Source organism: Python bivittatus, unplaced genomic scaffold (assembly GCF_059951505.1).
Source record: "Python bivittatus isolate LINGU-HERP-01145 unplaced genomic scaffold, Pbiv_v1 ctg000180_np1212, whole genome shotgun sequence".
Lineage (NCBI taxonomy): Eukaryota > Metazoa > Chordata > Lepidosauria > Squamata > Pythonidae > Python > Python bivittatus.
In genome coordinates this window covers 1,889,255-1,961,343 of record NW_028277047.1, presented here as the reverse complement: position 1 = coordinate 1,961,343, position 72,089 = coordinate 1,889,255, and the positions used below count along the sequence as shown (strand labels likewise).

General features: G+C 42.2%; 3 protein-coding genes across 3 annotated transcripts; all 3 read right to left on the bottom strand.

Moving 5' to 3' along the window:
• Window positions 1–41,622: 41,622 nt before the first annotated feature.
• Window positions 41,623–42,987, bottom strand: LOC112541144 (uncharacterized). Its single transcript, XM_088137523.1, has 2 exons — window positions 42,291–42,987; window positions 41,623–42,185 (listed from the first exon to the last, which is right to left on the bottom strand). Exons 1-2 carry the CDS (start codon window positions 42,985–42,987, stop codon window positions 41,623–41,625), a joined length of 1,260 nt encoding a protein of 419 aa, XP_087993649.1.
• A 4,833-nt stretch (window positions 42,988–47,820) lies between these two features.
• LOC148216353 (uncharacterized) lies at window positions 47,821–48,711 on the bottom strand. The gene has a single exon (XM_088137542.1). It carries the CDS (start codon window positions 48,709–48,711, stop codon window positions 47,821–47,823), a length of 891 nt encoding a protein of 296 aa, XP_087993668.1.
• A 20,215-nt stretch (window positions 48,712–68,926) lies between these two features.
• On the bottom strand, window positions 68,927–70,054 carry LOC103068009 (uncharacterized). The gene has a single exon (XM_025169311.1). It carries the CDS (start codon window positions 70,052–70,054, stop codon window positions 68,927–68,929), a length of 1,128 nt encoding a protein of 375 aa, XP_025025079.1.
• Window positions 70,055–72,089: the final 2,035 nt, after the last annotated feature.

The following is a 72,089-nucleotide window of genomic DNA, read 5'->3' as shown; positions in this document are numbered from 1 at the left end:
TAATTAGGTTATATATCTTTTTTTTTTTGGTTAAGTATGTATTTACGGATCCATCACTTCATGTAACTAAATGATTAAAACCTCAGTTGTGTATAATCTGAAAGAACTCATTATCTAGATGTTACATAGTTAAGATGATTCATTTCTCCAGTTTTAAAGAGCTGGTTGAAGAAGTAAGATTCCAGCTGAACACTGCTAGAGTCATAGTCTGGGAACACTGACCTGGGATTAGTTCAGACCTCTGGAGCTAGGTGGATTGCATCTAAGGGTACTGGAGGAACTTCCTGCTTGTCTGGCCAAATCCCTGTCCCTTGTCCTGAAGGTGCAACTAAGGAATGTAGTATTTCTACCATATAGTACATTGATCAGATTCCCATTTTGAATGCTGTGTTCAGTACCTGCATCACATTTTAGGAAAGGTTGGATAACACTGGAACATATGAAGAGAAAGGCAACAAAGATAATCAGTGACTGGAATGTAAGTCTTCCAAGGAGAGACTGAGCGGGTGGCTATAATATGGTAGCCCTTTTTCAAGTTCCAGTAGTAGTATCCCAAAGAAGAAATTGGGACCTGTTCTCTGTCATCCCAGTGCAACACATGGAATATTGCCTTTAAAGAAGGCAGATTTAGGTTGAAATTTGGATACGGTTTTTCTAACAGAGCAATTTGGCATTGGACCCAGAGAAGTGGTAGGGTTCCTTTTATGATCAGATGCAGGATAGCATCTTTTGGGATCATTTAATTCCTGCACTGAGCAAGGATTGAATTGCCTAGTCCAAGTTAATAATTTCATGATTAAATGAAAGATACTCTTAACACAAGTAGTCAAAATATGCACAAATAATGGGGCCTGTATTTCTGTTGAATAACCCCTCAGCTATTTCTCTGCCCCATCTAGTAGAGACAGGCTTTATGACCTGCAAATTGTATTATAATATTCTGAAAAAAATATGGATATTGATGTATTAGAATTTCTCCTATAGATTTTGCAAATCTGAAAGTATATTCAGTCTAAAAATGCTGATAGACTGAAGTTCTTGTCTATTTTGACATGATAGTCCACAATGACAGAGGAACTATAGAAAGGATAACAGAAATAGGCTTTCAAGATCCTAAGTGATACCTAAAAAAATTCCTTGTAGCAACTCACAGAATTCCTTTGGTAAATGATAGCTGTATTTACAATTATGTAAATTTTGGTATCAGATATTGAGGATATCTCACAACTTTGAATATAGGAGAGAAGAAGCTTCCTGGTGAAAATGATTGGGAACTTGTGGCCACCAGTTAAATTTAGAATCCAACCCTTTTTAGACTTAATATGTCCAATATTTGCAGATTATTGGAAGTGTAATACAACAGCACACCAGCCATAAATTCACTAGCCCTATCTTTTAGGGTTTTGTGTGGAAGGATACATGCCTATGGTGCCAAGGCCGAAGTCAGAAGTAAGTAACAGTTATGGCTTGTTTAATCAAGCTATGATTAAAACAAACTACAATTGAGCTAGATGTATATACCAAACCATTGTGGCTTGTTCAGCAAATCATGGTGAAAGCAAATGATATCTCAGTTGTGTGAATGTAGCTAGTGTCTCAAAATAGATTATTCAAAATCATACTCAAGATAACATTTTCATAAATGCAAAAAAACATACTGGGAAAATTCATTCTATAAATTATGCCCCCCTCCCCCTCCTCCCAACTGAAATGAACTAACAACACTTGTCACTTGCATGATTTCAGAATTTAATTATAGTAGTTACTATGTAAGTAAGGAGATATAACAGAATCCGAACACCAAGAAGAAAAAATGAAAACCTTTTTTACAGAATAGGCCAAACTGATTTTGTTACTTAAGATACTTTCAAAAATGTTTACGTTAAAGACTCTTCCATTATGCATAGGAAGTAGGTACAAAGCTTGGACATTTAACTAGGCAGGTGAGCCTAGCATAATAACCAGTAGGTTTTTAAAAAACATGTTGATATTAAGATTGCTATTCCAGGTGCTAAGATGACAGATGGCAAGTAACTTTATCTTCTGGTTGCTGGACTGGCAGCTCTTGCAGATTTTTTTTCATATCTGCAGCTCTCAGTTGCATTATTTTGGCTGGCATTTGAGCGGGGAGGAATTGCAACAGGAGCAGTAGCAACAGGGACAACAGCAACTATACCGACAGCAACAGGGACAGCAGCAAGATTGGTTCTGTTGACAGTAGGGGCAGTTGCATCTGGGGCAGCAAGACGGGGTGCAGCAGCAGGGACAGCAACCACATCTGCAGCACCGGGACTGGGAACAGCGGCATGGGAAGCATCCACATTTGGAACAGCAGCGAGATTGAGAGCAACAGGAGCACGGGGAGCATCCACACTTGGAGCATCGGGACTGGGAACAGCAGCAGGGGGAGCATCCACACCTGGAGCAGCGAGATTGAGAATAGCAGCATGGGGAGGACCCAGATCTGGAGCAGCGAGACTGAGAACAGCAGCATGGGGAACACCTACATCTGGAGCAGCGAGACTGAGAACAGCAGCAGGGGGAGCACCCACACCTGGAACAGCAAGACTGAGAGCAGCATGGGGAACACCTGCACTTGGAGCATCGGGATTGAGAACAGCGGCATGGGGAGCACCCACATCTGGAGCAGCGAGACTGAGAACAGCAGCAGGGGGAACATCCACATTTAGAACAAGGGGACTGAGGGCAGCAACAGGGGGAGCATCCACACTTGGAGCATTGGGACTGAGAACAGCAGCAGGGGGAGCATCCACATTTAGAACAAGGGGACTGAGGGCAGCAGCAGGGGGAGCATCCGCACTTGGAGCATCGGGATTGAGAGCACCGGCAAGGGGAGCATCCGCACTTGGAGCATCGGGACTGAGAGCAGCAGCAGGGGGAGCATCTGCACTTGGAGCATCGGGACTGAGAACAGCAGCAGGGGGAGCATCCACATTTAGAACAAGGGGACTGAGGGCAGCAGCAGGGGGAGCATCCGCACTTGGAGCATCGGGATTGAGAGCACCGACAAGGGGAGCATCCGCACTTGGAGCATCGGGACTGAGGGCAGCAGCAGGGGGAGCATCCGCACTTGGAGCATCGGGACTGAGAACAGCAGCAGGGGGAGCATCCGCACTTGGAGCATCGGGACTGAGAACAGCAGCAGGGGGAGCATCCGCACTTGGAGCATCGGGACTGAGGGCAGCAGCAGGGGGAGCATCCGCACTTGGAGCATCGGGATTGAGAGCACCGGCAAGGGGAGCATCTGCACTTGGAGCATCGGGACTGAGAGCAGCAGCAGGGGGAGCATCCACATTTAGAACAAGGGGACTGGGGGCAGCAGCAGGGGGAGCATCCGCACTTGGAGCATCGGGATTGAGAGCACCGGCAAGGGGAGCATCCGCACTTGGAGCATCGGGACTGAGAGCACTGGCAAGGGGAGCATCCGCACTTGGAGCATCGGGACTGAGAACAGCAGCAAGGGGAGCATCCACATTTAGAACAAGGGGACTGGGGGCAGCAGCAGGGGGAGCATCCGCACTTGGAGCATCGGGACTGAGAGCACCGGCAAGGGGAGCATCCGCACTTGGAACATCGGGACTGAGAACAGCAGCAAGGGGAGCATCCACATTTAGAACAAGGGGACTGGGGGCAGCAGCAAGGGGAGCATCGACACTTGGAGCATCGGGACTGAGAGCACCGGCAAGGGGAGCATCCGCACTTGGAGCATCGGGACTGAGAGCAGCAACAAGGGGAGCATCCGCACTTGGAGCATCGGGACTGAGAACAGCAGCAGGGGGAGCATCCACACTTGGAGCATCGGGACTGAGAGCAGCAGCAGGGGGAGCATCCACATTTAGAACAAGGGGACTGGGGGCAGCAGCAGGGGGAGCATCCGCACTTGGAGCATCGGGACTGAGAACAGCAGCAGGGGGAGCATCCACATTTAGAACAAGGGGAGTGAGGGCAGCAGCAGGGGGAACATCCGCACTTGGAGCATCGGGATTGAGAGCACTGGCAAGGGGAGCATCCGCACTTGGAGCATCGGGACTGAGAGCAGCAGCAGGGGGAGCATCCGCACTTGGAGCATTGGGACTGAGAACAGCAGCAGGGGGAGCATCCACATTTAGAACAAGGGGACTGAGGGCAGCAGCAGGGGGAGCATCCGCACTTGGAGCATTGGGACTGAGGGCAGCAGCAGGGGGAGCATCCGCACTTGGAGCATCGGGACTGAGGGCAGCAGCAGGGGGAGCATCTGCACTTGGAGCAGAGAGACTTTGAACAACAGCAGGGTGAACATCCACACTTGGAACACTTAGTCTTGGAGGAAGAAGAAGTTTTAGAACAGCAACAGGGGGAGGACCCGCACTTGGAACACTTAGTGCTTGAAGAAGCTTTAGGACAGCAGCAAGGGGAACACCCACACTTGGAACATTTAGGAGTTTTGGTTCCAGAAGAGGCCATTTTGTTGCAATGAACTGGGAAAAAAAAGTTTTTGTTAACAAACGTCGTATTCATATATATATGCATGCATTGTTATGCATAGGTCTCTGTCTTAATTTGCACAGAGTGATTATTTGATCTTACTTTCTTTATGATGTTTTTAGTCCCAAAAGTGAACACTTCTTTTTTAATTGGCATGTAAGCTCCTCAGGTAAAATTAAAACTTCAAAATGTTCAGTTTGCTGTGGCAGATTTTAGTGCACAATTTTAAATATTAAAAGTGTGCTTTTTGAATTTGAAAATTTATCTCCAAATTTGAAATCTGGGTGTTCCATATTTAGTATCCCAAGATTTTTTTGGTTGCAGTGAAATAGGCCTGTTGATTACTGTAGTTAAAGAAAATGTTGCATGCTAGTCATGGGGAAATGCCATATCACTTCTGCTGCTAAAACTGCGATAGATATCTGTTATTAAGAGTTGTCAGTTAAGACATATGATTGGTTTCCTACTGTTGGATGTAGTAATCCAAAATCAGATTATACTTGTTTTGCATTTTCTTAGTTTTTGTACATTGCAAGAACGCAAACGCATTTTCTAAGGTAAACACTCTGAGTACATTATAGGCCAAAACTGTGGGATAGAAATTTTAATTTAAAAATCAAGTAAATCCCAAATCCTAGAATGTTAAATAGCCAATATTTGGAGTATATTAGGCCAATACTCAAGTGTTCACAAAACAGCTGGTAAACATTTGACCTTAGAGTAACGCTTTGGTAGCAAATAGAACTGGAAGTATCAAAATGTAAGAAGTTAAGAGAAGCTGATGGATCTCGTTCTGCAAGAAGTTCCAGACGAGTCACCCATTAATTCTAGTAGCAGGATTGGGTTCCAGGAAGAAGTTAATCTCTACCTTAATCCTTGTTAAATAAGGAACTTAATTCAACTTACCTTGTTCAGCACTCTGAACTTGTAAGCACACTGGAGATGAAAGTGAACGAATGAGCCACTCCGAGATTGAAGATGGTTTTATATAGCTCCATAGAACCTGCCCCTAAGAGATGATGCACCACAGAAGAACGGGAAAATTCTTCCTACACCAGAACACATGTCAGTGCTGTGCCATCTCCCAACCCCATGTCTTTTGAGATTTTCTGGTTCTTTCATTACGAGAGAATTTTCCTACAATATATAATTAGAGGCATCTGAGGTTCATCATAATTCTTACATCACAAAAACACCAGAGGGCACTTGAAATGAATTGTTTCCTAAATAAGAACGTTAACGAGAAGGGAGAGAATGAGAACGGTTCCTTGCTGGGATCCATGTGGGTCAAATATTACGGTCATGATTGCTCAATAGCACATAATGGCTCACCCTTTGGCAAATCCATATGACTTTGCTTGCTAGAGTAAAATTTCCTCCCCCCTTAATCGTTGCAATTAGTAATGTACATACATATTTATAGCATGATAAGAAAAAGATACAATCAGTATCTCTGACAGCTCAGGCTACCTTTTCTCTCTCTCTTTTGGACTGATGTCAGCCGTTCATGTGACTCCATTACATGCGGGTACATCATCTTATCCACATATTCAGCAGACCAATCAGGACATTGCTCCACATTCCGCTTCTGTTGGAAACTAAGCTAAGGGCCTTTTCATTGTTCGTCTCCATTGTTTGTCCCCACTGTTTGGCTGTGGTGCTCCTAAAGGAAAAATAATTTGCTCCCTTCTATCTTCTGCTTTTGGAGATGGTGCAAATGCCTCTTTTTGGGGAACAATAAGGTTATGATGATAGATTAGATCTTTTTCTTCCCTCATTAAATTGTATTTTTCTTTAATATTTTCTTTTTCTTTTTTTCTTTATTTAAATTTATTGGCCACCCAACTCCAGTGGACTCTGGGCAGCACACAAAACTAAAAAAGACATAAAAACAACTATTAAAAGTTATTAAATCAGTAGGGAGCCTAGACTAAAATGCTCTAATAATAAAATCCACAAAACAAAACGGGGGCCATTAAAGAAATACTTGTTAATTTTCTTTTAGTAATTAATAGAACAAATGGTCTTGTGGCTGTTTGAAGGCTTCTCAAGTATCTTTGATGGAGGGGCTTTATTTCATGAAGCTGCTGGCCATAGTAGATTTGTCAGTACTTTAAGACTTATCATTAAACAAATTAACAATGTTACTTTTAGGAATTATCTTGATGATGATGATGATGATGATGATGATTTTTGCAACATCACATTCTCGTTTTGGGACTGAAATTCCCATGTGTGTATTTTAAAACGAGCAAATTAACAAAAAGTGAGCGTAAGGCTCATATGGAGAAGGGTAAGTTTTTCACAGAATTTTCCTTTACAATCTTTTCTCTTCTCCCCATTTTACGTGAGCGACTTTTGTGATCTATCAAAATGGAATTTGTGGCAATTTGAATGTAATATTGAAAACTGCTGACGTCCATCTTGAACTCAAAAGTGGCATTAATAATTTGTCCAAAATTATATAGAAAAACATATTGAGAAAGTTATGTACAAATATGGATACTTTGTATATTTACAAATGGCATTTATTTGTGGATTTCTGTCTCTCTAATTGTTAAAAATGATGGAATAGATGAATACTCAGCTTGCTGTATTAAGATAGATTGATATTGAATGGCAGTATTTCCTACATTATATAATTTGGTTCTGTATCTACTCTCCCACAAACAAGTACTAGTTCTGAATTTGCTTAAAACATGTTCCATGCTACTTTTTAAATATACACTTTGGTCCATTTTAATTTGAAACAATCAAAAACTCAAAGGAAAAGAGATTGAACTACATTATGTACTGGCCTCAGGGATATAGAGGGAACATCTATCTTGTATGCAGAAGGCTTTGGCTTTGTTACCTGGCCATATTCCAGTTAGACTGGAAAAAACACTACCTTGAAACATTGAAAAATTGCTGCCAGTCAGAGTCAGCAACACTGGACTAAATGACTCAGGACAACACAAGCTGTGTTCCTATGGTATGTCACATGATGGGAGCCTCATGAGGACAGATTAGGAGGAAAGAAAAAGTATGTCTCCATCCATGAGAACAGAAGAGAAATTATAGCTATGAAGTGGGAAAAAGGATGACCTTCAGTAGTGTGATGGGGAATCAACAAAGTAGACTTCTTAGTTACCATTTCCCATTCATGAGATCCTTTAAAAGAGATTGATACTTAATCATCTAACTACCATCTGAGGAAGTCTGAAGTTTGCGATTAGCAGAAGGTAGCTTTGCACACCCACTTCTTTTCCCAAGTGAGCCAGAGAACATCAGGTATGAGATGGCATGATGGAAACCTGTGCATTTTGGTAATGAATTGAAAAGATGTAGCTTCTATGGGTAGTGCGCATGGACCATGTTGACATTCTGCTAATTTTCCTCCAATTGGAATAAATCTTCCAATGATAAGTTCACATTCTATGGATTTGCCTTATAGCAATCTGAAACTCATACGTTTGGAACATGTTGGGCTTTTCAACTGAATTCTTGATGCAATTATTAGGACTTTTCAACTGAGTTTTTGTCCTGGAGAACTATTCAGCAGGGTTGGGTTTATCAAAACCATAGTAAGGCAGTTGTCTCAGATGAAAAATTTGGTGGGACAAGATGCGGTTGTGAATGGTATCCCATTCTATGGCAAAAGAGGTACCATCTTGTTCTTTGCTTCAGGCAGCAAAGTATCTATGCCAACCTTGCTTTCCAAACTCTATATTTTCTTTAAAATCGTTTTCCAAACTCGAGTCCTTCCAAGGAGGGGATGTCTGACAGATATGGAAATATTCACTTGTATTAATTCATTTTAAGTAGGATGCCCCAAGAAGAACATCTTCCTTTTCATTGTGGAACAAAAACCATGGACTTATAGGATGACAATTTGTTAACTTCCTGCAAGAGTTCTCTTACTTCCTGTTGAGTTTGAATTGCGTTAGCTACAGAATAATATCTCTATTTTGTATAGCTTTGCTTTCAGTAGAAAGAACTATTCCAAGTGTTGTGGCCAAACTCAATCTTCTCTTTTCTATTGTTGTAAGAAGTCATGCTCTTCTAAATATGGGTGTTCCCCTGCTGCTGTTCCCAGTTTTGTGGTTCTAAGACTTCTGGATGTTCTCCCTGTTGCTGTTCAAATGTAGCTGTTCCTGTATCTTTTACTCCCCTTGCTATGATTCAAACTGCTAATCTTTGTAGCAGATTAGCAGTTCACCCTCTATCACTTCATTCAGTGATTTTCTACTTGAGAATCTACAAAGCCATATAGGTTCTTAATCCCTTCCTGCATATTTTGTCCTCATTAATCTCTTTTAAAGAACTTGAATTAAAGCCCATGCACTGCTCTCAGGTTGGAAAGATTTCTAGAGGACATACAATGGAACAAAAATAGGATTGCCTCTGCCTTCAGGCATATTGTGTAAATATATTCAGCACGCACAAGAAGGAAAGTAATAGAAACATTTAGAGAGGAAATTGAAATAGGTTGGGTTTTTTTAGTGTGAGCTAGTGGTACTGGATTCCACCTCCTATACAAAGTGATGATACAGCTGTTTGATGATAGTTGGTGAACAGGTAGAATTTTAACTTTACTTCCCCAAAGAATAATGATAACAGAGGAAAGGCAAGAGTTGGGACTATTGTTGCAATTGGCAATTTCTTAACCATATTTTTTTGTTTTTTCTGTCTTTAGCAATGTGTTGTGGAGCAAGGTGGAAAGAAGGCAGATTTCAAAAATAAATGTACACATCAGCATTTATAAAATGATTTTGAATGATTTAATGCACTGCACATACATAATGTAATAAGAATGAGCAGATCCAATCCAATTTGAAGTGTCAGTTGATATTATCAATTGTGCCAATTGATGGAATTTCCTGAATCAGTTTGAGAAAAAAAGGAGGGGGGTTGACTCATGTATAAAAGGTCTTCCAAATCACTGAACTGATGCAAAGGAATTTCAATTTGTTCTGAATTTACGATCTGATTCAGAAAGGTGATTTGATCCAGAGAGTTTCCACTCTGAAGCTTTTCACAGACTTAGAATGTAATCATCACAAGAACCCTGCAGCCCAGATCGGCAGAGATGGCTCAGGACTGGAATACATAGAAGTCAGCATCATGTGTTCTGATGACAGTGTTTGCCTAGGGGACTCCATGGCTGAGACAGGAGTCAATGGTTTATCCTTTCCTCTGAGAAGTGGAAATTTATTTGATTACAAGGTGGTAATTCCAGCAAACCAGCTTCAGGATAGGTTAGAAATGGGCAGCCTTTTTGTAACTGAGGCCACAATAATGGCTGGTTGGGAGTTCCATCCTCACCTATATAGATGCATGAACCCACAGAAACACATAGATCACCTCCCTACCCATAGTGATGATTCCTGTCTGCAAAAATCACTTTGTGCTAATCTAATAAAACAGATACATCAGTTAGATGCCTACTTTTTAGCTTTAATTACATTTGAGCAAAAGTTGTAAGAAAGTCAAAAGCAGAAAAACGGTACTGAATGGTCCCCTCTCCCAAGGGAATGAGTGAAAAGTACTGTTTAATAGATCTTATTCTCAAGGAAGATAATTTAGTGCTGGGCTGGATTTTTAAGCAATTCAACTTGATCATTTTGGGGTGAACAAATAAGGGTACAGTCATTTTGAGACTGCACATTTTCCAGATTTTGCAGTACATTTTTTGGTTTGGAAAATGCACCCTCAAAAAGTTTGCTTTGCATTAAGGTGAAAAATACATACAACTGAATTGCCATATGTGCGGAATGTTTTTTTTTTAATGTGCAGTATACAGTTGGAATGGGCTTAGATTGAACATTTGCAAAACTGGCAAAGGTGTGGTCTTGCTATTCAGTTGCAAGCATAATTTGATTTTAGTTTTTGGATGGGTTCCATATTTCAGAGCAAGTGGAAAGAAAATCTGTAGTATAGTCAGTAGGAATCAAGGTGAGAGAAATGAAGAAATGAAGGATGAACTATTGACTGCCTTGTTTAGTGACCATTCACAGTTTCGATGGTGAAGAAAAAGTAGCTTTATGACCAATCCTTGCATTTATGACTTCTGCAGGTCTGTAAAGCAAAGGAAAGCTGAAGTAAGATCATAAGCACAGTAGAGTTTCACTTAGTGACTGCTTCACTTAATGACCAAGTTGCCAGTCCCAGTTGTGGTTGCTAAACAAGGACTATCTGTATGAGTTTTAACCATCACCATTCAGAGGTTCAATCAAGAAGAAATAGTTCTAAATCCTATGGTGCACAACCAGTGCTTAAATTTGTAAATTGTGGCAGCGATTTGGGCCTTCCTTCTGATTTAGTCTGTACTATTATTCATCATAATAATATTAGCAACCATACACATTACTATTAAACAGGACCTCATATCAATTGTATGGAAACATGGCCTAAGAATTAGCATAGATGTCTGGAAATGTTCATCTTTGCATCATCTTCCACTTCTGTTTGACTCATTATAATACAGGAAAAAAAGTTGTTATTGTCTCGTAGATAATTAAAGACTACCTTGGAATAATAACCACAATGTAATTCTAATGCTAACCTGGAAGGAATTTTGCAGGCCTGTTGTTCAAGATGATAGGCTTGCTGTGCAAAAGCATATGATTGGCTGCCCAGATTTAATATGGTGTATGACCTGAGCTTCCCCAGAACCGGTCCACTCATCTTGCCTTCTTGGATTTCTCAGCTATCCTCTGAATAATTATTACCCATATTGGCCTACCAAATTGTATGCATCATCAAAGTGAGAGAGTCTATTTGAGCAATAAGGTCACCTATTTTCTCAAAGTAAGCTGTAAATAGTAACAGGAACTTACGTCTGCATAAGATAGATGGGCCCACTAATCCTGCTCCATCATCTAGCCTTTGTACACGGTAACACATCACATAGTTGGCTGTGGCTTGGGTGTGCTGGCCATATTTATGGTCCTCCCAACCTATGAAAGACAGGCTAGAAGACTGTTGCTTCCTAACTACTTCCCTGTTTCTGCTTTAAAGTTGCAGTCAGGTCACTTCACACATTTGGGCCAATTTCCCACCCTTAAGTGTTGCTGTAGGTGTATGTGTGTTTGTGTATAACAATTGGAATGACTACAGAAACACTGTGCCTAGGAAGGTTCATTTCAGTGAGACTCTAGGTCTTCATCTTGATTATAGATGTCGGGAGGGACAATCAGTCCTGGGGTGAGGAGTTTGGATAACACAATCTGGGAAAGTTAATTGACTGGGAAGAGGTAATTGTATTCCAAGCAAAACTGGACCTCTGTATTGTTAAACCTGATCCTGCAGTTAGTTGGCTCAGTTAACTTTGTTTTGGAGGTCACAAGACACACTTTCTTCCCCCTCCTTCTCTTAAATTTAGTCAAGTATGTTGTGCTAACAGAACTGGGACGTTGTCCGAGACCAAAACAGAAACTCACTTTTCTGTTGATGGTAGCTGCATCAGCTTGGAAATAATCTGTAAAAAGGGATGATGGGCGGGGGGAATATGATAAAAAACTGAGTTTAAGCAACCAATGGCTAGGGTCACCATTTACTCTGTTACTGATGCATGCTTTCTTCATTTCTGGCAGTAGTTGTTGCTCCCTTTCTTATTGACATTTTCTTCTCCCTCTTCCCTGTTTTGAAAGTTTGTGTGTATTTTTCTATTTCCTTCTTTACACAGAAAGCCAGGCAGCTAACTGATTTTTCCTGAGTCTTAACTGTTTAGCATTGTTTTGAAAAACTGTCATGATGATAATGATGATGATGAGCAGCTATTCTTATTCAACCTCATGAAAGCATGTACTTTTGAATGTTCTTTCAAATGAGAGTTTAGGTGAAGTTCTGGTGGGTTAGTTTGGTTAACACAGCCTGCTAAGACAGCTGCCGGCTTCCCACAAAAGGCTGAACCCTTTTAGCCTAGCGTATTGGGCAAACCTAGTGATTTCTCAAGGTGTATGTGTATGACATTCTTTAGCAAATTCTTCCACTGAAATTTATTGGCACAGAGGAAAAAAAACCACAGACAGTCAACTGAATACTGCCTTTCATGGCTTCAGAATTTTATTGGATGGATAGAACATCTGGGAAGATCCCAAACCTTGAACTAACATGGATATATCATCTATCCATATAAATATGACAAATAAATAAATATCCACCCTCCATTGACAAGACTTTTTTAAAAGATGGAAGGAAGAGAGGGAGGAATCTAAGTACAACTCAAAGGAAGCAGATTTAAAACCATGCAGTGCCATTCTTGCCGACCTGAAAATGTACCACCATGATTATTGGGACTTATCACCTGGGTAGAGTCATTAGGAATGCAGCTTGAGCTTATTGGTTCAGAGTTATAAATCAAATGAAGGAAGAAATTGTGAAGTTGGAGGAGGTGGTGGAGACAATCCTCTGCTTCGTGCATGCCCTTCTAGGGTTTCTTCAGCAACATTTTTTTGAACAGCATTTGGTCTGGGCATATCAGGGAATGCGGCAAGATTTGGTACAACACTTGGACTGGAAGCAGCAAGGGGAGCAGCAGTATTGGCAACCACCAGAGGGGATGCAAAGCATAGTTGATCCAATAGATGAAGAACCACAATAATCACCACAGTCCATCTTTGTGAAGAGAAGGAAGAAAGTGAAAGAGAAAGAGGTTATGAAGGAAAGAAGAAACTGCTGTTGGTCATTTCTAACCTGGAGATAATTTGGTCCTTCTGTATTCTGAGTCTCTATTTCCACAACATGTGTAACTCAGTGTGAGAGATTTGTGGGGACTCAGGGATTGGAATGGAAGGGAGATAGTAGGTGAATCCACTGGGAGCCTATCAAAAAACCAGCAACTTATTCTGCCATCAGCAGATTAGCTTGTCAGTTGATGGCCATGGCCTAGATCCAGAAAATGAAACCAGGTATTCTCTCCTGTATGAACATCCACACACCTGGGGAAAATCAAGGAAACGAGAACTACACAAATTTCAGAAAGATATCTTTAATGCTAGCCTGGTGGTAGATATAGAATCCTAGGAACTGTAAGAGGGCTTTCTCACTCTCATTTACAATGAGTTCAGTACCAGTCTCTGAATGATTTGAAATGCTTCTTCCTGGGTTACTTGCCACCTGGACTGAATTGGATTTATGAGATCAGCTGCCAATGATTCTGCCTCTAACTGGATTATCAGTCATAATTTGGGGAATCCAGGCTCCCCATCTATATCCCCTAGGAAATGCCCAATCTCCTGAGCACCCTTATACCAGGAGAGTACTGGTGAGGTGACATGACAAGTCCCTTCCTCAGTGGCCAGGCAGGTAGCAGTTGACTGAGTTTAATTGTTCCCACAACATAGTTGAGTGTGTAGGGTCAGTGTATTCCTATATTTGACTGGATGTCTTCTGGATTCAGTATAACTCTCCAGGAGTTAGTTGATGGAACTAATCAATCTCTGGCTGGTGTGGGTCTTCCGGGCTGTGTGGCCGTGTTCTGGAAGTTTTGTTTCCTAACGTTTCGCCAGCACCTGTAACCGGCATCTTCAGAGTGCAGGAGCACAGACAGGAGCAGTTCTCTCTGTGCCCATGGTGATGTGACCCTTTTGTGGGTATTTATAGAGATCTGAGGGGGGGGGGAAGGGGGGGATTGGGTGTGTGTGGAGGGGGTTGGGTTACTGAGTGGCTGCTTGTTTTGGTGTCAGAATCTGTGTGTCTTCCTGGGGATTAGGCAGGGTTTTTTCTTCTATACAGGTGCTGGCGAAACGTTAGGAAACAAAACTTCCAGAACACGGCCACACAGCCCGGAAGACCCACACCAGCCATTGTATGCCGGCCGTGAAAGCCTTCGACAATACATTAATCAATCTCTCTTTCTTGTTCCCAAAGCACCTTAACTCCCTTATCCACTCAGTTAAATGTGTTGTGGGAACAGACCCAGAGGCATTAAAGCTTTCAAGCAATACTTAGAATTCTTTGGCATGTATGGGGGTCAAAATAATGTTTTTGAAGTATATTTTACCTCGCTCGTTTGCCGAAAAGAAAACAGAAAAGAAAAGAAGGACAAAGCTCCCTAAAATAGCTTGCGAAAGGCAGTGATTAGCTCCTGTTCCCAGGTTTAAATGCTAAAAAAAAGTATACAAGGAAAGAGGAATAAAAGAGGAAAATAGAATCTGGTTTTGACTGTATTCAGGTTTCCATTGTTCTATTCACTACTTGGTCTTATCTTTCCTTTTTCCTATTTCTCTCTTTTATCTTTTTGTTCTTGAAGTCAAAGTGTTCCTGACATCTAAGTTGTCAACCTGATTGTACGATGTGCCTTCTACCCCTGTGTTTAAAATTGTTAACGCAACTCTAGAGCTTTGATAGGGATGAGTTTTCCCCATAATCTACACAATGCAGCTCAGTTTAAAGAAGAGTTAACATGCCCCGAATTAACCCACTAAAAGCCATGGAATTCTCCTTACCTCCTTAAACCAGATTGAAACAACCAGCCCTGGCAGTGAATCCAGATATGAATGAGCAGCATCTTAAATCTGGTCTATTTTTTTATACAGCTCCTTGCATCGTTTCCCTAGGAGGTGAGTCAGCACCAAAGAATGTCAATTCATTCCCACCCCCTAAGAAATGCCCCTGGTGCTCTAGCATCTCTCTTGATTTACACACCCATCCCTTATGGCAAGCATCCCATAAAGGCTATGATTAAATAAAAGAATGGTACTGCAGTTGAGTAAGCTTCAGATCAAACATCCTGTGTTGAAGATTTATTTTAAAATAAAACTTAAAAAGAGCTCTTTCAGGCCGTAAACATGCTCATCAAAGCGACCCCATGGCTAATAAACATAATAACTAATACTCAAACAGCTTTGGAGTTTTTTTGGCTATTGAGGCAATCTTATTTCTGGGCTGGAGATACGTGGAATCCTTGTGCAGAGATTCCAGTTTTGTAACTGGGAGCTGTTTAAAAAAAAACAAAAACTGGTATTCCAGAACCACAGGAATGATATTGTCTGAGATGGTTGGGCCAAAATATTCAGCCACAGTCTTGTTTTAAGGAGAGGTTTAAAGTGAAATAGACTTTACACTCATAACATAAAGAGATTTAAGACATCAGTTTGGTTACTGATATAAAATAAATCTGAAAAATTGCCCTGCATTTGGCTGTCAAATTTCAATAGTGCAATCTGGGGTTGACAGGGGCTTTGTATTTTGCACCTTTTGCTAGCACAAAGGCATTATTGGGTGCACCCATCAATCATAAATATCACATATCTTCAGATATCCCTTAAATTTTAATTAATGGGGGAATCATAAATGATGGATTAGCAAACTCTTTGCAAATGCTTCACCCTGCTCCCCAGTGTATGACTTTCAAACTATAATCCTTTGCATGCCTTCTGGTTGAGTCTGGTTGAATTACTGTGCAATTATTTCAATATAGTTTTTAATTTTCTAGAATAGGGAGACTTTTTAAAAGGGGATCCAGATTAAACAAAGCTCATGAGCCAAAAGGTGATGTTGTGGATGATCATGAATGTTGTTTGTTTAATGACAGCCTCACCATTTCATACATGTATAGCTTTAATCATCCAAGACACTTTTTAAAGATTAGAGATGGGTTAAGTCCAGGGACACGAGCAGGAAGAAAACACAGTCGTCAGATACTGAACTGTTAGTTAGTAAATGCTTTATTCTATGATGATAATGCCTCATTTCCTAAAGGAAGAGTGTATGAAATGATATAAAAGGCCTACCCATTTCAAGAGTGCCTCATTCATAAATCTAATACATACCTCATCTGCTTGTCGAGGTAAGATATATTCCATGCGTGCTTACTCAAAAATAAATCCTACCATGCCTAGTGGGATATCTCCGAATATGCAAGGCTGCAAATAGAACGCTGGGTGGGTGTGAGTGAGGCTGGGGTGTAGCTTCCCAAACCAAATGCACCCCAAAATATAGAATCTTTTGAAGGTGGCCCAGAGACAAATCTCATGGTTTTTTCTGGAGATGTCTGGCTGCTCCCCCTGCAGTAGCCTACAGTGTGGCTGTGACCGTTGCTGCTGTGGCCAATCCGGCTGCTGCAATGGGTGTTGTTGCAGCTGCTCCCCCTGCTTCTGTTGTTCGCCATGTTGCAGTCCCTGTGAATCTTCCCGTGGAGGTGCCAAAGATGGTACTCCAAGCAAAACAACTGTTGAAGGAGTATAAGGGGAACCTCATGGTATAAGCAGAGTTCTGCATCCTTGAGGGTGTAGTAACACCATCACCAAAATTTTCAGTTAACTCCTTATGGAATCCCATTTAGCGGTGCCTTGCTTTGGGTGCCCATTCCTTTTCTGTCCTCTGTCTGAAGGAACTAAGGCTGTTCAGAAAAGATGGGACTGTTCCCTTTTTCTGAACCACTTCCCCCTTCCCCCCACAGTTTTGGCCAGTCTTCTTTTGATATCACAACTACTGTATGTCTATGATGAGAACTAATTAAAATTCCAAATCTTAATGCCTAAGTCATTATGGATTTATTTTCCTTTAAAAAGGAGCGAGGCCCAGTAATTCAGGTCAGGCAAAATGGCCCTCCAGATGTTTCTGGGCTAAAGTTCCTGCATCTCTTTCCACTGATGAGGTTGGTAGGCAGAAGTTTGGTATTTTGACAGGGCAGTGTCAAAATAGGTCCTCATTTGAAGGAAGAAAACTGGGGAGACTCCGGCAGGAAACCACTGCAAGGTACCATAAACCAGCCGTTCCCAACCTTGTACCCAGCAACCAAACTGGATTTCAGTTCCCATCATCCCCAGTAGGATCACTGTAATGTAGGAAGTTGCTTTGCGAATCGGTTTCAGATTCTCAGGCTCTGAAATTGACACATCCTCACTGTCTAGCTTTGGCAGCACCTGGATGGACTTGGTTGATCTCGGAAGCTAAGCAGGATTTGTGCTGGTTAATGATTGGGATGGGAACTGCCTGAAAACTCCAGGGCAGTTGACTGGTGAAGAAGAAACATTTGAAGATAAGGCAAACCACTTCTGTAACATTGATGGGAAATCTGTATGGAAGCAGTCACCAAGAATCAAACTTGACCTGAAATCATCTTTATGTTTTACTGGAGCCAAGCTATGATGCCACTTCAAGAATATCTCATGAGGATGGAGGTGGGGTCTTAACTGTATATCCATGGTTGAAATAGCACATACTACACTGACATTAAAATTGTGTTGGTTCCAGACTCAGTTCAAAATTTCTGTTTAATGAGAGCTTATGGATGTTTACCCCAACCTGAAGCCTTCATTTAGAACTATGTTTCCATATATCTTAGTTCATATGTGATAGTCAGCAGGATTACTAGATTTGGAAAGGGAAGATCAAAGGTTAACTACTCCATGATATAAAGAGTTGGTATCTCCCTGGAAAAATTAATTTGGATTTCTTCAATGAAATGAAAACATGAACTGGAGGACAGATGACAAAATTACATAAGACTCCAATAGAAGAGAATATATGTAGCTCGGTTGAACTGTGGAGTCCTTGGTGCTCTTTGAGCTTGGTTGTTTGCTTGCAGACATTTCATTATCTGACTAGGTAACATCACCAGAGCAAAAAGTTAGAATTATGCAAGTAAATATTGCAACAATACACATTTTATTTGCAAAGAATAGAAGGAAAAAGAATCTGTAGCTTAGGGAAGAAGAAAATAAAACTGTTTAGCTATTCTACACAATCAGGTCATCCACTCTTGATGAGCAGAGCTTCTTCCACAATTGTTAGAAAAGAATCTGAACAGTTTTAGAAGAGGCAGGTGCAAGGCGTCAGGTTTTATCTCAGCAGACAGGAAAAGAAGGTGTCAACCAACAGGTCTTCAAATGGATGCCGGTGGTCTTGCGTTGATTTTATTGCAGCTGTAGAGTTGACATCTTGGCAGGAATGGGGAGTCCCGAATTTTAACAGCCACAGCCACAGCCACAGCCACAACACGATCTATTTCTCCTCACGGTAGTGCAGTAAATGGGCATGCAACAACAAGGTGCACAGCCATAGGACTGCATGTAACCCGGGGGGTAGCATGACTGATAGCCATGGGAGGGCATACACATAATAATAGTGGATCTACCAGAGTTGCAGCAGTCACAACAGCCCATGTTAAGGGATGGAAGGCTGGAAGAGATGAAAAGAGCAGGGGAATAATCATAAGTAGGGTATCTTTCTGGAGTTCAGTTCTAAAGTTCTCTCCTCCATTGGAGTGATCCAGGTGACACCAACTTTCCTAATCTACCATTTTAATGTTCCTGAAGTGACCATAGCATTAGCTACATCATACAACAAGCAAAGTCACCTAGCAAACAACCCATGTTCTGTTGTAGTGTTGAACCTAATCATAGTGATGTTCTTATGCACATGGGAAAACTAAAATGCCAGCTAGAACTAGCCATGGAGTACAAGAAAAAAAATGAAGTATATTTATTGAACTTGCTAGATCGCTTACAATTGAAGGTTACTGGCAATGTATAAGAAAAACATAAAAGCACAGTTAAAAATGGAATTAGTTACAAACATAAAAGCAGAAGTTACATTAGAGGTGGATTCCTTATGAAGCTGGCTGCTGATGCCAACTTAATGAGCTTTGCAGTGCATTGCAAAATCTTTGAAAGACAAAAATCCATCCATAGGATGTTTCTTGATTAAACTCAAGAGTTCCCAGGGCAGATCACTTTAAATTATGATAACAGATAATACTTACCATTTAAAAGAACAGATTAACAAAGGTAAGCTATAGAATGGGTTTAAACCTGACACCAAGCCGTGGTTTGCATATTGAATTAATCCCAATGGCTGAGCTCATATGAGGATTAAGCCTAAACAAATCCAAATCCTTTATTACAGTAATTAACCAGAATTTTGCACTTTATATCAAAGTCTATAAACACAAAGAGAGCCCCTAAGTGGAGGAGAAGGAAGAAATTACTAAATGAGTACAGAAAAGTGCAAATACATAAGCTAAAAATGGATAGGAATACAAACAATACTAAAATTAAGAGCTGGAATAGAAGTATTAATAATGAACTATTACCAAAAATAGATTTATTTTAGTGCTAAACACTAAAACATCTAAGCTACTAAAATTCTAAAAGAATGTTGTTCAAATACTACACTATAAAACCAATCTCAATAAATATTATGGCAAAGTATTAGGAGTTCATAAAATGAGTAAAAATCCAGTAAAAATGGGTTCATTCATCTTGCAGTTTTGACTGTGTATCTGACAAGCTGCCAAATTTTGCTACTTGCCATGAAATAATGAAGTGGGTATAGTAAATGTTGTGTGGTACCTAAGGAAGGTTAGGGTTAGAGTTAAAATAAAATGCCAATTACTGCATTTCCTGTGATTCTACTTTGATCTGTAAATCTTCAGCAACTCTCTTGCTCTGTTATAATCCACCATCTGGGGAGAAAGCCAATTCTACAGTGATTTCCTCTGTACCTTCAAATTCCAAGATACTTGAAATGCATCCACTGAAGCAAAACACACTATTCTAAGACTTGTAGTTGCATCCATCGGACTTTAGGTTAAAAAATTGAGTGACCAGCGTTGAAGAATGAGCAACCTAGGTATCAAGTCTTCTGCTGAACAGGATATTTTAAAACTAGAAGTTACCAAAACATCTTGCCAGGTAAGGTCTATCTCACTTCAGAAGGTGGAGGTAGCTGTAGGAATGCATCACTGGATACTTTTACACTGAACTGACATACAATTCTCACTTTTCTGATGTTACATCATGAACAGTGCAATTCCATACATAGAACAATTTCCATTGAATTCAGTGAGACATTCTTTCTGGAAGATATCTAATTGGAACCTAGGAGCCACCTCTCTATGAAAGAAGAAGGATTAGAGCAGAAATGAATATATATATATCAAATAATAAAAATAATCCCAAATGTATTACAACTTACATTATGCAGGGTAGATGGAGGCTTGTATGGTTCAGGAACTCAGTTCTGGGATGTGGGCCTTTTATACAACTCAGCGTAGATTTTCCAGAGGAAATGAGGCATCACAACAAAAATGGGGAACTCTTTATTATCTTGCGTCAATATATCTGTCACTATTTATCTAATGAGGCATCTCTTTCATTTTTACAGTTCAGTTACAAAAATGAATTATTAAGGTTAATAACAATGTTTTTTCCCCGTATATATCACCAGAAGGCAATGAGGAAATTACAGCGAAGAATGTTGATCTCCATGGGCTTACATACCAGAATCCACTCCCCAGTCTTATCATGAGATTGTTAGCTAGGTTTCATTGGATTAGAGTTTTTCCATTTTTTGTCACACACCCTAAAAAAATAAAATTCCACCATGGCTATTTAGGCCAATTATATTAATTAAGGAAGACAAACTACCTTTGGGTGAGAAAGATCCAGGTGACAACATCAAGGAAACATCTGTTGTCAAGTTATACAACTCTCCATTTTCAAATCTGAAGACTGTGCAACATGGAGCAGCTGAAAATCTCTTCTTCCCAAATCTTAGGGTTCATTTCCAAAATAAAACCAATTCTTTTAGACTCTTCCATTGATTTTCAAAAACAAGCATTTGAATTTTGACAGATTTCTTTAATCCTGGCTTTTCTTTTATGCGTTCTATATCCCTCTTTGTGTTATCGATAGGTATAAAATCAAAATTATGGATGGGGAAGAAATGTCTTTGATGGTTTGTGCCAATATTCTGTTTAAAGGGTTTAGAAATATAGTTAATAATATTTTAAAGTTAAGGAGAATTTATGAGTTCATTTCTACATGTCTGGAAGGACAGCTTATAAAAAAGAAATTACATGTAGAATTACATGTACTGTACATTGCTCTGGTGATGATGATGATGGTCTAAGCAATTTAAACCAAAATGTACTTTATTTTGTGTTGTCTTAATGTAATGTATGAAACAGGCCTACAATTTGTCATGGGGAGAAAGCAACAGTCATAAATGGAATTGGGAATGAGAGTTAGACATCAAGTCAAGGTTAAAGATAAGTATACCACTGAGTCAAACTCAACTCCTGGTGATTTGACCGATTTACCCGGGTAGTTTTCTTGACAACAGTATAGAAGTAGCTTGCCATTCCCTTCTGGGATTTCCTGATGCCCTTCCATCCAAGTACTAACTTGGTTTCTTTGGTTAGTATTAACCAGCTTTTTCAAGTAGTAATGGTTAGTTAGGTACAAAATCTGGATTGTAAATTGCTGGCTTCAGACATCATGCTTAGTGAATGTTTTCCTGCCCAGTTATCCACAAAGACATTGCAGGAGATTAGATGAAGTGGGAAGGATGATACAATAGTATTATAATCATGAGCAACTCTTATGTATCCTATTTGATGTTGTATTGTTATTTTCAATGCAATTTGTTCCATAAGCAGTAAATCAAGTGCAATAACGCATTCTCTGAATTGAAACCAAGGTGCAGTTATTCATTGGGGAATGTCAGAAAATGAAATCCACTGAAACAATGCAGAGCAGTTTGGAATGTTTATTATCTATCATACAAGCAAGAAAAAAACAGAGCAAGAGAGAGAGTCATGAGAGCAACATTTCAGAAACAGAATTTTTTTTTTTTAAATAGGAAAGCAACGGAAGGAAAAAGTTGGAAGGATCTAGTGAGAATTAAAGGAGGAGCAGAGTTATAGAAACTAAACGTGTCTCGTTAAGGAGTAGATCAACCGCCATGTGATGACGATGGCACTTTCTTGGATGGTTGGGTTGCGCAATTCGGCTTTCCTACTGAGGTTTCCATGGGGGTTCTTCAAGAAAAGCACTGTTTTGGAAAGCAGCATCCGGAACCACAGCAAGATGAACCGCAAGAAGAGCAGCAAGGGGAGCCGCAGCAAGATGAGCAGCTGGGTGAACAGCAGGACCCACAACCGCAGCAGGGAGAACAAGAAGAGCAAGGGGAACATCCACATCCACATCCGCATCCACTTGACTGTCTGTTGCAACAGGACCCACAGGCACAACAGGGAGGAGAGGAGGAGCATTGGGGGCATGAGCAGGATGACCCGCAGGACCCGCAACCAGAACAGGGGGAACAAGAGCAGCAAGGGGCAGAACAGGAGGATGAACAGCAGGGTGAACCGCAGGATGAACAGCAGGGTGAACCGCAGGACCCACAACCACAACAGGGGGAACAAGAGTAGCAAGGGGCACAACCGCAGGGTGAAGAGCCACAGATGGGGCAGCAGGTCATCTTTGCAATGAGTAGCGAAGGTCTAGCTGAAAAGAAGTAAGAGAATGTTAGAGGTACTTATCTCAAAAGATCTACAGGCTGTTTTCTGAGCCACAATTTCCCCGAGTTAAAATTTGTATTTGTAACATGGAATATAGCAGGAAGATTACAGAACTCACTAGCTTTATAAAGAGCATCAGCCACCAATTTGGATGGCTCAGAAAGTAGATCAGACAGTTTGGGGGAGGAGGAGAAAGAGCTTCCAAGGGCTATCAGTTTAGTAAATAACTCTTTCAAAGCTGAAGGGAGTATACCGAGGAGAAACCATGGAAGAATGTGATGGCCCTCCTGCCCATGTTTTTGAGCTTCTCCAATGCAGCTGGTTGGCTGGTGAGCGATATATATGCTGGATAAAATAGGTTTTTGGCCTGTTCCAGCAGCCCTCTGTTTTTAATTTCTCGTATCTGTTCCATGTTGACAACTGCTTCATTTTTAATTGGAGATGCAACAAACTCAATTTGGGATCATCCTCAAGCAAAGCTTATGCTCCAACACTGAATTGTAGCCTCTCCTTTGGAAGTCAGTTTATTACATCCAACAAGACTTACTCTTAACAAGTATATATAGAAATGGGTTCTATATATTCTTGTTTTTCTTCCCAATCTTAGATTAAACCATCGGCTGCAGAAAAAATGAAATGGAAAAGAAAGCAATAAAATGTTGGGTTTTTTAAAAAAAAATCCATGAATGGTCCAGCTAATATCAACAAAGGAAAACTTACCTTTGTAAGCAGTGGAAGTGGCCAGGAGAGTTAATCCAGCTGAATGGAGGGTTTGGGGAATGGGGGGACCTTTTATAGAGCTCCATGCACCCTACCCATGGGAAGTGAGACACGCACAAGGAATGGTGAAGTCTTCATTAACCATCAAAGCAGATGGTCATCCAACATGTCATCTTCCGGCTCATGGTCCTTACTCAATATATATCTGTGCTGTACCCAGGTTTCAACTCTATAATTCTTACCTATCATCAGAAGGCATTTAGAGGATTAAGAAAAGGAGGCAATGGAATAAAAGACAGACAAAATGGAGCAGAAGCAAAGAACAAGAAAGAGGAAAGCTGAACCCCAAAGACCCTGAGCAATCTTTTCATTGTGACCCTGCGATGAGGGGCTTGATGATTAAAAACCCAAAATATTCTAAGCACCATGTTAATAGTGGGAAGTTACATGGGAACTCACACATGGAAATAACTTCTTGTAATTATAGTGTTACCTTTAACCCCCGAGGAAGGGCTAAACTGCAAGAATGCCAATTCCAGGTTTGTTTTGCATCTGTAATCCGAAGGCCACACTACGAAGTGCAGTGGATGAATCAAATGCAACCTCATGACATCACAACTCAGATGGATAATTTCAGTTCTTCATTTTTTGAGCCGCCTTTTATTAAAAAAAAAAATCAGTATGAACATTTGTACACATTCTGGGCTTACATCTCTTCTAATAGATTTTCCCTATGATACTTTCCCACCAACTTGCATTTTTTCAGTGCAGTTTCCCCTCATATGCATCATTTTCTCTACCCTTTTTTGTTGATAAAAATCACATCATAAAATCCAGGAAAGTGACATTGAGGAAGTACAAAGGACCGTGCAAAGTTGGCTTGGCATCATCTTAGTAATGTGCTTTGCACTATGAAGCTGATGCAGTTTTTCTCATTGAGATGAAGTGTTTTCTCCTTGACAAGGAGCTTTGTGTCCCCTTGAACCTTTCAATGGCAGGAAAGGTCCCTGTGCAGGAGTCTTTTCTGGCTATTGGAACAGATGGAGGAGACAAACTGAAGTGAAATGGCCCATTGGCTTCTTTTTTAGAAGAGGGTCACGTTGTTCCATGAAGCAGCTTCAGATGGAAGCTTGACTAAGAAGTTTATAGAAATGAAACAAATTTTCAAAGCATTGCACATCCTTCTCTCATCTTTGGACCATACCCCAGGAATCATATTAGTTCAGATGCTTATGGAATGCTCCAGATTTCCAATAAAAATAAAAAGTTGTGTGAATGGCATTCCTGTGTTTTTTCTTGAATATTGCATTCTATCTTTCCCCACATCACATTCTGTGACCATAGATTATGACATTTGGATTGCTGATCTTTTTGTCCTTTAGAGTTTTTTTCTTAAGGATTTCCCCCACTTCAGTCAACAATGAATTTTGCCTTGAACCCACAATCTCATTTCCCAGTAGTTCCACTGTGACTTCATAGTCACCATGGCACAGTTCCTCAATCTACTTTACTTACATATGATTTTGATTATGCTACTGAAGGATTAAGTCAACAAAGAGTCAACTCAGTTACATGTCAAGTCAATGAAGAGGCACGAGGTTAGTAATGATGCCCTCAACCATGGGGTCCCCGTGATGTATTGAAATTTGTATCAACTTTAGTGCTCACATTTTAACAGCTGTCTTCCTTCTGCCTTCTGGACTTGGAATTATAGCATTACTAAGTGAAGATGATGCTAATCATACACTTCTAGAAAAATGTCCTTTAATGAGAAATGGAATTGAGTCAAAGAACCAGGTAGAAGGAAACATGCTTTTTTGATGAGTGAAGAACCTGCCGTTCCATGGCATTGTCTCACTTCCTGGGGGAAGGCTGAGGAAGCAGTATAAAAGGTGGCCCCCCATCCCCAAGAGTATGCCATAACCTCCTTTGTGTACCTTGTTAGCAGTCAACCTCTCTAGCAGGTAAGTTGAATTTGACTGGTCATTATGAAGATGACAAAATCTTTAGCTTCAGATAGGAAACTAGTTTTAATAGAATGGGGGCCCTTTGTGAAACTCTATCGTTTGCTGAACAGAGGAACAAATAGTTTGGAGCTTTCTAAACAGTTAAGGGGAGACAAGCTGTATGTGAACCAGTCTGGAATTCAGAACCTCTGGTTCAGATAGATTTATGTCAGAATTGGCAAATATGTAGAGCTTAGATCTTGTCATTATTGATTAGACAAGATGGCAAAACATACTGTTTGATGGGAGGATATCTTGAGATCCTGACACCGAAAGAAACAGCTGGAACGTTCTTGCTTACAAGAAGTATCTCACAGGCTACTTCTGAAAATAGGATTATGGACTAATCACTGGGAGAGGAAGTGAGCTGTCCTTCAGTGGATGAAAACCAGCAGAAGCCCTGTGTCCAAGTTTTTTTAAAAAAAAATTGGAGGAGGAAATAGGTCTCAGTGGTCTCAATGGCTGGTTTCAAATCTAGGAATCTACGGTTCTCTGATTTGATGACCAAAAATTGGTCTCTTGAACAGAGTGATTTTCTTGTAAAAATAAAGTGTTTGATTTTAGTGTGCTAATTTAAGGAACGGAGTGTGCAAATGATACATGGGGAATGTTGCTATTGGGTATTGAGAGAATAGATTGACTTAGAACTTCACCACACACCATGGATTTTAAAGAAGAGTTGTCTTGAGGTCAGAGGGGCTTGAGACCTCAATTCCTGTCCCCTTCTGCCCAGATTATTCCTTTTTGTTTTCCAGAAATGGGCAACATGGAATCTGACAGCGGTGGCGGCTGCGGCTGCAACTGTAATTGTGGCGGGGGATCATCTGACTCGCACGTCATCTGTGTGCCTTCTGGCGGTGGTTCTGGTTGTTGCTGCCCCCCGTGCTGTTCCCCGTGCTGTTGCTCCCCGTGTTGCTGTAGCCCCTGCTGCTGTAGCCCGTGCTGCTGTAGGCCCTGCTGCTCTCCGTGCTGTGGTCAATCCAGCTGCTGTGCCCCATGCTGTAAACAGTGCTTAAAGTGAAGCTGACAACGGCTCCCAGGACTTTTGAATTGCTGTGCCATGAAGAAAAATTACATGCTGCTCTGCTTTAGATCTGGGAGGAGTGGTTGGCCCAGAGAAATCATGCTTGCTGTGCTGAATTTAGCCTCCATCTCCTTTGTGCATCGCTGTCGATCCTTGGCCTCTTTCCTGCTTTTGTAATCTTTGCTGCCTGCTCTCTGCATCTGCAGTCTTTCCACCTCTGTCATTTCTAGCATTGTTTCCCTCCATTATTGTTAGCCTTGTCCTAGGGAAGGTCGAATCCATCAGTTGTACTTTCTCCCACCTTTGCATTTGGTCCTCAAGTTCAGCTCAACTTCCTTCCCTATCAGGATGATAGATTTTAAAAAGTTCCCCGGCAGATTCATCTTTATTTTTTTGTGTATTTCTTCAGACAGAGTCCCTTTGTTATATACACACAGAAGAATTGACAGCTTTTTTTCTGAACAGAATGCCCATTTCTGTACCTTGTTCTCCTAATGTGCATTTCGAGAGGGGGACATGCACATTCCCCTTAGTGGTGTGCATTTCAACATGCAGAGGCATGTGGATTTCAAAACATAATTTGAGTTGCGATACTTGTATTGGGTTGAACATTTGAAGTGAGGGACCTTCATGCAAAAATGTTAAGCCAAACTTATTTCTGTATGCCCAGTACCCCTTGCTGTTATTTTCTGAATCTTTCCTCCCTGAATGCTGCATTTTTTTCTTAATGAATAAGCCAATTGAAATAAAGGGAAAATTTGGGAGGTAATTGGACATGTGCCCTCTTTCAGGCTCAACACCTGGAACTTGATCATTTCCCATCTTGATTTACTTTAGGGCATCTGTCTTGCCAAGTGACATACCTAAAACTTTGCACCTGTCTGTTTTCTTCCATTAATTGCAGGAAAAATTCCTGAAGGAAGGGTTTGAACAATTTTTCCCCCCCCAATTATCTAGGCAACATCCCTCTATAGCCCATTTGTTTCTGATTCCAACTGAATAGGCTGGAAGGAGCCTGAAACTCACATAATCAGAATTAGGTAGATTCTAATTTGAATGTGTGAAGCTGCCTTTAACATTCCAACTTAAGACTGAGCATCAAGATTTCCTGGGTAGAATTTTACATCCACCTTCCATCCTCTTTTCCAACCTTTTTTGTAATCTGAACTTGCTTACATATTGTTTGGGTGATCTTTGAAGTGGCTTAATAAAAGCATTGCCTCCTAGAATTTGGAGTCAATATCTGGCAACTATGACTGTATTTTTATAGAATTAAATGGCTGATGGTCAGGAGAGATATTGAGTTATTGGCTGTACCGTTCAACTACAAGGGAGGTTAAGGCTGACCAAAAGCATTCTCACTGCTGGTGGCAGAAGAGCTAGAAATTACAAATTCTGATTGGCTGAGCTCCCAGGAATTGGTGGCTGTCTTTGGCTGGCCTCACAGGAATGAGCAGTGGTTGAGGGTTCAGGAGCTGCATCTCAGCCTCCCCAACTTCCAGAGGGTCTCAAGAGACCATCTAGTGATGATATGATGTCACTGGCAGGAACCATTTCACAACATGTTTTTCATTTCATGGATGGGTTAAGATGCAAATGGGAGCAAGAGGCCTTGGGGAGGTAAAATGGTCCAGCATTAGGAGAAAAAGGAGAGAGATCTGAGAAATGTCTAGTCCTCTTCATGCTGTTGAAATACGCACTCAGGGTTATCTCAATTGGCACTGTGGACATGTGATGTCCAGCAGATGAAGGTTCCAGAGTGTATATGTATGGAAAGGTCAGTTGGTTCTCCATTCAAAATAAATCTTTCCAAGTGAAAAGCTACAGTGCTTGTACTCAGAATTCATTCATGTATCTTCTCTACTGTTACCCAGAGTAATAAGCAGTGCAGATTGGGTAACAGCTGATATCAAGAGCATTAGGCTAAAACAATCTTGAATTGTAGGTCCCTTTGACAAGCTGGGTCTACATCAACTTACTTGTTCAAGCAAATGAGAGACTTGCTAATTGGGAATGTGGTGGGTAATAAATTAGAATTAGCAGCTATGTGAAACCTGATCATCAGACCACTTAGTATCCAAGTGCCCAATATTCCTCATATTTAAATAGAGTCCTGCAAATTTCTCTGGAATGGGGAGTAGCCATAGCCTGTTATTATCTAAAGGTAATAGATAATAAAGGGGGACGCGGTGGCGCAGCGGCTTAATGACGCTGAAAGTTGCTGGCCAGAAATGGTCGACGCTTCAGCGGTTCGAGTCCAGCCTTCGCGTTAAACAGGGTGGGCTCCTGTTTCCTCCCCAGTTCCTGTCAACCCAACAGTTCGAAAACTTACGTGAGTAGATAAATGGGGACTCTCACTCCGGTGGGAGGAAAAATGCTGGTGGCGCCTTGGAAAAAAGGAGTTGGGAGCACTTGCCGGTAAGCGCGAAAAACCGTGTGTGCCCGAAAAGGGCGCGAAGCAATGGAAACCCCGCCTCCTGCGCTCGCCAGCTGGGCTCTGCCCTAGGAAGGAGGCTCTGGCAAACCACTTCCGAAAAACAGTTGCCTTGAAAACTGCAAGGACTTGTCCAAGCAGTCACTGCAGGGTCAGCAATGACTGAGCGCAGACAAAAAAAAAAAAAGATAATAACCTTGATTGCCCATTATTGAGTTAAAGGTTGTGAATGGAAAAGTTATGCCTGGGTACAGACTTGTCACCAACATACAGTACCTTTCTTGTTCACAAAATCAGAATCAGTTTTACTGACTCCATGATTTTACTGTAAGGATATATTTGCTTTCAATTATTCTCAATTTTCAAGTTCCAGCATGTGACTTATACCCTGGAATTTTATTGCTCTAAAAATTGATCTGAAGAGACAATGTTTCTTCTGGCATTGCACTGTTTGGTCTGGAGGTATTCCACAAAACCAAATTATTTTAATTAGGAGGGAAAACCATCCCCCAGACTAATTTCATGCATTTTATTGAGCCTGGGCCCACAAAAGTAAGTGAATAAATAAATCGGGGGAAAAAATCCCAAAACCAATTAATGGCATGTTTATATACCAAAACAGTAACAATAATGGGGACTATAATACAATCCTATATTTGTATAATCAAAAGTAAATCCCATTCACTTCCATAAAGCTTAGTCTAAAAAAAGTAGGTAATATGAGGTCAGCATTATGTCAGAATTACTCAATTAGGATAAGATTTCAAGATTCTTTTTATATTCCCTTATCTTTTTCTTATTAAAAACAGGTCTACTGAGGAAGATATTTATTCTTACACCCCCCTTTCTCTACAGCAGTCATCTATTAAATATCTACAATTCAGTAAACCTTAACAAGGTCTCAAGTTCCTATTTGTATTAGGATTTTATTAAGAATAGCTTGGCTTGAAATGATCCTTCTTTCTCTCTCTCTTCCTCTCTTCCCAACACAATTTGTGCTTTTCTGGAGAAAAAGCAGATAGCTTCTTTTTGAAAGCTATGTGTCAGTTTTTCTAATAGTAAATGTAGGTGGTGGTATGGCTATCTATCTATATTTATTTTTCTGTGGAGAGAAAAATAAATCCATCTCCTAAATTCTGGATTCTTTATTTTTGTGGGACAGACCAAGTCCCAAAGAAGCGGGACATTTTAAAGGAATCAGAAGTTGGTCTGAAATTGACAATTATATATGATCATCCTTCTGTCTGTTTATCTATAAACCTATGAAAATCTTCTAAGTAGTCAAGTCTATCAAGTGTATTTATTAGAAGAATGGAAAAAGTAATACATTATATTTATGAAATAACCATAGGCTTGGACCTACAAAACTAGACCCTATCCAGAATACAGTTTTTGCTGTCTGTATATGTAAAGTTATCTGCCCATAGACTTATAACTGAGATGGCTTGAGACTTTCTTCAGGCCTTTGGAAATTTTGGAAACCTGTTAGCTTCTCAAAGCTTGTGCCTTCCAAGGGTATCGGGATTATGGCTCTCAAAATTGGCAGGAAATAATGCCAATTATTCTATGCTGACCTGGAATTTTGAGAGTTCCAATGATAATATATCCAGAGGTTCACCAAAATGGGGAAGGCTGGTCTAGAATGTATTTGTGTACTGATTCACCTGTTCTGTTGATCACAGACTGGCCTTCCTGGTCATCTAGCAGGGAACTGGGCCAGCTGGGTTATGGTCTATTAATTTCTTCCAGCAATTATGAGAGGTGATCAAAGAGCAACCTAACCAGATCAGGAAGTTCCTTAGGCTAAATAGAACTTATTAGGAAGAATTGGTGAAAATTAAAGCTGGGGTGATTAGTTTGTGGTTTGTTGCTGAACTGCAGCTTCTGGCATCTCTTACCATGGTCATCCTGGGTCTGTCATTTTGTTTCAAGTAAGAATACACAAGGCAGAAAGTTGTTAAGGCTTGGAAAAGGTAGATATTTTAAGCTGTTGGGAAGCATTGTGTGTTAAGACTATGGGAGGTATAACCCACCATCCAACCTCATAAGTGGAAAAGTATGGACTGAAAATGTTGACTCTCCCTACTCCAGCGACATTACGCGTCTGTTCCACCCCTGCAGCCTTAGACGCTGACAGTATTATCATCATTTTTATTAATATATGTAGATTTCCTGAACAATAAGGAATGCCCACTTGTGTTTCAAATGGATCAAAAGTATGGTGTCCTTGAATGTAAAGCATGGGTGTGCTGAAATGACTGAATCAACTTCTCTTCAGCCTGAAGATTTCTGGAAGAGCCATTACTTTCGAGTCAAGCCTGGTTACCGTTTGACATGTCCATATGGTGCTTTTTCTTGGTCAAGTGATAGATATGGTACAAGATCATAATCTTTCCCTGAGGAAATGCCACAAGATTTAGAATAGCCTGTCCTTGGTCCAGAACAGCAAACTTCATCTTGATGGAACCAAGAGTTGTCATGGGAGTCTCGGGGTGACCTCTCCAAACAGGCATCCTTTCTGCTGGATTTGTGATAGTCATTTTTGTCATTGGGGAGGGGACTATTTCCTCAGCAGCCCATCCTTGTGAGTTTCTGAAACGAGAAGGACACCCGTTCAGAAAGCAGGCATAATGGTGTGGAACAGCACCCTCTTTCTTTGTTAGAAGGTTATTGGATCTGCTTGAGTTCTCAGAAAGCAACACAGAAATGGTGATGGAATTGGCCTTTTCATATAATTTACATAGTCTGAATACTGAGTAGTTGGTTTTTTGAGATTCGGCCTTCAGGTGGCTTTACGTGTGATGTCAGACATCACCACTAGAGGTCACCTTGGTGCACAAAATGCTCTTAAATGCAAATAGAAGCCTAATTGTCTCTTTAATTACTTTCTAGACTATAACTAGGGCCTGATGGGAAGATTGCCTTTCTCATAGATTAATACAGATTGGTTGCTTTTGCACAACATTTCTAACCTGGTTTGTGGCTTAACCCACTTTCTGACTTCACCCGATACTTTGAACCACAAATGAAGCTATCAAAAAACAAAACCAGGTTAAAACCAACCAACCTTATCACCCTGAGTCAATGCATCTTGACCCTAACTTGGTAAAATATGTTATGTGAACAGAGGCAATGAGCAGCAGGCATCTCTGTCAGCTTGGAGAAGGCTGCAATTGTATTAGAAACTCTGGGGTTGCAGTTGTTAGAGTCTCCTTTGATTTCATGGCACTCCTAGAAAGTTATTTTTGTTGTATTTCCCAGATGTCCAAACAGACACAACAAATCTTGGATATGAAGATTCTACAAACCGGACATAAATTTGCATTGGCTGACCAATTGAATATACTATAATGGAGTGGAGGGGGGTGAGAAGAGAAGAGAAGGGCAGAGAAGAGACGGGAAGAGAAAAGAAAGAAGGGGAGGGAGGGGAGGGGAGGGGAGGGAGGGAGGGAGGAAGGAAAGGAAGGAAGGAAGGAAGGAAGGAAGGAAGGAAGGAAGGAAGGAAGGAAGGAAGGAAGGAAGGAAGGAAGGAAGGAAGGAAGGAAGGAAGGAAGGAAGGAAATTTTGAGCTCTGGTTTTAGTAATACTGGCTGCATGTATGAAGTCAGGATTGAGTGTGTGTATGTGTATAATTTTATATGCCACCCAACTCCCAGTGACTGTGTGCGCACACGTGCATTTGAATGTGAACCAATTTCCTCCTTCCACCAACACACTCCTTCCCCCACCAAGACACCCATGTACAAAAAGACTCAAAGGAAATAATAGATTTGCGCATTTTAATGCTTGCTGCTGGTCCTGGCTAAGCCAAAACATCGAAGAGGCTAATGTTTACAAATCACATATCAAGGAGGATATAAAGCAGTGGAATTTCAATGCCAATCTAAGAAGAGAATTTGCTTTTTTGCCTAAGCAGGAAGATGAGCGGGGGGGGGGGGAGCTTTCAGGTGGATCGCGCTGCAGCATTTCCTCTGTGTTTTGCTCTTCTACTTCTGCAGCTGTTGGGGCTGCTGCAGCTGCTGCTGGGGAGGATATGGAGTGGGCTGTTTGAGCTGTTGAGTTTGTTGGAGCTTGGGAGCGGGATAAACGACAGGAGACTGCTGCTGGACTATGGGCATGGGGTTCTTATCCTGCGCCACTGGTATGGTCATAACTCTGAAAGATGGGTTGCCTCCGTCGTGACAAGAGGACCGGTTGTGGCAAGAGCCATGATCCTCATGGCAGGAACTCCCGCTGTGGCATCCGTGGTCATGAGAGACCCCATGGCATCCTCTGTCATGGTGGGAGCACATCCTGATGCCTGTTGACAGTTCTGCAGCAAAGCAAGAAGGAATAAATACATCTGCTAGGAAGGCCCAGCCCAGCCCGTTCCCAAACTTCAGCAATACACAGAATAACAACATTCTTTGGTAAATCACCCGAATTGTAAACTGAATTCAATGACTGGTCTTTTTAATTCTCAAGTATTCCAATCCAGAGGCCCTAGGAACTGTAATTTTTTTTACAAAGGACCTTGGTTCTTTGGGAAGAAAATGAGAACTTTCTACAAGTTTCAGCTTGCAACGTGCTAGTCTACAATTCTTGTGAGTTTGTTATTACACACTCATCAATACCTTTCAAAGACAGGGAAAGGATCATGTCTGCTGTTAGCTGCTTTCTATTGCACTTTAATACATGCCGTAAACTGCTCATAGTCTTGAGTTTGGGGCAACAGGCAAACGGTTTAAATAAATGAATAAATACAGTTTTTACTATCCAATTCTCTATACTCTCCCTCCCAAACCTGAATCTCTTCAGGCATCTAGAGGAAGAGCCGGGCAAGAAAATATGACATCTCAAACAATAATGTGGTTTCAAACCAGCAGAGTAATCTTGGCAATAAATAATTCCTTGCAAATTTTGGTGCATACTAACCAGTTCAAGGTGCACAAATTCTATACCTTTATATCAAACGCAAACTAGAATAATTTCTCCTGTCGTGCACATCTAATTCTTTACTGCCAGTGTTGCCAGTTCTTAAGACAGTTAATAAAACTTGCTTGTCAGAACCTCTGTTCAATATACTTGGTCTCAGTTTTCCAAAACGCCACCTTTGAACCCCTAAACCAGCCCCTTTTGCATAAAGGAATAATAACAAAACAACACTCTTCTTTCTCTTCAATCCCACCCATGGAACTCAAAGCTTTTGTTGACTTACCAAAAGGTCAGTGGGGAAGCTTGTGACGGTGGAGACCGCAAGTGTATGTCTGGGTGCTTGCAGTGAGGCATTTTTATATGGTTCCTCTGACTTCATTCCTGGAAAATGTCTTCTGCTTCATGACCCAATACGCGGAAGGAATGGGTCTTGTGTTGCAATTGGATACTTCATCCATCAAATGGCCTGCACAACGTAATTGTCTTTTGTCAAGGATACCATATATCAAGGCTCGGAAATGTTGGCCAATGGGGAGAATGAAAAATGGGTCCCCAACATGACAGGTAGATTTTGTGTGATGGTGTGGCTGGATTCCTTAAAGACACCTCAAAAGGCGGCAAGAGTGCGGCAATTTTCACATATCCTATTTTCTCAAAACAGTGCCTAATTAGTTCCAGTCAGCTACAATAGTTTGCAAATTAGACGGAATATACATGGGCTTGAAATACATATACGTGGCATGAAAGAAACGGAGAGGGCCTCTTGAATAATTCCTTTTGAGGGAAGGTACTGAAGAAGAATCAAAATTCTGGGGAAGTTTGGCTGAAGAGCAGACCAGAAGGATGAAAATGAAATGTAAGCACACCAAATAGAATCACTAAAGAAAGAAGAACAAGGAAGGGCCTGAGAAGTTCCTGTGATACAAGCTGTTTTGCTGTGTCTAGTGAAACCTACAAGGCTTACAAAGTTTGAACGTATGGAAATCCACCATGGATAGTCTTGCATGTGGGCGCTTGGAAAAACATGCTCTGCAAAGTCTTCCTGGATGTTGAGGAATGGCCGATGTCAACTTTTGTTAGAAAGTCTGTTCAATGAGATTGAGGACTTCATTTTGAAGGATGGGCTTTGGTATGGATTCAGAATCACCAGGACCTTTTGGGTTCATTTAGAAAGGATGGTGGGATTTGCAGAGTAGGTTTAACTAGATCACTTTAGACCCCCATGATGTGATTCACACAACAGCCTAAACTTATCATAGTGATAACAGCACTCTCTAGCTATGTCCCCCTGACAGGCAGTGTCCAAACAAACAGCTGCAGCAGAGGAATCATCACAAACCATAATGATTTCACAAAAATAGTCTCAAAAACCAGAGTCACTTTCTGTGAGATGGGCGGCTATATACATTTGATAGATATCGATAGATAAAACATTTCATGCATGTTGTGATGGCATCACACAAATCATGTGAATGGTATAACTGACACTATGAAGTACTCAACCTCGCTCTAACATAGTTGAGTCTAGCAAACCAAAAAGTGTTTAGGGATGGAACATGGAAGCAAAAACGTTCATTTTCCTTTTTCAAGATCTATTTGTTGTTGTTGTTTAGTCGTTAAGTCGTCTCCGACTCTTCGTGACCCCATGAACCATATTGCGCCAGGCTTTCCTGTCCTTCACTGCCTCCCTGAGTTTGCTCAGTTTCATGCTCATTGCTTCAGTGATGCTATCTAACCATCTCATCCTCTGCCGTCCTCTTCTCCTTTTGCCTTCAATCTTTCCCAGCATCAAGGTCTTCTCCAAAGAGATCTCTCTTCGCATTAGGTGACCAAAGTATCTGAGCTTGAGCTTCATTATCGATCCTTCCAATGAGCAATCAGGGTTGATTTCCTTTAAGATTGACTGGTTTGGCCTCCTAGCAGTCCAGGGGACTCTCAAGAGTCTTCTCCAGCACCACAGTTCAAATTCAAGATCTATAGCACATTGCATTCAATGGCTCTGAGGCCTGAGGTTGGTGCCATGTGCTTCCTAATCTTAAGTGATTATACTGAGAAACATCCTCAGGAACAGGACCTTGTCATTTTCAACAACTCTTGGCCAACTTTTCTGATTACAAGCATGCCACTGGTTCTCCTAAATCACAGCTGGCTTGACGTTTGTGCTGGTGTTGAACATCATGGCAACGTTTTGCATCCAAAAGTGTACTGGGCCAGAGGAAGGCTTGGGGTGGGGAGTTGGACTTTAAACAGATGAAATGTGGTTCAGAAGACATTCTTTATGGTCCTTTAATCCCCTCTTTGAACAAAGGAATTTGTTAGCCTCACCATATGGACCGTGTAGGCTGAGCTGTTGACTTCCTAGAGTAATGGTAAGTCACATACCGTGTGGGCATGCAAGCTTAAACTATGGATCTTGCACAATTATATATATTACAGTTAATTGTACTAAAAAACTGGGTCTCTTCCAATCATGTCATATGGCAGGAATGTTGCTCCAGTAGCATTGCGGAGACACGTGATCTTGATTGATGCCAGGTTTATGTTTTATGTCTTAAGTTGGCTGGCATAAAAAGGATTGCCTGTTGGCATCTCCAAGCAGTTTAGGACCACAACTCTTATCAGCATCGGCAGGGGTGATGGGTATTGGAGACCCCCTAGTCCAATTGTCAGTTTTTTTGGGGGGGGGGAAGCAGAAGTCAGAATATAGTTTAATTCAGTCACCAAGGTTGTGTCATATAAGCCTAGCCAAAATCTCCCTGGCATGCAACGTCTCTTTTAGATCATTCAGTGGATAAGAGACAAAAGATGATGTATCTATGGAAGACTCATTAGCTGGGTACCCAGGCCTGCTTAACTATGGTTTATTGATTAAGTTGGTTGCAGTAACCAAGAAGGTTAAGTTCTCACAAAACCTGGTTAGCCAGCTTTATTGCAAGGAAAAATGGGTTAGGTTGCACAATCTTGGAAACTAGAAATGTGGGTACTTGAGCTCAGCTTTTTATCAGCAAATACATTAAAGCAGGTGCGCTTTGATGCTTCTTATCCTCTTTCTAAATTTATCTTGATTTAGAGAAAGGCTAGGAAAACATTCATGAAATACAAATGGAATGTCCACCTATTCTCGTTCTGTGTTATTTTCTGAATACCCATTCTTGTTCTCAGGCTCAGACAAGTCTCACAACAAACTACTCTTTGCAAGTGGCTCATTTCACACAAGATGCAAAGTCAAAATCAAACAATGCACCTTATAGCTTAGTGATCTGATCCATTTGGGTCTCCTCACTTTTGGCTGTCTTAGCAAACCTCCAAGCTTGGTGGATGGGTGGGCTTTGGGCTGGTTGTCAGAATGTCTACGAATAGTTCCTCCCAGACAGGCCAAATAGCACAGGTGTTTGGTGGACACCTGTCCAGTCTCTCTCACTCCTGTTCCTTCCAGTTTCCTCTTCAGCAAGGCAATACCATACCTTGTTTTCCCAGCTGACAGGGATGCAGTTCAGACGTCTATCACTAGAGGGGGCAGGAGACCAAGAAGAACCATAAGATAAAGTGGAGACTTCTAGTTGTGCTTTAAGTGAGCAGTTTTCACACAATAAACCCTGGCCCATTGATTCGTTTGGGGTTCAATGAATTGTGCAAACCCAGGAAATGGTTTGATGTAGCAAACAGATTAAACACATTGTGAGAATATAGATTATGGGGTCTTCTGGAGAGAGAACACAAAGGATGGGTTTACTTGGAGCATGGAACCATCAATAGACACATAGAAATAAACCATATTTACACACCATTCAAAAGAGACAACAAAAAGCTAAGAAGGAAACAACAACAACAACAAAAGATCAGAACACATCCCCTTCAGCAACTAACATCCAGATAAGCAGGGATTAACCCCAGGCAAACAAGCAGAAAACAATATGCTAATCAAGGAACTACCAAGGAGGAAAACTACTGGTGGGGCAAGCTACTGTATATAAACAGGGAGCAAACCCCACACTCACCAGCACTGATGATGTTACCTTGTTAGTCAGGTAATGAAGTATCTATAAGAAAGCAACCAAGCTCAGAGAGCACCAAGGACTCCATAGAAACCATGGTTGGTTTAATCATGGACCTTGAATAAATTAGAACTGGTTGAGCTCATGCAAATCACAAATCATGGTTTACCAACCACAGTGGTTATGTTCATACAGTGTGCTAAGCCACAGCCAAACTGACTATACACAAGTATCCCACATTGTGTGAATCAAGCAAACTAAAAATAGTTTGCTGACCTGTGTGGGAGTGTATTGTGTGTTGTGTGTGTGAATGAACCCTTTGTCTGTGGCCCTGACATCATTCCACCCAATAAGTGGAATGTTAAAAGTATTTCTGCAAGACAACTAAGATCCTTAAGGCTACTGTATTTGCACTGTTCATCTTCTGAATTTTTGCCCCGAAGGCAAACATTAATTCTGGCCCATAAAACTTTTTCAGGTTATGACTGGCAAAAGGGGAAGATGCATTAAGCAGCTTCTAGCTGCCAAGAAGTATTTGGACTTCCCTGATTGATTACATATGTATATGTAACAGTTCGCCTTGAAATCTGCAATGTGGCAATTTAGTTATGGACATCTTTGATGGGCCTCTTTGATCTTCTCTTTTCTCATTTTAAAGCACTTCCTTGTATATTTCTTGGCCCTTGAATGCGAGAAATCAACAGGTCTTCTCTCACACTGGCTGGGTTCATGCTCTGTTCGTGGATCACTTAACTATGCTTTACTAATTAGCCACAATAGGTTGGGATTGTAGCACTCACTAAGCCATGGGTTTGCACAGCTTGCTAAACAAAGCTCAGTGTGGCTTAGTAATCTGGGAATTGACCTTCTCCACAGCATTGCCAACCAGATGGTTGTGGGTTGTCTCAAAGGCAATGACCAACAAGAAGATTGCAATGATGAAAAAACAAAATCATCTCAATGGGGACCCTTCTAGGTGACAGAAAGTGGGACATCATCTGTTGGGAAACCTCAGAATTGGCCAATGTGGCCCATCCGGTTCTATGACTGCTATAAACGAAGAACCTGTCCTCATTCCTTGTGATCTGGTTTATTGTCCTTGATACAAAGTTGTCCCCAGCTCATCCCATTTATTGGCATGTTGCACCAGGTCAGTTGGAGACCCAGCAGCTGCAGATGTAGAACATCCCTTGTTAAACCCTAAATGATGACATAAATATAATTACTACCCTTGGGCATGATGACATTTGTCACTCACGGCTTTGAGGGCACATCAAAGGGGGTCAGAATCCCAAACAAGGGCTCCTAGATTATCTAATTCAGCATTTCTCCTTGTCAATCCAAACAGGGATCCAGCATATCTGATTGGATGGGGTGGAGATCTTAGCCCTGGTAGAACTGGTATTCCAAGAATACACTGTAGAATAATATTATGAAAGATTTTAGCTGTCATCTTTTAGGATAAAGTTTTAGGAGACACTGGCAATTAAAGCTGCTTCTCTCTCTCTGTCTGTCTAATAGCCAGGCCCTAGCATTATTTCATACCAATCTTGCTTCAATCTAGTGGCCCCAAATGTCTTGAGCTTCAGTTCCCACCATTCCTTAGCCAGCAGAGAAGCATTGCCATGGATCGTGTGATGGCTTTGGACAAAAAACTCCCTGGGAGAAAGCTGGGCTGCAAAGCTCTGCATGATCATTAGGTGACCACCAAAAATATGGGCGGGAAAACATCTAATGGTGGTAGTTCAGAGTTTTGCAACCCAGATCAGGTAGTCCCAAGGAAGCCATCATGTGTGCCCATTTGTTGCCTGCTTTTTCCACCAACTTTTGCTTTTCCTCACATCCCATCCATCCATCCTTGTATGTTTCTGAGAATGGAAATAGATGTTATCATAAACAGTGATATTTCAGGTTTCCTGGACTGTGGAGTCCTGAATCTCTGTAAGGCAATTGAAACCCAGGATTGTTCTCTAGAGCCTGGAGAGATAGCTATCTTTCTCACCAAAGATAATGAAGAATGGGAGAGTCTACCAAGGGATAGAACACTGGAGCTTCTTCGTGTAACACCTGTGCAAAGCAGGTGTGATCCACCTCATGGCTTTGCTTTGAAAGTTGGAGATGACACCATCCTTGGCTCTTCAAGCAAAATGCTGAAAGCACCTCAATCCATCTGATGAAGCAAGCAGGGTGGGATTGGTCCACCTCAACTGACCACTACACTTTGAGACAACTGTCATCTTGTCTCCGACGATGTCTCTTACAATGTAGGTGAAGAAGACCACAAGGACCTGAGAAGTGGTTGAATAAAGCAGTACATTAGCTCCAGTCTGGTAAGCAACAGCATCGTGCCCCTTGGCATTGTCATCTGCCTTGTCAGTCTTCCGAGATAGACCAGACAGAAAACACTACCAGATGAGCTAATTCTACTTTATTTATTAACAGAATCTTGCAAGTCTGAAAGTGCAATTCTCCCATTTCCTTTACACCCCGAGAAATTCGGGAGGTTCTCTTCTGAACCTCTTGCCCTCCCCACTATCCAGCTGTGGACTATGCTGTCTTTTATCTGACTGCTCCCTAGGCAGCGTCTCTGGGCTCAGTCTCCCAAGGTCATTCCCACAGACCATTACAGCTTTGATGGGGTGATTCATACTTAGAGGGCTTTTGAACACCTGCCTCCTTTTAGGACATTCAGATGAAGGTGCCAGATATCAAAGCAGGCTGTTCTCCATCATTCTCCAGAAATGGAAAGCACTTCCTCAGGAACTTCCCACTCGTTGCACCATAAAGAAAGATGTCAAGATCTACCCTTTTAGAAAGGACTTGTTTGAGGTGGATCTACGAAGGTCTTAGCTGCTGCATTGGAATGTTTAATTTTTCATATTTTGCATTAAAAATGATCAGCTAACCCCCTAAGGATGGAAAAGAATGAAAGGCATAGCATTACTACTACTAAGTTGCTATTATGTTACTACTAAATTACTACTAATACTCTTAAAGATATTCCTGCTAAATGAAATTTGCATTCCTATGAATCGCTGCTGTAACATTTGCAGCAGGGCAAAAGTGGGGATCATCACACAATACACTCTCTGTATTATATTACCACTCCCTTGGGCAATCCCTAGTTGTTACTCATGATAGAAGAAGACAAAGGAAGCCAGCTCTGCATCGTTGCTACAAAAAACACGGAGTCATCATGAGTCACACTAGTTCTCTTTCTTGAGAACTAATCATTTTTGTAGATTTTCTCTTTGCTGAAGATACACGTTTCTGGCAATTCCTTTTTAAGATCCTCAAGGTAGTGTAGAATCTCACTTAAAACTGGGAATAATGAAAAAGGGGAGATCCAGTTCTTATAATTTACGTTGGAAATTCATGGCATACGTTGCTGAAAGATGCATTACTCAGTGATACACATTTGAAGGCAGAGCCTTGGAATCAGAGCAGCCAGAACAAATGTTTGCAAATGTGTCGGAAAAAGGTAGACATATCAGATGGTTGTCAGCATTGATGGCATGAGATAAGAAGACACCAACAACATGCTCATTCTATGAGAAGCTTTATTTTCTCCGATGCTTAAAAATGGAGATGCAAGCAAGGTATTCAGTGAGTGTTGCAATTAACTCCCATCCACCACAGGGCCGCTCAAACCCTCAAGTTTTAAAATGCTCTGACACAGATAGGCAGAAATGAAATGCTGATGAAGAACATGAAATATAGCACATAGCAAATGCATTGGCTGAGCAAGACATTGTAGGAACAAGAGGTGAGCTCGCAAAGTTTCCTTCCTATCAAAAGAATATCTTTTATTTTATGCTTGGGGGCAGTGAGCAAACCTGTTTTGTTTGCCCGATGCAGGGTGGAACAACAATAGGACATTTTGTCTGGGAGGAGACACCAGAAGAACCACCAGCAATGACAACAGATCCCCCTCCGCCACAACAGTCAGATCCACCACTTCCTCCTGATACAACGATGGTTTTTCCACCTGAGTTTCCACCTCCACTTCCACCAGCCCCTATAACTGCAACTGTACTTGAGCTTCCCCCATCGCTGCAACAAACCGACCCTCCACTGCTTCCTCCAGTAACAATGGTTTTCCCACCTGATCCTCCTCCAGTTCCACATCCTCCACCAGACCCTCCACCAATGACTTTAATACCTCCTGAGCCTCCTCCAGTTCCACATCCTCCACCAGACCCTCCACCAATGACTTTAACACCCCCTGAGCCTCCTCCAGTTCCACATCCTCCACCAGACCCTCCACCAATGACTTTAACACCCCCTGAGCCTCCTCCAGTTCCACATCCTCCACCAGACCCTCCACCAATGACTTTAACACCCCCTGAGCCTCCTCCAGTTCCACATCCTCCACCAGACCCTCCACCAATGACTTTAACACCCCCTGAGCCTCCACCGATTCCACCTCCAGAGGATCCTCCACCTATAACCTTCACGCCCCCTGACACACCACCACCAGACCCACTGTCACTTCCATCTCCAATGACCTTCACTCCTCCTGAACCTCCACAACATCCACTACCACTTCCGGGTACAATAACGGTCTGACCCCCTGATCCACCACCACAGCACCAGCCAGACCCACTGCCACCTCCAATGACCTTCACTCCTCCTGAACCTCCACAACATCCACTACCACTTCCGGGTACAATAACGGTCTGACCCCCTGATCCACCACCACAGCACCAGCCAGACCCACTGCCACCTCCAATGACCTTCACTCCTCCTGAACCTCCACAACATCCACTACCACCTCCGGGTACAATAACGGTCTGACCCCCTGATCCTCCACCACTGCCTCCTCCACAGCAAATTCCTCCACCACCCACTCCAATCAGGGGAATCTTTTGCTGGCAAATCCCACCCCCATGTCCTCCTCCAATGCAGCATCCAGAAGACTGGCCGCCTGGTACTACGACAACTCCAGTAGAACTTCCACCACAGCAGCTGGAACTTGAGATCTGTTGGATGCCGCCACAACAGGATGATCCTTGGCTTCCAGATACCGCAATCACATGTCCTGATCCACCTCTGCAGCAGCAGCAACATGCACAGCAACACGAGGAGCCTCCACTTCTGCTTCTTACACAGCAGCCAGCACTGGATCCACCACCACCACAACAAACACTAGATTGGATTTGTTTGCTCATCTTTTCTAGAAGCGGGTGGTATTGGTCTTGATGAATGTCTGCCTAAATGAAAACAACAGGCAACTTAGGTTGTCATACGGTCTCTGTTTCTTGGGGGCTCAGTTGTTATGAATAAATGCCAGCACTTTTTCACAGAAGAAAATTGTATCATGCAAATCTTCCCCAGAAGTAAATTGAGCTAGACTTCCATTCCATTCCATTCTTGAGATTGGGTTCATACTGTCCATCATCTAAGTTATATTGCTAGTTACAGCATGGCAGCATGGAGCCTTCATCTGGGATAAACATCTCCAGATCATGTCTCTGAAGGCACATCACATGGACACTACTCTACTGCCAAAGCTGGGCCATCTGAGTCTTCATGCAGACATGAGATTTTGGTGGGAACAACTTGGAAGACAAACAATTTAATCACTTCCTCATTTAAAGAATCTCTACGTATAAATTTGAGGGCGTAGCAAAGTTGTTTCCATAACTATCGCAACCGTTTAGATATCAGAGAATTGAGAGAACATTTCTCTTTGCTTACATACAATCAGACAATGCTTCTCCTATGCTCCTGAAATCATGAGGTACACCCAATAGTCTGGCTACATCCCAAACCCAGCCCTTGTGAGTTATCAAGATAAGAGAATAGATGGAAGAAATGTCAACAAAACCTTCCTTGGATTTTCTCTCAAATTGGGATGATGAATTAAACTCCAGAAGTTTTGGAACTCCAGCTCTCATTGTCTGTGGCCATTGGCTACCTTGGTTGGCCTAATGGAAGTTGGAGTCTGACAGTGCTTGAAGAAATCCAGTTTCCCTCTCCAATCTAGAAGAAATTCCTCTCTTCCTTGACTATTCAGAGAGTGCTACATCGAGATATCATCCAGTTTTCCAAATCAACTATTTCAGGAATTAGCATCTACCATAGGTGATCCTCCAGTCATCCGTGCAAAGACTGCAGAGCACCAAGGAAGGAAAGAATTGGATATCTTGGAGGTTGGCCTTACCTTCTCCAGCAAAGACAGTAGGATGAAGTAATCCCAAAGGAGCGTTTTATGATCTGAGAGACCAAGGACCTTTATATATCATCTCCTAGCCTCTCCTACGGGAAATGAGACACCGCCAGGCACGGTGAGTGACTTAGTTAGCATGTCTAACAACTGGCCTCCTGAAAGCTTAGATGCTTAGCAAGTCATATGAGATCAATATCTCTCTTTTCTATCACTACTTAGTTTAGGAAACACAAACATTTTAATGACCTACTCCACCTAATAGGTTAGTTCCGGAAATGCTGGATAGTAGAGGGGCCTCACCCATTGAGGGGGCTTCTGATGAATGCCAGGTTCCCTTTTTTTGTTGTTTTTTTGAAAGGGGCTTCAAGTAGGAATGGATAAATCATTTATTATTATTATTATTATTATTATTATTATTATTATTATTATTATTATTATTATTATTATTATTAGCCAGATGGGTTTTTCAAGAGCTTCCTCATCTATTCATTCCTTCTTATTTCTACATTAAGCTGCTATTTAGGAGGGAGCTCATGAGAATCTACATTTAAGTAGATATTTTTAAATAGATTTCTCAAAATATTCATTTTAATGCATCTAGACTGCTGAAAACTGTGTTGCAACAGTTGGAACAGAAAGATATGCCAAAATGCTGTGTATACATTCTAATTGCGTGTAGTCCAAAAGGAATCGTTTGGAAAATTAATTTTTTTAGAAGTTAAGATTGCATATTTTTATTCAGCTTTGCGTACAGACTTTAGATGAAATGAATTTCTCTGCCCCTAAGCTTTCCTAGGAGTTGGTGAACATATCATTTGTTTTTACAATAAGAACTTACCCAAATTCACAATTTTCCCCAAATAGGGGTCAGAATGATCTTGAGATTAAATAAATAAATAGTCAAAGGGTCAGAGAAGGGAATGCAAATGGATTTGACATTTTTGTCCCATCCAGACAAATGGATTCAGGGTTTAATATTTAAAACTCTAGATCTGTATTCCTTTCTGCACCTTGCTTTTGTTGTTTGTTTTGTGAAACTGCTAGCTCTTCATTTAGGCAAATATTTGCTCCAAGAAATTAACTCTCCATGGCTGAGAAGAGCAATATCTATACTAACTCTGTTTGATATTGGAAGTAAAAACCTTGTTTATTCTTCTTCAATTGAGTGGGAAGTCCTTGGGTTAAAAAATACAGTGAGGACAATATTTATTTTTGGATTTATACCCTACGTATCTAGCTGTTTGACCATCGAGGCCGTCACGAAAACACCAAAATACAGTGAAGAAAATACAGAAACAAAGCAATATTGATACCGTTCAGATTCAGACAAAAATCAAGCACTAAAGTCAATAAATTAGGAAGATGTGATGGAAAAGATAGGCTTTCATTTTTTTTTTTTATGTTGTTAATTCTTGGCTTTTCTAGCAGATTTTCTTGGATGTTGATGAGAATTTAGAATATTTGGAATATAGTGTGGAATCAAGATCATGGAAGAACGGCAGGCAAGTTGTATGTGCAGGAGAGACAACTTGGCTGAGAATTGGAAGTGGAAAAGGGGGAGGAAAATAGGATTAGCTGGGTGGGGACAAATGTATGAGCTTAAATGTTCTAGTATTCCTGAGAAATGTCAGTTGAAATGTCAGTTGTGTAGGTCCTCCAATGGATCTTGGCGGTCCAAACAATGCAAAAGGCAGGGAAATTCATACTCTCCAGGTACACTTAACAGCAAAGGTGAAAGAGGTGGTTAGCAGAAAGAAAAATTTCCGGATGATGAAGCTCCATACACAGCCGTGAATTGCTGGAGGAAAGGCAAGATTTATACCTGACCGATCAATAATCATTGATTGCAAGAAAAAGTATAAATGTGTGTGTGTGTGTGTATACTTATTTGATACATACAGCCATGTATTTAAATTGAAACTGAGTGCACATACAGGCTGGAAAAAACTCTTGGGGAGCGATGTGGAAAAGAGGCACAGAACAGAAATCAACCGATTTGGTCTTTCTCATAAATATGTGTATAGGTATGTGGGTGTGGGCCTGTAAATCTAAATTTTTGTTTTTAACCATGGCTTTGGTTTATTCCCCACCTTTCTTCTTAGCCAAGGTATTATAAAATATTTTTAAAATTTAAGAATTGCACACCTGCATGCCTATCAGTCAACCTCTGATTATGGGATGACTTGTCTCATGGCTTAAGATGCACCAGATGCCAGAGGCGGGATCTTGCTTCACTTGGCAGGTAGTTCCAGAGATTAAAAGACAACAAACGTGTGCCCCATAAGCAAAGAGAAGGGCCCAAATGCAGGATCTAGCATCTTTGTTTTCAGAGGACCTTGGAAGCTGTGCCAAGGGGTTGACCCCTTTGCTTGAAATCTTGGAGAAGCCCTGATGGGTTGTATTAGTAAAGCCTAGATGCCATATCTGGGTTTTGGTTTTATATAATGCAGCTCCACAAGCTTTTGATGGGAGGAGAACTAAGTGTTTCAGGAGGCCGATAGGAATAATATGCTTGAGATGATGGAGACCCACAACCACAGAGTGGCTCAGCAATAGGCTGAGAGCTAATATCTCAAGCAGATGTAGTTTGTGAGCTTGGCGTGGACATAACTAAGCTCAATGAGAAAGCCCATGTTTGTGCTGGCTATGGTTAGAATAAAAATGTGTGTTGGTAGAGGAGTTAAAAGTTTCCTTTCTCACCACACACCTGGTCTCTCTCTCTCAAACTCATCTCTCAGGGGTGATGAACATCTGCTCTTTTTGATGCTGAAGACCACCATGGCTTTCTCTTTGGGTAGGCATCCCGCAATGATTACAAAATGAATGTGTGAACTGCCTGGCTTGGTTTGCCCAACACACTTAACCAGGTCAGGGCTAGACCCAGTATGTACCTTCCCATGACTTGATAAGTGTGGTTAGCTTTAACCTTGGCTAGTTGGTTTGTGTGCGCATGTATGTGCATCTTAGTGCTTTGTTTAAATCTAGTCCATTTGGTTAGTTTATGCTTCACTACGCAATGCCCGTGACAAACCAATAACATAGTCTAATTCAGTAACCGCATTGAGTGTGCAAACTCAATCCCTAAGTGAGTTAACATGGAAAATAAAATTAGCATTCAATGGCCTGCTTTCTGAACTCATGAGCAAGATCCTTTTCTGGATCCAGGAGGACTCTTTTTGTGATGAAAATGAAATATCCTTACACGGGTGCCATTTGGCAAAACTAAGAATTGTAGACTGTCTTTGGATGTGCTGAGTTATTCCCCAATCTATTGTGACTAACTGCTGAAATTTGTGCTGATTGATTGATTGATTGATTGATTGATTGCCTTTTTGTGTTGTTTTACTTTGTTTTGTACACGTAACTACTTTTGGTTCCTTTTCTTTTAAACATATATTTCTTGTTTCTTTTCTGGCTCGAGTCTGATCCTTTGTTACGAAGCAAAATAAATTGCCACACTTGGCTGCTGAAATCTTGCCCATTCCTGTTACAAAGAACAAAGGCCAAGGCCAATTCACTTGATCCTCAAATAAGCTTTATGATCTCCCGATACAAAAGTAGGCAACTGATGGAGAACATTATCAAATACTCCTCCATCAGGAAGGTATAAAGAATCACGGTACATTGCACAATTGCACATTGATGGTGTCACTGACAACCGAAACAGCAGATGAAGACAAGAGTGAGCTTGCAGTAGAGACACAAAATAAGGATGGTGACAGGCAGAGATTCCTCACCCAGCTTGATTTCTTTTTGTAATCCTATGTGGTGGGGAGTGGAACATAACATGAGACTGTAACTATCACTTCTGGCTGGGGAGGTATTGGTTAGCTTATTTTGTCGGGCCTATGCATGGTGGGATACTAATGGGTTGCTTGGTTTGCATGGAACCTGCGCCCATCCCTCCTCTGATGCAACACCCAGAACTCTGGGCCCTGCTGCTGCCACCACCACTAGCACCACCACATTGCACAATAATGGTTTTCCCACCACCACTGCTCCCACCACTAGAACCTCCTCCCGTGGAGCTCCCTGAGCTTTGGCCACTACCACTACCCCTTCTACCACCTGGGACAATGATAGTTTGACCACCACTGCTACTACCACCAGAACCTCCTCCCATGGAGCTCCCTGAGCTTTGACCACTACCACTACCCCTTCTACCACCTGGGACAATAATAGTTTGACAACCACTGCTACCACCACCAGAACCTCCTCCCATGGAGCTCCCTGAGCTTTGACCACTACCACTACCCCTTCTACCACACGGGACAATAATAGTTTGACAACCACTGCTACCACCACTAGAACCTCCTCCCATGGAGCTGCCTGAGCTTTGGCCACCACCAATACTGCTTCCACTACATGGGACAATGATGGTTTGACCTCCACCACTGCTACCACCACCAGAACCTCCTCCCATGGAGCTCCCTGAGCTTTGACCACTACCACTACCCCTTCTACCACCTGGGACAATAATAGTTTGACAACCACTGCTACCACCACCAGAACCTCCTCCCATGGAGCTCCCTGAGCTTTGACCACTACCACTACCCCTTCTACCACATGGGACAATAATAGTTTGACAACCACTGCTACCACCACTAGAACCTCCTCCCATGGAGCTGCCTGAGCTTTGGCCACCACCAATACTGCTTCCACTACATGGGACAATGATGGTTTGACCTCCACCACTGCTACCACCACCAGAACCTCCTCCCATGGAGCTCCCTGAGCTTTGGCCACTACCACTACCCCTTCTACCACACGGGACAATAATAGTTTGACCACCACTGCTTCCACCATCAGAACCTCCTCCCATGGAGCTCCCTGAGCTTTGGCCACTACCACTACCCCTTCTACCACACGGGACAATAATAGTTTGACAACCACTGCTACCACCACCAGAACCTCCTCCCATGGAGCTCCCTGAGCTTTGGCCACTACCACTACCCCTTCTACCACACGGGACAATAATAGTTTGACAACCACTACTGCCACCACCAGAACCTCCTCCCATGGAGCTCCCTGAGCTTTGGCCACTACCACTACCCCTTCTACCACCTGGGACAATAATAGTTTGACAACCACTGCTACCACCACCAGAACCTCCTCCCATGGAGCTCCCTAAGCTTTGGCCACTACCACTACCCCTTCTACCACACGGGACAATAATAGTTTTACAACCACTGCTTCCACCACCAGAACCTCCTCCCATGGAGCTCCCTAAGCTTTGGCCACTACCACTACCCCTTCTACCACACGGGACAATAATAGTTTGACAACCACTGCTGCCACCACCAGAACCTCCTCCCATGGAGCTCCCTAAGCTTTGGCCACTACCACTACCCCTTCTACCACCTGGGACAATAATAGTTTGACAACCACTGCTTCCACCACCAGAACCTCCTCCCATGTTAATAGTAACACCGCCTGATGCCCCTGGACTTCCACCTCCCCCACTCACCCCTCCACAGCATATTTCTCCCCCATCACATTTCTGCTGACTCATCGCACTTCCAGATCCCCCCCAGGACCCTCCTCCAATGCAGCATTCAGAAGATTGTCTATCACCACTTCTTCCCACACCACCTCCAGATGATATAATGATTTGGCCAGATCCTCCACTGCTTCCGTCACTTGAGCCGCCTCCTCCGCAACAACAACACCATCCATCTCCACCACTGCTGCCTGGGACAACGATAATGGTTTGGCCAGAGCTTCCTCCACTGCCTCCACTGCAGCAGATGGATCCCTGAGATTGCTGGTTAGGAGACCCACGGCCATCACGTCCTCGTCCTCCTCCACAGCAGCAAGATGACTCTCCTTGACATGGATAGCTACAGCAGATACTTCCACCACTGCTACAGCAACAGCCACTAGTTTGCTGCCAAGAAGTCATCTTTCCGGATCTGGTGGAAGATGCTGTCTCCCTTCTTTGCTGTGATGGGTTTAGCTCTGAAAAAAAGAATATTGTGTTATGCAGAAGCTGGTATTGGTACAAAGCTCCACTCACTGTTTAAGAAGGGATGGATCTAAAACTAAGACATATCTTTTCCTTCTGTTGATCAGGAGAAAAGAAAAACAGGTGGATCAACCATGCACTTGTGGTTGTTCCCTGCTGTTGTATGCACCCAGGAAGATGCATAAAGGATGCATCAACAGGTACAAGAAGTGCATTCAGGCTACCTCCAATGCACTGTTTCTGCTTTGGGTCCAAAATCGCTGCAAATCCCAAAATGTGAGCCTTGCAGCCCACACAGAGTTCTGATAGGCAGAGAGTTTTATGAGGTCCTAAAGCTTGTCAGTTGGCTCCTGATGGCCCTGTGAAAGAGTACATTGTACCACTCAGCCTCTCCCACCATTCTTAGTGTATGGCAGAAAAGTTGCAGGATTTTATCTTCTCCATAACAACCCCAGAAGCTGTAGAAAAGACAGTGAATCTGCAAAACCCTCCACAGCCACCTAGCTTCCTCGCATTGATGCCCTACCTGTATGGGAAGTTGTTTTGTATTAGTGATCCCATATTTTGTATCCACCATGCAGCGTTTTTGCAGAGATGGTAGTCAAATATTTCCAGTAACTCCTTGCAATCCTTTGTCCTGGAGATCCCAAAGATCAAGCTGGGGGCATTTAGTGTGCCAACGTGCTATACTGTTCAGCCACTATCTCTGATTTCTGACCATGATGCTCTAATGCAAATGAGATTGCACATAATAGCTATTGCTTAGAATATACCTTGGATGCAGCAGTAGCAAAATTCAGTGCAGTTTTTTAGGCCAGATGGACTGACCCAACGTTTATCTTCCTCATTTGAATTTCCTTCTAGTTTGCATCTCTCTTCTCATCTTGATTGCCCTCAAGCAATTCTCTGTTGCATCAAACTCCATTATCCAAATCACCTCTTGAGTAACCCTCAGCCAGAGTTTATATTAATCTATCCTTTCATTGTCTACCTGACTGTGTTCTTTTAACCAAAGTTCCTGCAATAGATTAAAAGTTCAGGACAGTTGCAAAACCTAGCTTACCTTCTTCTGCAAGAATGATGCAGGTGAGTGATTGAAGAGCTTTGGGGTCTGGAAATCCTTTTATATTCCCTGTTCAAGCCTCTCCTACGGGAAATGAGACACCCCCAGGAATGGTAAGTCGCATATTTTGTTCCTTGTCTAGCAAGCAGCCAGGCTAATCCATGCCACATGTCAAGATTGACATCTCTTGTTTCAATTCTTCATTAATTGGCGATGAATAGACATCATCTTTTAATCTAGAGCCTCACCCCAGTTATGTTATTCCGGTACAAAAATTTTGCGGTAATGGAACTGTTCTTTTCACAGGTAAAACTGGTTTTAAAGTCCACTAGGATGGAGCTAGAGTTTATGGGGGGAGGATTTCTGGAGGATGGGAAAGGAGATAGCTCTGTATCTTTTCATGTGTGAAGTCCTGTAGTACATCACTTCCTATCTCTGAATTTGTCCACAACTAAAAATAGCTTTGTCTTGCTCATTGCATAATCTTTGAAGAGGTAGAACGTTGATGACAACATGTGGCTCTCCAGATATTGTATGCCAGCTTCCATTGACCCAGCATGGCCAATTGTTTAGGATTTGGGGAGCTGCAATCCAACATACAAACTATACATTGTTGTTCCTCCATCAGCATCATTGAGGAAGCTCTACCTTAACACGGAGGACATATCTTTTATCCTCCATGATACTAGAACCCAACAAGTTTGGTTCTCTAGCATTATGACACCATCAAGCGCACCCCATAGAGTCAGTTCTTGGAGCCGTGCTGAGAAGATGAATGAATTGCTAAGCAAGGTGGAAAGCCATGCTTCTACCCAAGTAGATAGGAAGCTAAGAAGAGGAGGAGGAATTCTTTGAAAAAAGGGTCCATTCAGAGGAAGAGGCAACAGATGCATCTTGTAATCCATCTGATGACTGGGAAGGAGATTGTGTCCAAGAGTGTTGGAGCTTAGTGGGCTTGGTCTGGGGTGGGCTTGGTCTGTATTTAGTTACCTTGTCTTGACTTTGTTTAGGGATAGTCCTTGTGCTAACCTCCATCTCTCTTGCCCATCTCTGGAATTCTGACAGCTGACCTAGCACCCAGATTAAGAAAAAGATCGCTATACTTATTCTTCATGACAACCTAACTTTATTCTGCATGATCCTTGATGGGCTAGAAGAGGGATTGACAAACTCTGTTTGTGTCTATGGGAAACAACAGCTCTTTGTTTCACATTACTGTGGTTGTATAGCTTCAGGCAGTGTTGGTGGCAGAGTTCAAAGGGTGATACACGCCAGGCCCATGCACTGAACACTGGATAAGAGCCCACAGAGATGCTGAGTTATCCCGTGTCAGGTTATTGGCTCACTCCATTGTCACACTCTCCTAATGTTGACAATTTGACCCTTCCTCTAGATGGTTGAGACTAAAACCTCTGGATGGCTGTGGGAGCTCTCCACCAAAACAAAATATTGTCCCATCCATGGATAGACAGACTAATCCAGAAGATCTCTTTGATGGAACATGTCCCAGTTAGATTGACACTAACCCAAATGACAGACAATTAAGAAGTCAAGTCTTTTGGAGCCATGATGTTATTAAGTTACTCTGGCATGTACATTGGGAAAGTTTGCAACAGTGCCATTTCCATAGGCAAAACAGTTGGCACCAACTAATTTGGATCCTTGAACACTTCAAATGCCCAAAGACTGTTCTTACAGAAAAATCAAAGTAATGCCAATGGAAAGAGGTGAACATCTGATTTAGACATGAGGAAAGGAGAAAGAGATGGAGTATTTTTCCTTTTGGAAAAATTACTATGGTTGTCCAGTTTTCCACCTGGGAATGCTATTTTGGGGCTTTCTGACCTGCTAGAAGAAGCTGCTTCTGTTGATCTTGCACTGGGACATACGATTTTGCTGCACATATCTTGCATGCTTGCCCATATATTATTGTGCTTTCTCTTGGCATAACTGTTGACTACTTTGACTGCTGGGAAGACTTTTCTCAGTAATTTCTGAAAGAGATGGAATTAACCAGTGGAACTGGGGAGCATACACGGTGGTGGTCACAAACTTGGATGGCTTTCAAAGGGTAGTGTTTAAATTCATGAAGGACACGTCTGTGGAAGGCGATCAGTCTTGAAAACTCAATGTTACTGTATCTTCAAATCTCACTTGAAGGGACTGATAGTGAGACAAGTGTATGTATCTACTTCCTGTTTGCAAATACCTTCCAGAGGCATCTGGTCAGTTATTATGGTCATAGACCAGCACAAAAGTAATGTTTAATTTTGTGGGATCAGAGATTCCATTTCAAGGCATTATTTGAGGTACTTCTCTTTGGTGGAGTCTGTAAATAAAACCAGAGAGGGTTGTTGGGAATGTTGTTAAGAGTTTCTCCATTTAGGTTAATTCTAATCAAAGTATTTATCCTGGCCAAGGGCTTGTCTTTTAGAAGGCAGGCTGAGCCTCCCACATCTTTGCCTTATTTAATCACATCTAATCTTCACTGTGGGTTTCTTTCTCAATATCCATTTTCTGCTGTCAATGGCGGGTGACCCAGATCCAATTTTTTAACTTGTTCTCCAGTGGTCCAACCAACTGATCACTAGGTCATCTGTGGACATAAGTGGTTGGGTTGCCTTGAGCGTCTGTTTAGACTGCTGAAGTTGGTGAGGAACAGCGGTCATTTTCTCAACATCATGGAAAACTTGACCAGGTTGATTTTGGGCAAGTATAAAGAGAAGATAAAGGAACCAGATTGTGGGGATGTATTAAAGGATTAACAACCTATGTCCTAGGGGCTGAGAAGCCTTTTTAAAAAGTTTCAAAAGATGTTGATAGCCAATAGATGGTAGTTAATCACAATGGAACCTCCATGTCTAGAGGCAGTCTAAGTATCTGCATCCTTCCTATTGAGAAGGAAGACCACACCCTCTCTCAGCTTCCTGTGCAAAGCAGGATGTTGAAGGACATTCTTCACTTGAGTTCAGTTGAGGATTGACTCTATTTGCTTATTTCTATGAGTGACAGTTTTGGCAATGTGGGCAGAAGCAAAATATGCAGTTGGTTGGTTGATTGATTGATTATCCCACCTTTATTTTGGTCAACCCAACGAGGCTTAAATGTGCAGAGCATCCCCTGCCTATCTTTTAGACAGCTTCAACAGTGGGACCAGAGTTCCATCATTCTTCATGAGTTTCATGAGCTTCAGAAGTCATAGCAGAACCTGCATTATAGGGAACCACATTGTCAATTCTTCGACTTGGGTCTCTTTGGACACAGCATAGTTCTCTGGTGGATCTCCAGCATTGCTGAGGTTGCATTCGCCCAGGGAAGCAGATGGGCTGTTTCCTTTCAACAATCCACAAAAAATAGACTGTCTTTGTTAAGCCCAGACCTCCTTTTCCCTTGGATCAATCCAAGATGTAAAAGAATCCAGGGATTTCTTCTGTCACCCTTTCTCTCCAGGGCAAGTGTGACAAGGCAACAAAAACTCAGCTGCCTCTCATCCTTTGGGGTACAGAGAGTGGAAATGGAGACACAGAGTCTACTGGCCCTTCCCTGGTGCCCCATTTGGCTTTCTGCATAGCATCAGTACACCCTACAATTTATGGGGATTAACTGGAGTTTGAATTAGGGAAGGTTGGTTTGCAACCACGTAAGTGGACCCCTGGGCCATTAGCTTCATGCTTGCCACGCGCCATCCTATGGGTATCAGATCCTGACCCACAAACACACTTGGATCTCTTTTCCCATCTTTAGCAGGGTCTGTAAATCAACCTGGCTGTCTGAAAGGCATAGCAAGAGTTGGAAGAAAGAAGCAAAGAGATTTTTAATTGCAAAACTGTAAGATTAGATTGGCAACAAGTGTCATCTGGAATCAGGAAGGCAGTCATAACTCTTCACTTTATTACCGTTTTGAGATGTTTAGATAACTTGCTGTGAATGGAAATCACAAGAAGTCAAGCTCCTAAGCACCTTCTCTTTTCTCTGGCTGTAGAGTCCAAAAACCAGGGCAACAATTCTCCCTTCTGTGCCAAGAAAAGCAAGTGGAAGAGTTATTTTTGGTATATCAAGCTCTGACACGTGCTTACAAGGCATTTTGTCATGATTATGAGGCCTGGTGAATCTTCATTTCTCTCAGTCAATTCAGACTGATGGAGAACCTGAGTCTATTTGACCAAGCAAATGCATCTGAATTAACTTGGAGTGATTCAGAGATTTTTTGAGGCTGCCAAGCTGTCTTCAAATGGTCTGGATTGGTCTGAACAGATACAGATTGGGCTTGGAGATCTGGTCCAGATCAGTTTGGGGGCCTGATATGAATCGGATCGATTTTCAAAACTGATATGTCCAAATTTGACTCAGGTCCCACATTTGGAATGATAATGTGCCAATTTGTCCACAAGCAGATAAAAGAATTTCTTGGTTGGCATCCTGGGAATTTATCCTTTCATACTTTTCAATCTTAGCATCAATCCAGAGCTGAAGACTTGAGTCACTTGGGCCCCAAGATCCAGCATAACTTGCTAGTTTCTTCTCGAAGTGACTCACTGCCAGATGTTTCCTAGCCATGTTATCATGGGTTATTGGATTCTCCCGGGTTAGACATCCTTTTTGAAGAAACCAGTTACTCAACAGGAAGTCAACAACTTTAAACGGGTCTCCTCTTAGATTTGTTGATTTCTGTATTTACTTTGCTGGGCTGATAAGCAGCTTAATCACAAACAACTCTGAGAAGCATATGTCCCCATGTTTGTAAATCTGTTTAAAACAGAAAAGTGCAAAAAAATCCAAAATGTGTCTAAGTAGAAAAGTATGATAAAAGTATATATTAATAACAATATATCATTCATACACGCACACCACAGAGCAGTGGTTTCCCTCCCTTCCTTCCTTCCTTCCTTCCTTCCTTCCTTCCTTCCTTCCTTCCTTCCTTCCTTCCTTCCTTCCTTCCTTCCTTCCTTCCTTCCTTCCTTCCTTCCTTCCTTCCCCCTCTCTCTCCCTCTCCCTTCTGAACCAAAGCCAAAAGATTTTTAGCAAAAATAAATGATGGGCCTTTGAAAGTAGTTCGCCTAATTCTTTAATGCACTTGCACAACATTGTCCTCATTGATTCCCCTCCTGCCTCCCTTTTCGTCTTTTTACATCCTGAGGAAATTTGAGTGAGCAACTGAATCGGAAATAAGGCTGGAAGCAAGTTTTATCGCACTCCGTCTGCTTGTAGGGTGAATTTACCAATGTTCTTCTCTTTTGCACAGCAGTTTCCACATGGCGCTCAACTTGTCCAGCTTGCAATTTATTCTCTCTCTTTTCCTCATCAATGTTAACCAGGGCTCAAACCTCCGTGGGCAGAGGCAGCTACCTTCTAAATCCTGGCTGCTGCGAAAGGGAACTCACCGCAACAGAATATTGCAGCAGCCACTAAGCCGTTGGGTTTGACAAAGGAAAGGGAAGAATCTATCAACTTCGATGTAAAACCTTCTTTTTCAGGAGCAGTCTAGCCCTGAAAGGGGAGATACATCAAAGAAGCATCTTGTTGCCCTCAGGCCTTATTAGAGGTTGGTACAGATGACCTTCAAGGCCCCTTCCCAGCTCTTGGCTTCTCAAACCATTATTTGAATCCAACATACTTCCTACTTCAGTTCTTGCAATGTAGCCTCACTCTGGAAAATTATATGGATAATTATGGGATAATTTTTCTCGGCTGCTGTATGTATTTATTTTGTGCTGTCCTGTATTTGTTTTAATTGTTTTTGTGATTGTTGGCCACCCAGAATCCCTTGGTTGAGATGGGTGGCTATAGAAATTAAAATAAACAAACAAATAAATAAAACAAACAAACAAACAAATAAAAATAGCCCAGAGGCTCAGCCAATGGGGCAGAATTCTGGAAGAAAGCTTGTTCTGTGCCAAGCTTGTACATCTTCTCCATTTTCCCCATCCTAAACTGCATTTCCTTCTTTTTACTGTGACACTTTTTCAAGGTCTGTAAATTAAAAAAAAAAATGTTTAAATTAGTTTGGCCACCCCCCAGGGAAATTTTGGAAGGACTCAGATGCTGAATCGGAAGCTAACTGCCCTTCCTCACCCCCCACCTTTTCACTACTCCGCCAGTTTGGAAGAGAAAAGCAACAACTTTCCTGTTTTCCCAACTGACCCATTTCTACCACTTGTGAAATTGCAGGTGTTATTGGTGGAGCACCAAGGAAAACCACCTGTTAATAATGCAATGTCACCCCCTCCTCTCTTCTCCAACTGGGATAGGCATATTTTGCAAAAGTTTTCCAAGTTCCTCCCCAGGACTTGCAATGCCCTGGGCTCTGTGGCATGTTGCAGTAACACCTGAAGTCTTCTCTTTCTGTTTCACCTTCTCACACCCACGTTCCTTTGCCAGCTGCTCCAAAAACCCAAAATAAACCCCAAACAGCTTGAGTCACAGCATAAAACAAAGCCCCCTCCCCCAAAATTAGAGCACGTAAAGGGAGACGTGGGTTTCTGTGTCCCAAATCTGCCTGGTTAAGGTGGAGACTGGAGAACAATCTTCATTTCATTTGAATTAGCCCTCTTGGCAGAGAAAAAGTTGACAAGTTTTCCCAGGCAGCCGTGAATGAAGAAAGGGGGCTTTGTAGAAGTTCTCCATCAGTGATGACAGTTATTCCACAAAGCTCAGAAACCAAACTAGCCACTAAGATACCACTGCGTTCTATTGCAACTTTTTCCTTCTTGAACCACAGAATGTATGTGATTCCCCCTCCCCAATGTTTTGTGAGTCCTGTGCTATTTGGAAGGGGCTGAACCAGGAGGAGGTACATCTCCAGAAGGTCTTGGAAAAACTGGAATGTACCACCTTATATTTTCCTGGAAGAGCAAGGTTCATCCCAACCACTCGATGGTAAAATTTTCTTATTTGTCTTTGCTTAACTGGAGATACTGGGAACTTAAAAAAGCAAACCCCAACAGATTTTTACGGGAAGGCCTTTCTACTCCTCCACTGACCGTCTTAATCTTTGGAGATTTCTTGAAAACAGTTTTTTGAAGCCCACTCCCAAACCCTATTGGGAGGGAGAAGAAAGTAGCTTAGGAGCTAAATTTCTAAGTGAAATCCTACCTTCTTCATAGTTACATTGCTAAGGTGGATCTCATACAATAGACCTTGATGACTGGCTTCTCCTGTTCCTGGCTTTGAACCCTAGACTTACCCAGCTGGCTGGGTTAGCATATCACATTCAGCTGCAGAAGATCTAACCCAGATGGAAACCATCCAGTCCTGAAAAACTCCACCTAAACTGTCTAAAATCAACCTGGAAATCTATGCACTCTATCAGCAATGGCAACCAAAGATTTGGTTCAGCGGGGTGTGCCATACTCTCAACTGGCTTTCAGAATGTGATAGCCTTCATGGTTAGCATACTTTGATAATAACCTTTTTGGCAGATTAATGCAGCTGCCGATATTGTCATCTGATGGAGATTTCTATGAAGACTAAGTATGCCAAGTGATGTTGACCTCAATAATAAGTGGGCCATGGATCTCCCATAGCTTTCTGAGGACATGGGAGAGCATGTTTCCTTGGTTCCCTTTGAACTTACGTGGTGTGTCAAAACATATCGATCCATTGCAAGGGTGTGGTCAGCATATTGATGTTCAACTTCCATCATGTTCTCCACTGCCAGGGAATTGATGTTCAAAGGCATCTCTGGATGGAGGCACGTTGGCTGTAAGAAGATGATCTTTGCTACAGCGTTGATGACATATGAGCTCAGTAACTTCATTCACATGAGACACTTGCACCATGGAGTATATGGCATCTATTAATTTGACATAGTTCAAGAATGATGATGAAGAATGTAATCTGGGGGCTTGGAGGGAAGGAAAGGACAGAAGAGTTCTCTAGGGGGTTGGGTGGCATTCATCTGCTCTTGTGACCTCTGTTCCAGATCTTTTGCTCAGGACACTTTATTTGTGGGAAGACGAGCTCAGGAATGTTGGTAAACAAATTTGAAAGGAAAAAAAAAGAGGTGGTTGATTATAGTATTGGGATGGCAACAGGAGGCTCACCCAAGAGGTGTGGCCCAGCACCCACTTGAGTTGAAGAAGAAAAGTTCATCCAAGCAGGTAGTGGAATGTTCATTCCCAATTGTCTTCCCAATAATTACTAACCTGACACAGATTTACTCCATTCTGTATCATCTTGATTTTGAGAACTGGCTTTTCAAAGGAACCTCCTTCCCAGCCTACACAAATTGTGTAGGTGGACTTCCTCCAGAATATTTTCGTCTAGTCTACAGGCCGGTAGTCTAGTCTAACCAGACCTGATGCTGCTTAGTTTCATGGTCCAGACAAGGCTGCTCTGATTTTGCTACAATCTGAGACCTCTGGGACCTCCTAATCTAGCTACTGGCTAATCCATCTTCTCCCAGACCTTATTTGCAGAAGACACCAGCAATTAGATAGGCAATTCACATAATTGTTAAAAAATCAATATGGGTGTGTGAGGTTAAAAGAACTTGTAGTCTAGGATTGGAAAAAAGCATTTCTCTGATGTATCTGGCCTTGGGGCTGTAATAAACATGTGTGCATTTCTTTGATGTCTCCATGAACCTGACAAAGGTTTCACAATGGTCTATTCACCAGCATCACCCTTGGGGATTCCATAATCTCTTCTCTTCCTCCATTTCAAATATCTTCACCAACCTGCTCTTATGCTTCTCAAGAGCTAGGTTTCCAGAACAGGAGTCTAGGCTCAATGGGCTTGGGTGGGTTGTGACTCAGGGTCGTGTGAGCCCAACCAAATTAAGAATTCATCTTCCACATCAAGCCCTGTGAGATACAGGAGATATCGCTTCTGATTTTCTTGTGTTTTCCGAACAACAAGCAATGGAGGTCAGCATTTGCAAGAAATATTGCTGTATCCTTTGTGGAGGGTGCAATGATAAGATGTGGCCATTAGAGGGTGGACTTTTGAGTCCTTTGCCATAGCTAACTATCTTTTCTCCCTCTGGGTGCAGTGGCAAAGTATGGCCACCTGAGGGTAGATTCTTTTCATTCCTTGCAATTGTTTCCTAGCTGTTTAATTTCTCCAGATGCAATAGCAAAGTGGGTCCACCAGAGGGCAAAATATTTATGCCCTTTGGAATACAGTGGTACTTCGGTTCATGAACAATTCGTTCCATGATTCTGGTCGCGAACCGAAATGGTCGTGAACCGAATCAAATTTCCCCATAAGGTTCAATGTAAATAAGGTTAATCCGTTCTGACCCCTACGAACGTGGTCGCCAACCGAATTGGTCACCAACCGAATCAAATTTTCCCATAAGGTTCAGTGTAAATAAGGTTAATCCGTTCTGAACCATATGTATTTTTTTTTAACTACAAAAATATGAAACAAAGTACAGTATAGTACAGTATGAAGAGAGAGAACACTAACCTTGCTTGAGACGACACCAAAAAGCTTCACAGCAAGTGTCTGTCTACGACCGCGATCTCACCTAGAGGAAGCCATGACCACGTGTCAGAGCAGGGAAGATGGCTGTGGGTTGTGCTCATCACCCGATGCGGAGTTCGTGAACAGAAGCAAAATTTTGCAAATGCTGCTGTTCACGAACCGAATTGTTTGTGAACAGAAGAGTTCGTGAACCGAGGTATTATTGTTTTCCTTAACTGTTTTCTTCCTCTGGGTGCTGTTGCATAGTGTGGCCACCAGAGGGCAGACTCTTAATTCCTTGCAATTGTTTCCTAGCTGTTTCATTTCTCCAGGTGCAATAGCAAAGTGGGTCCACCAGAGGACAAAATATTTATGCCCTTTGGAATATTCCTTAGCTGTTTTCTTCCTCTGGGTGTAGTTGCACAGTGTGGCCACCAGAGGGTAGACTTTTCATTCCTTGCAATTGTTTCCTAGCTGTTTCATTTCTCCAGGTGCAATAGCAAAGGGGGTCCACCAGAGGGCACGCTCTTTTGTTCCTTATAATCATTCCCTGGATGTTTTCCTTCTCTAAGCGGAATGGCAGTGTGTGGCCACCAGGGGGCAGAGTTTCTTAGCCCTTAGCTGTTTTCTTTGGGCTCAGTGGCAACGTGTGGCCACCAGGGGGCAGACATTTCAGTTGTCTTTTAAATGGATGCAACGGCACTGGCCAGGGAGAGAGGGGAACTTGCTTTAAGGAACTTTATTTAATCTCTCTCTTTTTTTTTTTTTGCCTTGCAGAACTTTCTCTAAAATACCAGCAATTTCCCCAAAATGAAAACATACTTTTAAAATGTGACTTTGTTATTTTAGTTGTTCTGTGTATTTTATTTATAGAGACTGTTTTTCTGTGATTTTCCAAAAACAAACACATGCATGGATGGAGGAATTCCTCCGGAGTTTGTAGTTCCTCACAGTCTCCTTTTGCTTTCGTTACCCCAAATGATCTGGCATCTGCAGCAAACTTGGTCCCTAATTCCAGGCATTAGGAAATTCCAGTTCTTCAGTTTCACCACTTGAGGGCAATCAAAGTTAGTATATATATATTTTTTTTCCCAAGCTCCAGGTAACTGAGCCAACACTGATCCTGGCACATCTCCCATTTCTATAATAGGTTGTTAAAAGAACTAGTGTAGTATGTGAGTTGTTCAGAGTTAAAGTAATCAGTCCTTGCTCATCAGTTTAATTACTATTGAGCCAGCCAAAAAAGAAAAGGAAAGAATACAATTTTGCTGAAACTTCTGCTTCCTTGTATTTCAGGCACAATGAGATAATTGAATTTATGTTAGTCACAAATTTGTCCTGTCAATTTGAGTAAGACAAAGGAACAGGAAGTATGGTGTGCATCTCTTTTTTGCAGTTCCCAGATCTTCCCCACCTGCAAGATTATACTGCCTAAATTTGGTGGCAACTGATTTTTCAATTGAGCCGCCCGTTTTTTCAGATTCCTTCCTTCCCCGTGAAATGGTGCCCTGCCCACCCCTTTCTTCGGCCCCACCCACCACATGGCCTCTAACAGATGATCTTAATGGGAGTATCTCTCCAGTGGCAGCTTTGGGGGCCTTGTGTTTTTCAGAAAGGGGAGTGAAGAGCTAAAAATGAATAAACTAGACAGATCCATTTCTGCAATCATGGAAGATTTTATTGTAAGCTAAAGAGAGAAGCGATGAACAATCATGGACAAAGGCATTGATGTGTCCTATGGACAGATTTATCAAAGAAGTAAGCCACAGCCTCACTGGAAAGAGCAGAGATGTTACATGTAGGTTATATTGCAGATGTGGATGAACATAGAGAAGATGGATAGACCCTTCCAAGTTTTTAGTGAGCCAGTAGGGTGTGGGAGAAATACGTTAGCTAGCAAGAGAAGCATAAGAGGAAAAGAAAATAAGAATCATTCTACCAATTTGAGCAAGACCTGTGGGTGCTCAACCGAAGGTCATGCCCACATTTTGTCCAGCTGTATCACATTCTCTTTTCTGGAGGTTCCTTGATCTGGTGGAACAGTGGTGGTGATGGTCTCCATCAAGATGCCAAACAAGGGTCAAAGCTGTTGGTGTTCACTTGCTCACAGTGGGTGGTGCTGTACAGATGGCCACCTGGGATGATCACATCGCAGTCTGGATAGCAGATGTTGACCTTCATGCCTGGCCCAGCACCTCCTCTTCCACCACCATATCCCCCAGTGCCACATACTGCAAGACACTCAGGTCACTGCGCTCAATGGTCCTGACACTGTCAAGGAGCAACCACCAGGTTGGACATGCACATTAGACAAATTGCCACTATCAGCCAGCACCCCACCGCTGCCAGCACCTGTTCCACCAGCTTCGAATTTACCACCACAGGAAGTACCATGTGCTGTCCCACACCAGGCCATTTTGTGAAACGCCAGGGAATCTGAGAAGTCAGAGAAGAGGGAAAATCAGACAGTAACAAAAACTGAGCAAAGGCAGACCTATATAAATGCTCCAATCCATTTTAGGACAGTTACTGTAGCACATCAACTCAAAGCATTCAAAACTCTACAAAGCAATGGATATATATGGAATGAGTTTTGCAAGGCTTATCAGTTTTCCTCTTCTCATTTCTATAACGTCCTCCAAGGAAAAAGGAGGTTGAAGTAAAGTGAATCTTTCCAAATGCTGTTTTTGAGACTCCTTTGGACCTGTTGGTTGAGTTGAGGGAGGTTCAGTGCTGGCAATTTTAGAATGTTAGAAGAACTTGATCTGCATGAATTCTGATAAGATGCTTACGCTCAGGTACTGAACCTGTTGGACAGGAACTTGGTTCTCCTTCTTTCTGTGAACTGGCACCTCGGGCATTTATTCCGGAAAACGTAAACATGTATTTGAAGTGGTTCTTGTTTTAAATTTTGCAGATCCATGCTGAAGCAGGATGGAGCTTGTTGAGGGAACGAGTATATGAGAAATTGACCTGGGCTAGGAAAAGGTGAATTCCCTCATCCACAATGGGTGGAGAATGATGTGCTTAATTAGACTTGTATGAAATAAAGAATTATCAGCGACAATGAGCAAGAAATACACACACACACAGTTAATCTCAGATATCTTTCTCTACCTTATTGTAAGAAATGTCTGGGAAATAGATAGATCCCAGATATTTCTTATGATAAGAAGGTGGAGAAAGATATCTGAGATGAACAGTGTCCTGCCTGTCTGCATTCTCAGAAAGATCTGTCTTTCCACATTTGAAAACAGTTTGCTGCATTTTTAGTACAAAGCTCAAATTTTCTGGGGAAGGCCCAGACCCTAGAAAAATTCTCCAGTGTCTCTGAGCCACCCCCAAGAACATAGGACCCCATCCTTCTCTTCCCAGCTATTTCAACAGCTTTATGTGAAAGGTGAAGGATCTGATTTGAGAGAGAATTGGGGAGCAATTCCACAATAGTAGAGCTGTTTTTTAAAGTAAAGTATAACTAGGGTTATGTTTCTTGAACCTTCTTCTGAGGTAGCTTCCAATTCTGCTGTATGGATTGTTTATATGTCAGATGAATGTCCACCAGGAATGGTGAGGAATGAAGTCTTGGAGAACTATAGGATTTCTGAGGAAGTCTTAGGCAACAGCTCTACCATCCATGTTGGTTTGGCTATCCCTTCTACTTAAAATCAAAGTTTTAGCCAATAACTCCTCTTCTGCTGTCATCTCTTTCTCTCACAAAGCCTATCTGTTTGATCCCTTGTTAATCAAACAATCTGAAGCTGTACAGTGCATAAATAATAAGATATTGTCATAGACCTAGTAGATTTACCTAGTGTTGTTTCCATCTGATTAACAACATATCCCTTTTCAACATTTTTTACTTTCACTCTTCACAGGGGAGGCATACAGCTTTTTTTAAAATTTTAAAAAGGGGAGTGGAATGGAGCACCCTAGAAGATTGCCTGGAACACTGTATTTCCTTGCAGTAGTTAACAGCATGTCTCTCTTGTTAAATCTTGCAATGTCCAGCCAAGGTCTTTCTAGCCTCCATCTCTTTGAAAACCCACCAGAAGCAATCTCACCCCCATCTCCTTTCTGCTGCCTTGCAAAGGAGGTCTTACCTGTGGATTGTTGCTGGGGATGGAGCTTGGCCAGACAATGAGCAAGCTGTTTGGGCACAAGTGTTTTTATATGGAGTATCCCTGCAGGTTTTGAAATTAGAGGTGAGTTGAAAGGTGACAAGATCAGCTTCCAAGCTTTAATGTGCTTAGAGGGTGAATCACTGTTGGGGCAAAATGGGTCTCTATGCTCAGCCCAATATAACTAAACATGAGTAAAACTCTGCCATTGGTGCTTGTTTGTGTTGCTAAATCATGTAGAAAAGGCCAAAAAGAAATGGATACAGCAAGCATCTTAGAACAACCCACGGCTACTGTTCTTGTCTCAATTAAACGACTGCTTTAGCTAGGTGGGGAAGATCTTGCAAACACTTGGTGAACCTCAAGGTGCTTCATTCCCAGGGTTCATCTCCCTTCCAAAGGACTCTTGGAATCTTGGGCTGAGTAGATGGGCCATGCTTCACCCTGTTTCTGCATCTCTGGCACAAGGGTGTGGAAAACGCTGGTGTGTAAAGATCAAGGTGGGTTCCTTAAAGGAGAAGATCAACGCTGCCCAAGAGGAGATCTTTGCCTACTCCAATCTACATAGACCTGCTCTGCATTTCTCAGACTAATATATGTATTGGAAAATATCCAACAGCTTCTGCTCCACCTTAACCATTGGGTGTAATTCTCAGCCCAGTGTGTTTTTAAATTCTGCATTTGGAAATAGGAACAAGAAGAAGAAAGCAAAAATCATTTCTGGGCATGTTGTAGTAAGGGTGTGCAGCTAGATCACTCCTTTATGTTGCCAATAATCCTACTTGTTATTAGCAGTGCTCTGAAATCAAGCAACAATAAAAGCAGTTATTAACTCCATCTAATCAGAGTGGAATGTAATCAATTATTAATATAATGAACGCTAGGTCTATGGAAAAGCCGCTTGCTTAAGGAGAATATTTAAGATGAAAGTAGAAGTAAATATATGCCAGGTTACTGTAGCATAGTTAATGGGGAGGAATGGTGTGAGCATGTTGTTAAAACAGATCATTACGAGCTACACATATTTTTGAAAGGAGGAAATTCCACCCTGTAAAGGTCACCATTAAAAGCACTTTATAACTTATTGCTTACCATTTTAATAATCTTAATGATAGTTCCATGATTTGTCCTGTGTATGAACATTCAATGATGATAATAGGGTTGAGATATTACAGTCACAACTGCGCCTTTTGAAGTGTGGAAATGAGAAGTCAATGTAATGGTTAAGGATATCCCCAGATTAAGAATCTTCAACAGCCTGACTCTGTCTTTTGCCTTGAAATGGTTCTGGAAAGAGTTGTGTCTGGCTAGACATTCAACAGGTGTACCCTTCCAAACTATTTCATAGAGATGCCTCTGATGCACTGGTGGTGTATCTCTACCAGGACATCAAGGCAGAAATTCAAGAGGTCCACAATCCTGTCACCATAATTCCCTACACACAACACTATTGCATGCATGGATCTGCCAGATAGTACCGAGTAACATTTCTTGACCTTCCCTGCTATGCTGGCTGGGACAGATGGGAGTTGTAGTCTGGCAACTCTCACAGTTCAAGAAGATTTAGGGTTGGGACCTTGGAGGTCAAGAAAGAATTTGGAAAGGCCAAGAGATGGGCCTTCATGACATTTAGGGCAGTTAAGGATACCTATCTGGTCAGCCTATCTGGTCTGGAGTTCCAGAAATGGAATCAGATGAACACAAGATGTGGGGTTATGAACATTCATGTAGAAAGTAACTTCTTGTTGAACCTGGTTCTTTAGAAATCTGGGGAAGGAAGTATAAACCATGAAACTGTTGGTCAAGATTTGCTTGGAAATCTTGCTTAAGGGCACTTTTTCATCACTAAGACCTTCCCAAACAAAGAGACTCTCAGTTGTCTCTTTAATTAAATGCCCTATCATAAATACTCACAGGAAGCAGTCCATGGGCAGATTATATAGAAACAAAGGCATAGATGGCTGCTAGAAAGGTTTCTTAAATTTAGGAAGAAGGTGGTGGTTTTGTGTGGTGTTGTGTTGTAGAGTTTGGAAAGCTTTTCTCCTGGGTGAGAAAATGCAGAGTGACCAAGGGTTGGATGTGAGCAGTGTAAACACAAAGATGGATACAATTTTTCTGAGTGAAGTTGGAGAGCATGTGGTTGAATGTACTCCAAAAATGTCTTGTTTAGTTGTTAAGTCGTGTCCGACTCTTCGTGACCCCATGAACCATATTGCGCCAGGCCTTCCTGTCCTTCACTGCCTCCCTGAGTTTGCTCAGTTTCATGCTCATTGCTTCAGTGATGCTATCTAACCATCTCATCCTCTGCCGTCCTCTTCTCCTTTTGCCTTCAATCTTTCCCAGCATCAGAGTCTTCTCCAAAGAGATCTCTCTTCACATTAGGTGACCAAAGTATCTGAGCTTGAGCTTCATTATCGATCCTTCCAATGAGCAATCAGGGTTGATTTCCTTTAAGATTGACTGGTTTGACCTCCTAGCAGTCCAGGGGACTCTCAAGAGTCTTCTCCAGCACCACAGTTCAGAGAAAAATGTCTGGTTGTCATGAAATGACACATTGTTTTGAATCACTTTAGTTTCCTTTTCTCCCCCAATCAATCAATTGGTAGTACAAAAGCAGTCTGGAGCTTCTGAGAAGTTTTAACTCTGTTTATTATTGGAAGAGTTGGCACATTGACAATTAGCATTGTTTAAAAAAACATTTTGCACAAAATAAACACTTTAGCTGTGTTTAAATGACAAAGAATATTAGTTGTAATACCTAAAAGTCTTTTAAAAGCTGACGATCATTTAGGAGATTAATTTTCTTTCTCCAATTTACCACCTCCTTCTGAAAGGAATTCCAACACTGTTTGTGGGGTGTAATCCTATATAAGTATATTTTCCTTGGAGTAAGTCCCTGCTGGAGCTGATCTGGGGGGATACTTAAGACCACAGGTTTACTCAGAAGCCCTGTTGGGTCAATAGCATAGTAGTAATAGATGTGAAGAACCAACCTTCATATCCTCTCAGTATCGAATCTGATTAGCAGAGACTTTACGGGCATGTCATGGCAAATCGATAATCACAACTTCTTCTGAAGATTGTAGTGGCTCTCTAGACACACTGAATTCTGAGACAGTGTAGTAGTCTTGTACTACTAAATGCAACATTTTCTCATTAGCAACAGACCCTCATTATATCTCTACCTCATTGTTTTATATATAACCATATGTGGCGTTCTCAATGCTCTTCAGAAGCTGATCCCATCCACAGTAGTTTTTGAGGGTATATGGAAACTGCATAGGGTGAAGAGCATTCTTCTGTCCTAGATCTGCTAATGGAAACTCTTCCATCAGTAGGAGGGCTTGCAGACATTCCACACTGTCCTCTTCTACCACCACTTCTATTCCCTACTCTCTCAAAATAATTGTGAACCTGTAATGGACCTCGCTCCTATCAACATGAAAGAAGATGTTACAGTGAGGCCAACGAACTGAGAAGTGAGGTCCACTGAGAGTTCCCCCTTGGTGGGATGGCGATGGGAGAGCCAGGCATTCCTGCCCATAGGAGAATGGGCCACCCACAAGTCCTGCAGGGGTTCAAAAAACAGACTATCTTTGTTTAGTTCTGCTGCTCTATGAAAACACACCTTAGATTGACTCAGGTCTTGGACACAAGAGATTGTAAGAATGGACTGATCCAGAAGTGATTTTGAACTGCTACAAAGTGCCACTTTTTGAGGCAAGATGTGCAGATGGCTTAGGTTTGGACAAATTCATGGAAACCAAGTTTATTAGAAAACATCTCAGGGCCACTGGTAGAAACATGATCCTGGGGCAATTACGGTCATCCAGGATGGCAGAAGCGTGGGACCGGTGGCCCTCCAGAAGTTCCTAAACTACAATGTTCTGCATTCCTCATTGACCATACTAGTGGGGCTACTGGGAGTTTTCCCTTTCCCCTCTGTAACCAAACTAGGATAATTCTGAGAGCAGTTATGACATTACAACCAGCTGGTAACTAGGAGCTCTTTGAGATGGCTGTGAATCAGACCCCATTTTAAGCCTTATTTGTCCACAGCTTTTCTGGTATGCTACACTGCCATGAAACCATCAGATACTAAAAGGACAAGCAATGTTACTTTGGAATCCATGGAGTCTACAATCTTGCTTGCCTGTGCTTTAAACCTAAATGGGGCCCACGGTGGAAAGATGCAAGAAGAAACATTCTACAACTTCTAAACCCCTGGAAGAACAATTTAGATATATGTCCCATCTGTTCCATAGGCACGGCAGGTGGTGGTTTTTCCCCCCTGGATGCAGCTGCACAGAACCCTCCCTTTTTATATATACATATGTCTATAAAAAATGCCAGCTGTCTTTACAGCTCCATGTCCATTGAAAGTTTAGAAAGATGGCTGGAAATTCATGGAGTGTAAGGTGTTGCGGTATTTTGCCAACCGGGTTTGCTGTGATAATGCAATGGTTCGGGGTGTCATTGACCGACTGTACATTTCAGCCCAAGGTCGAGGGGCACGTCGGAGGTTGGGCAGAGGGCGTTTCACGTTGGAGGTGGTAGCAAGGGCTGTTGAGGTCATCTTGCTGCTGCACAGGGCCTTGGTCTCACTACCAGTGATGGCCTCAGGTTCCAGAGGACTTGGATTCAGAGTTTCTATCTTACACGCTTCTGGAAAAACTTCAAGGATGGGTCCTGGAAGCTCTACTTCAATGGGAGGGGGCTGGATAATGATTTTCATCTCTGGTCCCTGGGAGATGCAGGATGAAGTGTCCATCAGCCCACACACTGTGGTACAACTTTTGGCCTGTGTGGTCAGAGCTTTGACTTCACCCTCGTCACTGCTGGTGATGGCCTTTTGGTCGCTGCTAGTGAGGGCGTTGTTGCTGGAGCAAGGGTTGTAGACTTCCACAGCACACTCTTGAGCGGCTATTTCAAGGACAGGACCAGGGATGGTGACCTCGATTGGTGGAGGGTGGATCACCACTTTGGTTGTAGGTCCTCGTGTTACACACCGAGACAAGCTGTCGAGTCCTGATGGGACGGAGGCTGAGCGAGATAGCCGTCGTGGAGTAAGGGAGCAATCGGAGACCGATGTAGAACGGGTCAGTGCGGGTGGTTGGGGGCCGCTGGGAACACAGGGGGTTGAGGTTTTTATGAGACATTCATTGGGGTAGCTGGTGAGGACTGCACCTGGGATGGTGATGCAGACTGGCGGAGGCTGAATCACCACTTGTGAATCAGGACAGGTCGTTGTGCAACAGGGGGTATCTCCACCAGAAAGAGCACACACGCCTGAAGATTTGGTGACAATGGCCGTGGAGCCCTCGTTACAGCCCACCTCGGAGCCATTGGTGAGGCACGAAGTCTGGGTTTCCAGAAGGCACTGATTCGGAGATGTTCTGAGGGACAATCCAGGTAAAGTCAGGATGAGTGGGGGTGGATGTACCACCACTTTGGCATCTGGGCAGCTGGTGATGCAAGGGGTGGTGACGCACTTCACGCCTGAGCCAGACATTCTGCTGGGAGGATGAATCTGAAAAGAAGACAGATGGGAGAGAAGTAAATTATCTGGGTGTTCAGCAGCCATTTATGGTGAGAGATGTGCAGGTCAACCTCACCTTCTATTCCTTCAGAACATTCACTTCATAAAAGGTGAACTGCTATTTCTACCCAGTTAATCTAGTAGGTTTAGCTGTTTTTCTCCAAGTATGGGCTGAAAATATCATCTGTACTTATTCAGGAAATAAATTCTTATCCCAACTGCTGCTCCTTCCTTCCTGCCTGCCTGCCTGCCTGCCTTCCTCTTTGAAAGACCTCTCACTGCCCCCCCTTTTCTTATGTAACTCAGCCCATGAACATTCCCCAAAACTCCATTCTTCTGATGGCGTGCTCCATTCCTAGCCCCCTCCTTGCTCCATCACCTCATTCCCTGCCTACACCTTTAACGCACTCTGAATCTGCTCCCTTTACCTCTCTGAGAATCCAACTTGACTGGGGCTACAACTGTGATAATGCAGCTAAATGCTCTTGCTTCTCACTTTAAGAAAACTCACCTTAACCATGTGGTGCGTGCAAAGCTATTTCACAAGCTTTATAGCTGGCAAGAGAATGTGGGCACTCCCTGTTCTCCCCCCCCCCTTCCATCTTAGTACTTTGCTGATCCGGTTTCAGGAAGCTGAACAGCCCCAGATTTGCTCAGAGATATGGATCGGCAGAAGGATAAACTGGTTAGGAAGGAAAAGTCAAGGGTATTGTAGGGTGGAGAATCTTATAGTAAGGAAATCAGTCATATCAACAAAAGGATGAGCAATTAGGCTTTCCAAATTCAAGTTTCTTTGCTGAGTGAGCTACAACAGAATAAATCTTTTTCCAGTGTTGCTTGTAACCGGAATGGAAGTATCATTCCCTTCCTTTTTCCCAAAAGTGGGAAACAATATATTCTGAGTTGAATGTTGAATCAAGGAGAGTGTTTGACACTTGCAGATATAAATGTCTAGTTCTGCAGAGGAACTTATTTATTTATTTATTTATTTATTTATTTATTTATTTATTTATTTATTTACAGAAGAGGCATTTGTCAGATCTCGCAATGGTCTCATCTTAGATGGGAGAATGCCTCTTCCAAGATGGTCCCAAGGAGAGGCACATTCTAGTTTGTATGCTAGAGAAGATGACATGCATCTTCTTAGAAAGCTACTCTTGGATGCAGTTCTTTAAATAAGAGATTTAAAGTTCTTGTGTTAAAATGATTCTGTCTGTCTATCCATCCATCCATCCTGTTCCTGGATGACTTCATTTTAGCTGCCTCTTATTCTTAGGGGTTCTAACCATAAATCTCCCTTTGTTTTTCTCCTTTCTCAAGTTTAACATTTGCTTTTTGGCAGATACCTTCTAAGCTGTCTTCAGCACTTAATATGGCCAATAAATATCAGAAAGAAAAGAGAAAGGAGGGTGTGATTGAATGTCAATTTTAGTTAGAATCTATCTCATGTGAAGGAATTTTCTACCTAAAAAGTTACGAGAGAGAGTCAAGGTCAAAATCTAGCTCTTGGCAATATGGATATGGATCTACATACCATATAGATACGGTAATGCATAGAACAATGGTTATGGCTTTATCGTTCTTTCATAAGTAGCTATAATTTCTCTGTCAGATGACCATGCTGATCTGGGCTGGGAAGGTGAACTTCTGGATGAGAGACTTCTATTTGCCCTGATGGATCTTCTAGGAGTCTAAATGACCAGGGAGGAACAACCATGAGAAGGCACCTAAGAAGCTGAGCTTCCCAAGATGAAGCTGTTGGTATGGGTGAGATGGATGGAATGGGGCCCAGAGATATGTTCTCAGAGTTCATATCTTAGGAACAATGAATTGTGAGGGATAAGCCTGGGAGGAACACAGAGTTCCTTGTGGTTCTCCAGTAATGGAAGAGAAGCTAAAACGAGAAAGAACCCCACGCTGAGAACTCCTGTGCTCTTTTTTCCTAGCAAGGCTTTCTCAACTGAGCAGCATCCACCTGCTGGGTCACCTGTGAGTGTTCACAAGAAGG

Coding starts and splice junctions, on each gene's coding strand:
- LOC112541144 (XM_088137523.1), bottom strand. CDS start 42,987: ATGAGCAAACAAATCCAATCTAGTGTTTGTTGTGGTGGTGGTGGATCC. Junction 42,186..42,290: donor AAGTGACAGTGGGTCTGGTG/GTGGTGTGTCAG, acceptor GGTCTGGTGGAG/GATGTGGAACTGGAGGAGGC.
- LOC148216353 (XM_088137542.1), bottom strand. CDS start 48,711: ATGGGAGGAGGTTCTGGTGGTGGTAGCAGTGGTGGAGGTCAAACCATC.
- LOC103068009 (XM_025169311.1), bottom strand. CDS start 70,054: ATGTCTGGCTCAGGCGTGAAGTGCGTCACCACCCCTTGCATCACCAGC.